Consider the following 72089-nt stretch of genomic DNA (forward strand, 5'->3'; position numbering starts at 1 on the left):
CTTTAAAAATCTGACTCAAAAATTCAAGTGGGCACCTTCAAGGATTTTGCTGAGTGCCTGAGTGCTTAAATTCCCAATGAAGTTTAGGCAGCTAGCTGCTTTTTCCAAATCCCATGAAAATATCTATCAGTATCACTACAAACAAAAATACACTTGAAAAATCTGGTGCTTTGATTTTCTGCACTCAAGTAAGAGAGCAGCAAAATGTTTTTCTTTTTGTTCTCTTCTGATATCTTCTAAATTTATACTTACATTTATAATTGTTTACAAGCACTGATTTTCCTATCTTTAAAGCTTTTTTTAAAAAATACATAGGAAGAGCTGAGAAGTGGCAATTCTTTAACTCTTACAGCTGAAGTATATCCTTTTCAAGGACCAAGGTGTTGGGCAAGGGAGGGGATTGTCCCACTCTGCTCTGCTCTGGGGTGGCCTCACCTTGAGTCCTGTGTGCTGCTTTGGACACCACAATTTAAGAAAGATATTAAACTATTAGAGAGTGTCCAAAGGAGGGCAACAAAAGTGGTGCAGGGCCCTGAGGGGAAGCTGTACAAGGAGGGGCTGAGGTCACTTGGTCTGTTCAGCTTGGAGGAGACTGACAGGAGACCTCATTGCAGTTACAACTTCTTTGTGAGGGGAAGAGGAGGGGCAAGCACTGATCTCTTCTCTCTGGTGACCAGTGGCAGGACCTGAGGCAGAGGCCTCAAGCTGAGTTAGGAATGGTTTAGATTGGATATTAGGAAAAGGTTCTTCCCCCCAGAGAGGGGCACTGGAACAGGCTCCCCAGGGCATTGGTCACAGCACCAGCCTGACAGAGTTCAAGAAGCATTTGGACAATGCTGTCAGGCAGATGGTGTGACTCTTGGGGATGTCCTGTGCAGGGTCAGGAGTTGGACTTGATGATTCTTGTGGGCCCCTTCCAACTCAGCAAATTCTGTGATTCTGTGATTTTCATTTTAATGAAGGCTTTAGGACAAAGCTCACCAAAATTCTCATAGGATACCACAGCACTAGCTGTAGTAGCAATAACTGCACCCGAATTTAAAATATTTATTTCTGTTTTAACAATTATTTCTGTTCTTGTATGATGACACTCTCATGAATTTCAGCTGTGGGTAGAGTGTTCTGGGAAATGCAAATGCTTTCTCCAGTTGGCACCTTTTTCACTTCTCTTCATTACCAAAAAAACCAGAGCGATCTCAGCATGGACATACTCTATCACAACACACATTTTAAGTGACTCTGCAATGATAAGAAGCTGTTCATGCTCAAAAGCTCTGTTCCCTACTCACAGTGTTCCCTGTGCTAGCTGCTTAATTTATACCTACCAAGCTTTCTCTTCAGTAGTCAGGAGACTGTACACTTTGTTTTTATGTTGGTCACAGCTGGGATTTTGTAGACTAACATGAATGCTGGTAATTACCAATTCCAATGAAGGAACACAGAGGGAGAGGACCTACACTTCCGATGATTATGGTATTCTTAAGAAAAATATTAATGAACAAAGTGTGAAGATTCACATTCATGAGTGCTTTAAGAATGCAAAAAAATCCAAGTACACTTGCACATTAAAATTTGGCACAGTGTGAACCTAAAGCGTGCATAAAGTGTGTGGTAGCGTTGTCTGACTTTAAACACCTATTCTGAACAAACATCTACTAAAAATCCCAAATTTGTGTATAAAAACTAGGCTATAAATTGTTGCACTGTATATGCAGTACCTTGAAAAAAAATGCCACGTGGAAAACATTTCCAGATGTTTCAAGTTTGTGTTTAATGTTAAAGAAAAAAAAAAGAGAGAAATAGCAAACGAGTTGTACAGTGACATTTCCTATGATGGAATGTCTTGCAGGCCATATGGGACTTGATATGGCACTCAAAAAAACCAAAACAAAACACTGGTTTACTACAAGTTTTATGAAGCAATCTATTTATGGTTTCTGTATTTCAAATCTGCTCATGTACTTTGCTCACGAATGCATTTGAGCTGGCAAGTATATTTCATAAGGAAAGAAGTAAAGGCACTCATGTTTCCAAATGTAAAACTCAACCTACTCCAGAAGTCTTTGCATTTCTGAAGGGAAACAAAGCCATCATATTAGTTACCCAAATCTAGTTTCACCTCCTTTCCAGAGCTCAGCTGTGCTTCTTGAGAACTACTTGATTTTTCAATGCAAAGAAATTTAAAGTAGTACTGAACAGTTCCCATCACTTGAAAAAACAAAAGTATTGCATGAAAACTTCTCTCAGCAGAACTGCTTTATGCACAAAAGCCATTAGGTATGGCCACTACAATCACAAGAGGGGGGGAAAAAGGATCATAACAATTTGGAAAGTAAATCTAAGTTCATACATATGAGCATCTCAATATTTCTGAGAAATCTTTGCAGTTAGCTATACAAGATAAATAAATCTGATGTTCTACCCAATGCTCTCTAGAAGACAGACCAGTGCTGTCTGTTGGGTAGTTTTCTAAATAGCCAACATGACATTTAAAAAAATAATTACTGATTTCTTCCTCAAAAGGTTTTCACATGCAGAGTCTGCAGTCTGAAAGTGCAGAAAAGTGTACAATCATTGGGCTTTCCAATCTGGAACAGACAGATAAAGCAGAAAAAACCAACATGCAAAGTCAAAGCAAGGATCAGGAAAACAGAAGAAAAGAGAAAACTAACTTTAGTACAGTACTGGTCCATGGTTTTATAAATGAAAAGTGTCAAACTATGACTGGTAGTATTTTTTCTAACTATTCTGCAATCACCAATGAAAAAAGAGTCCTGCATTAACTTCTACAATCCAACAGAACATTAAAAATAAACCTGTCCAGTTAGTTCTGAATGTATACCACAGAAATAAAGGTCACCCTCCTCAAAAGAAATATGGAAAGTCCAAACCAACAGACTAAAGTTGAAGCAGTTAACTTGTGTTCTACTGGGTAAGTTTAAGCATCTCTTTAGGCACTTCACTGGTTCATTAAATGCAATACAAAATAAAGCTATAAATATCAACATTTTGTGCTCTCAAAAATTAGTCAAAAGCAACAGAAAACAGCACAAAAGTGTGACATTTTTGGCAGCTTATTTCTTCCCTTCCCCAATATTACTGGTTGTCCAAAAATGCTTTGTTTTGGGGATGCTTTGGCATCTCAGTATCAGGTTGTCTTAAGCCGCAAAAGCTAAAACAAAACTGCTAGGCCTTAGACAATAAAGAAATTTGGTTTTAAAATTTCTTTATGGCTATATAAGAAGGACACTTTAGCAGTGGCATGTCAGGGAAAAAAGCTTGCTTTCTTTTTAAATATTGCACTTTTTTTTTTGTTCACTCACACTAATGCATAGAAACTTTTAAAACTTTGAATATTACAATTTCATGCTATGAAAAAGTTATGGGAAATAATTTCTATACATCCAATATGAAAGAGTAGATATACTAGCCTTCCTTTACTTTCCTTAGTTAAAACATTGACAAAGAAGAGAGTGCAAAAAACCCCACAACCCTGTTTTTGGTCAGCCTGTGTATTAATTTTGTAGGTGCCAACTAAACAAATTGCAACACGTGATGAGCATGGATATTGTCAGGACAACTGAGGGTGACTGTCAGTAAAACAAGACTATGCATGATTGAAACAGTAAGTGTGGCTGAAATGGCAAATCGTGAGGCCTCTTCTCTTTGTGAAGGGGCACGACAAAGCGGATGAATTTCGCACTTCAGTAGCATGCTATAGAATTTACCAAGATTAATTTCACATTAAAGTGTGCTCGATGTTTGCATCCACATCTTGCATCACCTCCAATTGCTGTAGTAAGACAATGACTGGCAGCAGTCTCCAGGACACACAGGAGAATCCAGTGGGCAATTCAATGCAGCACAGTCCGCGCGTCTCTGTCACGAGTCACGATGTGGTGGTACATTCTCAGGACAGGCAGAACTGATCTTCTGCTGGACTCCACTAATCTGGAAAATGATTGCTTGGAAAAAGAAGTCTCTAAGCACTTCACTCCAGTGCTTAAAGAACAAAGCGCTAGGATTGGATATAGTAAAACCAGTTTCGGGATCCTGACCACTGCGCAGAAATCCAGCCGGAAACAATGCAGAGTAGTACTCCTCAGTGTTACTTCTGTTATCATTAGTAATGTTAAGCATCAAGAAAATAAAACACGTCATTGCACATTACAGCCGCCAAGAAGCACGGCTAAACTTTGACACTAGAGAATTGAATAAGCTGATGCTACAACACAAACAGCTTCTGGTGTGTATCTATTTCGAAAGGTCTTTACATACTCAGTAAAAGCTCCTGTACTCCTGGCCAGTGAGTGCTTCAGGTTAAGTGACGAGTTATGGCACGAAGGGCATACAGAAGTTCAGCTTGCATCCGAGCTTCCATTAGAAGTAGATTGACATGAACCTGTGAAAAATTATGTCAGCCATTTAGCTCACCTCTGAATGGAACATGGTTTATTCATCCAGGCTGCAATTTCTAATCTTTAGTAAAGTATCGCTGCAAGAAAACTTTGTCTCTTCTCCCTGTACCTTGCTGCAGGACTACAGTTCCTCTAGAGACAGCTGTGTAGTGATGCCAACATGGACAACATCCCAGGACTGCAATGAGCTAGCCTCAACTGCTGCTTTAAGCAATCTTCCATCTGAGAAGTCCCCTTTAAACCTTTTTTCGTATCCTAATGGCATTTGTTCTTTCTGAATTATGTTTGGTTTTCTTTACCACTACCTGTGACCATTATATAGGAGCACAGAATAAGGGACAGTTTCCGTGCCAGATAGGCTAGCAGGCACACATGTGCTGAACCCTTCTCAGGAAGCATTTAATAGGATATCTGAAGGCCTGTTGACATTTTTATTGCTGAAAAACACCATAAAGATTATACATATATATGAGTTTAGGTATTTCTTGATCTCTAAATCCCAAGTATTGGCATAGTTGACCACTTCTGCATTCTCAAGTTTATCCACTTTTCTTTTACAGTTGTCCATTCAATTTTATGGAGAACTGTTGGGGTTTTAAGAGTTCTAGTTTTTTTCTGTTAAAGGAATTTTCCCCCATACGGTTGCTAAGAAGACAAATCGCTGGGTACTTAAGGAAAACAAAGAGCTACCCACTGAGAGTGGGGTGCGCCTGGCTACTCTTTTGTTTCACCTGGGTGTGGGGGCAGTCGGTCTCTGTGTTCGAGAGAGAGAAGGAGTCTGCTTCTTCATCTGCTTTTCCTCACTACTGGAGAAGCTCCGAGATCCCAAGCTCGCCTTCCCTGCCCTGCCTGGAGACGGGCTGTGGCAGCCCTGCCCCGCCGCTGCTTCGAGCCTTCGCTGCGTTGTAGCCGTGCTCGTCCTGCCTGCCCAGACCTCCGGGGGGTTCCCCGTTTGGATACACCTCGTCTGCCACCCGGGATTTGTGCTCGTCCCTGCCGTTCCAGCCTGCCGCCCCAGCCTGCTGTTCCCGAGGGTCCAGCCGGACACTGGGATCGGCTGCCCAGGGGTTTGTGAAGCCTTTGTCCCATCCCTTCCCGGGATCCCAGGCCGCCAGTGCCGCGTGCTCCCCGAGCTCGCTCCGGAGCGCCCCCTGCAGCCGCGGGGGAACCATCGCACCTGCCCTGCTCACCGGGAGCCGCCAGCGCCCCTGCCGGCTGCGAGCGGAACTGCACCCGAGGGGAAAGGGCCCGACAGCCGAGAAGGCTGGGACTGGGTTTGGGATTGTTTGCTGGTACTGCCATGGTTATTGTTGTTTGCTTGCCTTGTTATATATATAATAGTAAAGAACTGTTATTCCTATTTCCCACATCTTTGCCTAAAAAAGCCCTTGATTTCAAACTTATAATATCTCGGAGGGAAGGGGGTTGCATCTGCCATTCCAAGGGAGGCTTCTGCCTTCCTTAGCAGACACCTGTCTTTTCAAACCCAGACAAGAACTCACTCAAAATAATAATAATAATAATAATAATAATAATAATAATAATAATAATTTCCAGCACAAATAAGAAGTATTTTTGTCAAATTAGTATCTAACATTCAAGGAATGAATCTCGTTTTTCTCCGATTCAGAACAGTTCATTTGACAGATACTGCCATTTTAGGTGTCCCCATACTTTAATTTTCAAACAGCACAGGGGTCTCTGTGAAGCCACTTTGGCTCTGGAACACATACCTTCTCCGAGTGCTTGAACTGACGCCAGTAACTGTCGTACATGCGCTTGGTAGTTCTCTCTGGGTAGCAGGTCACTGTCTTTATGTAAACCTTCAGGCTGCGTTCAAGTAGCTGATTAACTTCTCCATAGTCATAGTCATCATACCTACACAACACAAGCAATCATTCTGTTTGATCTAAGTTTCTAAAAGCATTGTCTTCTGCAGCATTATGTTCTGAAGCTTGGGAACTGGAACATGTATGATACGTGACCAAAACCCACGTGTTAAGAGAGGATCTGAAAGGCTTAGTAGGATCACAGAATTGACAAGGCTGGAAAAGACCTCTAAGATCATCAAATCCAATGGTTAACCCTGAACCACCACCATGTTCACTATTAAATCACGTGCTCTATCCACATGTTTTTTGAACACTTCCAGGAATGGTGACTCCACCACTTCTGTGGGCTGTTCCAACACTTTACAAACCTTTCTGCAAAGAATTTTTTCCTAATATCCACACTAAACCTCCCCTGGTGCAGCCTGAAGCCATTTGTCCTCATCCTGTCACTTGTTACCTGGGAGAAGAGGCTGACCTCCACCTGGCGACAATCTCCTCTCAGGTTGTTGTAGACAGTGATAAGGTGCCCCTTCAGCCTCCAGACTGAACACCCCCAGCTCCCTCAGCTGCTCCTCACAGGACTTGTGCTCTAGCCCCTTCCCCAGCTCCGTTGCCCTTCTCTGGACACGCTCCAGCCCCTCAATGTCTTTCTTGCAGTGAGGGGCCCAGAACTGAACACAGGATTGGAGGTGTGGCCTCATCAGTGCTGAGTACAGGGGGATGGTCACTGCCCTGCTCCTGCTGGCCACACTATTGCTGATCCAGGCCAGGATGCCATTGGCCTTCTTGGCCCCCTGGGCACAGCTGGATCATGTTCAGCTGCTGTTGTCCAGCACCCCCAGAGCCTTTTCGCCGAGCAGCTTCCCAGCCACTGCCCCCAGCCTGTAGCACTGCCTGGGGTTGTTGTGACTCAAGTGCAAAACCCAGCACTTGGCATCACCGAACCTCGTATAATTGGCCTTGGCCCATTGATCCAGCCAGTCCAGAGCCCTCTGTAGGGCCTTCCTACCTCCTTCCAGCAAATCAACACTCCAGCCCAACTTGGTGTTGTCTGTGAACTTGTTTAGGGATGTTGTCTTTCCTGAATGAAGGATACAGGCTGGCTTCAGAGAAGACATTTCTGTAAAAATTTCCATCCTGACTCATTTTCTGCACTGCAAGGAAAAGTTTTTTTTTTGCAGTGCCAGCAAAACCACTCTAACTTCCAGACAGAGGTACCATCTCCACTTTAAACACCCACAGTCTAAAATCATGCTTTACATATGGTTTATTTTTCTGTTCACATAGTTTTAAAATGTACTCCTAAGCCAGTGAATTTTTGTCCATACCTGATTCCATACATACAGTGGACATAGTTAAATAAAGCTCTTCTTAGTGTAGTTGTATCAACATCTTCATGTGTTGCCATAGTGTTATATGTGAGGTTATACACCATCCGAAACTTCTCATCCAGGAGATGTCCAATATCAGAATAAAGCCTGTTTACAAGGGAAAAGCCATGATTTTCCCAAGTATAGTCCTGCAAGAAGAGAAGGAGATATATAAAAGCACAAATGAAGTGAATTCCCTATGTCATCTTCTCTACAAGTCACCATTTTTGTTGTCTGATAGTTATGACTTTATTCCCTTCCAAAAGTTTGTATTTTGAATCCTTCATCCACATCACTTGCTCCATTCCCCCAGAATTCTTGACAATGTGAATCATGTTGCGACACCTCAATCCTGGATATCATTAGCCTACAGGAGAAAAAACCCCAAGCTTCTCCTGAAGTGCTGAGGGAATCTTCTTCTGCTTTGCCACTCTGACCAGTATCATTCCATGTGGGATTGGCCTGTAAGTTTAAAAACTTTTTCCTCTTGGAGGCTTTGATGCTTAGCTCTGAGCAGAGATGGAATCTTTCCTTCCAGTCAGGATGTACAGTCATTGGGTAAAGTGCTGAACCACCCCTGAAAAAATTGATAAAATCCAGGCTGCTTTGGTCTTAGACAAGCACCTGGATTGCAAGATAAAAGCCTGCCTGCTTATATGAGGAATGGGAAATCTTTTCAGAGTGGTGGCACAGCAGGAAGAATCATCCTGCTCCGGAGCAGGGTGCAAGGGCGCTCTGCACTGCCATCACACTGAAGGTGAGAGTGTGCCCACATCCTTGTCAAGTGCTCAATCATCCCATCAATGATGGCATCTTTACAATTGAGGGCATCATCTCCATGCCCTTCCTGTGTCTGGCTGTTTTCCAAAGGTACTGCCAGGCCAAGGTCCTCACCTGGGCACCTTGGAGCACGTCTACTGTCCTGTCCCCCTGAGTAGGACAGCAGGGAAGAGCATGACAGTGCTCTGTTGTCTTACAGAGGCATCAGTGACATCTGAAACATGTCACAACATCATGTTCGGCCTCTGGCTGCCAGTACAAAAGACTGTAAGGCTTGTGAGAAATATGCCATACCCATCCAGCCCTGGAAAGGTGTCCAGGACATCACAAAAGCCTCTGAAAGCCAGAAGGTCCAGAGAGAGGAAAGCGTTGTTGACTAACAGCAATTGATCCATATTATCAGTTAAACCCCCCACCAAAAACAAGCTTAAGGACATTCTGCTGTGTACAGAATACCTTTTTTCTATTAATAAATTTAAAACCATACAGATAAAGGTAGTTTTGTTTTATCAGGATAAGGATTAGATTTATTTCAGGTGTTTGGGATGCTACTACAATTTAAGTATCATTAATAGCAGAGCATTTGGGAGGCTGTGGGTATATACATCCAACTGTTAAGAGTAGGACATAATAAATTATCAAGGTGACTCCTTTGAATGTAGGCCAGAAGCTGTCCTGCTCATTTAAGAGCAGAGATGTTTTAGTTCCAATTTCAACTTCTTTTGGCGCTTTTTTTCCAAGGGAGCCTGCTGCTCCTAAAGTAGTTAGGCAGATTGTTTGATTTATAGGCACTGACTATGCCTTATTCTTTTTGGCAGCAATAACCTTAGGCTCATATAAAGACCACAGAGTAAATTATCCAGTTCAGCAGAGACTGCTATACAGCTAAATACATTTTCTGAGAGTGATCATGGATTCTTTATTTTACAGTCTTAGATACATCTTCTGACCATGGAGCTTTCCTGCACCCACTGTCATTTTAATTGAAGCTCTCTGATTTGGTTGAAGATTTCTTCCATTACTTTCCATTTATTTCTAGGCTGCTTATTAATGTGCTCTGTAAGGTAGAACAGAACCACCTAGAATGTCCCTTGTGTTATACATAATACGAAGTTCATGATTCTGGTCATGGCAAAGGATGTCAATATATAAGACAATGTACAGGTAAACTGCATATTCTGTTCTTTCAACAGCACTGAGAAAAATGTATTAAAATATAGCAAAAACTTCAGTAATCATATTTAGGAATTCCTTTTCTTCCCCAGCATTCCAGCTCCAGAGATTTGGTGCACATATGAGAACAATACTCCCAAATCATTTTCACAGACGTATATGTATCCACGTATTGACAGCCACTGGACAGAGAGTACTTGGTAAAATGACAGGAATAAAGAGTTGCTCTGGTAGATTTTTTTCTACAACATCTGGAGAGATGGGAAATAAATTCTTGCTTTTCTACCTTTCACTTTTATTTCAGATATGCTTTACAGTGTTCAAACATTAATACTGCTAATAACTGAAGTAAGATGGAAAGCCAAGTATTACCTTGCCAGTGATTGACAAATAGTAAAAGACTCCATCTCAGGGAGGTTTATGGAAGGCTGTGAGTTGTTTAATGAACCAGGACAAGAAAAGGACTGTGCACCAAACATGCCCCACTATAACCCCTTTATGCCCTGTAGTGAGATATATAAACATTCTTTGAGTGAATGTGCTTTAAAGAGATGATACCTGAGCTCTGAATGTTGGCAGATGGTCTTCTCCTCGCCTTGCAAAATCTTTGTACCCAAACCCAGGATCTTCAATATAACGGGAGACGTCTGTAGAAACTATTTCATCATCAAATGCTGTGAATAAAACAGCAAAAAGCTTTGCTTTAGGCAAGAACATGAGTTAATGCCAACTTCCAACTACCACTCTACTATAGGACTAGAGGACAATTTTAGAAGTTATGCAAAAGAGAAGAGCAGTACAAAGGAAAGAAACATTTCAATTCTCATTTGCTTGTATGGGATACACTGCTTTCATTGAGCCCATTAAATGCCAGCCTATACCAGACAACTAATATACTTCTACAAAAAGGGAAGAGATGGACTACACTTCTGTCTGCAGGTTTGCTTTTCTCTCTGTTGACTTCTGAAGGAGGCTAGGTATCTTAAGTCAGGAAGGTGAACATCATTAGCAAAATCACTGTGTTGGCATAAGAAACAAAAAAATGGATCCCTGACAGCAGGATTGTACTGAGCAGCCTTTGTGTCAGAAATCACACCAGCTCTGTTCTCTAAGCTGGAGTATGAGCACCAGAAAGCAACGTAACTCTCCACTTGTAAACATCAGCTGAAGATTATGTGAAAGCAAAGAGCTCTACAGTACAGCAGGGTGAAATTCTGCCAGAAGCTCTAGTAACTAAGCATCTTCCAAGAGCTCCAAAACATATCGCTAAGCACACGCAGGTTCTCTATCAGGAATCAATCTTTCCCTCCCGAATAAACAGGTGGCTTGATTGTGTAACTACCTCTGCAGAAGTTGACTACTGCATAGCTGACTGCATTTGACCCTGATGTTAAAATCATGGCTCGCTTCCACATGCATTGACAGAACAGTTGCCATATGTCCACTGTTAGCACCTTGAAAAGTCAGTTAATCTAAGAATTGCAGAAGTGCTTTATCTCCTCTTTGCCTCGTTAAACAATCAAAACATAACTGTGTAGGAAGAAGATTGAACAACATCTGCTACAGTAAATCCTCAGTGAAGAATAAAAAAACCTGTACACATACACTCTTCTCCCCTGTCAAGGACTGGACTTCATGAAAGGGTAAAAGCCAACACACACAGACTCCTCAACTGAAATCAGCAAATGCTAAAGAGGGAAGAAAGTCAACAAAACTGTCAGCAACCCCATCCAAAACCTCCTCCTGTCTTGAATGACCCTTTTTCCTTAAAAACCTGAAGTTGCACAGGTTCATGGAAGTCCTGATTTGATAATGAAACTGCAATGAGTGTCCATGTATTTGCACTGCTGATACTGCCTGACCAAAGGAAAATACAGCAAGAATACATAATGTCCATTTCAAAAAATCCAGCTTGATGTTGCTGGATGTATCTTCTGTCAGAGATTTTTCCATGTTCCTAGAGAGCCACAAAACAACCTCTTTGCTGATCTGCACTACATTCTTCCTCCCTTTTGGGCTCTTTGCACAATACCATTGGTTCTTTCAAACACATTTGGTCTAAAGCTACTGAGACCTAAATTCACTAAGAACAGTACAGTAAAATGGGAAGCATTTTAGGGGCCACTTCTCAAAAAGACACAAGCAATCATCTTCAAGTAGCTTCTACTATGAGGAAATAGAGATTCTGATTGTCTTAATAATATTCTTTCTTCTAACACTTTATTTGGGAAAAAAACCCACCTCCCTGTCTGTATGAAGCAGACTTCATTTTGTGGTTTGTTAGAGATGAAGGCCTCCATAGCATATGAAAAATATGGGAAAAGAAGGTTTCAGCTCAAAATTTGGAAAATTATTTAAGAATAAAAAAATGCTATGAATCTCTATCACAAGATAGGCAGTGAACAGCACAGCAGTATGATCACTCAGAACAGCAAGTTGGAAATGTCCTTTCCAGGTGGGCAGTAAATGGTAAAGTAGTTGAGTCTCATCATCTAATTCCGAAACTAAATGTCATATCTGAAGGCTACTTATGAGTGTTATTGAAGTTCTAACCACCACAGAACCTGTGAAATACTACTGAATATTTACATAAATTAATTACTTTGAAGATACAGAACATATAAAGAAAGAGAAATGTACCCCCTACTTTTTAAGGAAGCCTGCAGGCTTTGTTTTTTAATATACAAAAGCTAAATTTCAAGTAGTAGAAAGGATGATGTTATTTGTCAATCAAAAAGTCTTAAGGTGATGAAGCAAAAGGTAAGACCACCCTTACTACACTCCTCCTACATGAAGTACCAGAGTAAAGAAATGGACAGAAAAAGTTTCTAGTCACTGGACTAGCCTCAAGTATTTAATTCTTAAAAAGCACAAACAAAACTGAACTGGAAAAGCACAAATACCTCCACTAATTACTAGCAGACTCTCCTTCTTCTCCTTCTCAAAGCGAGTTGCCATTTCTTCCTGAGAGGCTTCTTCGTCCTCTTTATCTTCTTGTAGTCTCTTCATCCTTTCCATCAGGGCCTCCAGCTCACTTAAAGAATCTGCAATCTGCAAAAACACCATGACATTCTGAAAAATTAGAAGATAGACAACGTGTGTCATCTTCGGATTTCATGCTTGACAACAAACATTCTCAAAACCAGACAGCAGAGGCTAACACAAAAACTCAAGCCAGAATGCATTTTGTCACATACAGCACAGACAAACAGCTTTCAGACAGCAAGAAGACAGGAGCTGGGAAGTGTTAATGTAGCCTGCTGCAGTAATTTACTGCAGTGGGATTAACAGCAAAGAGGTGCTGTTTGAGTGTGGAAGCCAGTCACTCATATTCCACCATGTAGATAGGTCAGGAAAATCCATCTGTGTGCCCTACATCTCTCAGAAAACAACTTTTCATACTAAGGTAACAATAGTCAGTCCATTGGTAATGCAAAATATGTTTCTGAAGAGAGGCAGTGTAACACTGCCTTACAGAAACACAACCTGAGACGGCAAATCAGTGCTTTTCTTTCATTATGTGTGATCGAAATAGCCACTATGTTGACCCTTTATCTTATTTTTGTGAGGAAAAAAGACCTCTTTTTACTAGAAATACATCAGAGTTTTGGGTGCCCTGTACATATCATTCAGATTTTTCCTAAGATAAATGGTTTGGTTTTTCTTTTCCATCTTTCTGAGTCTGTTTTGCCCATAGTTGCAACTGTTTCTAGTAGAATTGTTTCCTCACTCCTTAGCAATAAGCACAGTCAGCAGCAGCCCTCTGCCCACTACAAACGGGGAGTAAGGCACCTCTGTGGCATGAGCTGGCATGTTTTACAGCCCAGAAATTTAAGATACAGCAACTAAACTGAGTGATGACATGTGTACATTCTACTGCTAATTGTAAAAATTGTATCTAGCAACTCTGCTCATAATCCTGATCTTCCACAAAAGGCAGTGAAGCTAATTCATCTGTCAGCATTAATTCAAGGGCACGTCTTCAAAAGAATTCTAGAGGACCTTTGAGGAAAAAAATGTCCAGTTAATTAACCAGTAATCAAATTAATCAAGTTAATTAACTAGTAATCAAAGTTCTCTGTTGATACAAGACTGGAACACCAACATGAAGAATTAAGTAATTTTATTTCAGACATTTCCTCCCATCTACATGGAAGCGTTTCAAACTGTTTCATGACTGTAGGCCTTGAAGTAAAAATTATTATTATTACTACTGCTACTACTTCCATTTTTTTCCATTTCTTTTTTTTCATTCCCTGTGTTAGGAACATTGATGGCACAATGCTCCAGGTCAATGCCACACTGTCTGAAGAAACTGGGACTTCAAGCTTTCTGCTGAAAGCAAAGTTTTAGTCTTGCCCAATGGGTGGTGAGATTAACTATCAAAATCACGTTGCTCTGACTTCCATTCACTGTTACAATGTGGTTTTCAACAGATTACACTGAAAATTGCCAAAGTGTATGTAAGAATTACCAGACTCAAGCATTCCTGTAAAGCAGACAAAAAATGTCAAACTACCCTAAAATTTAAACAGGAAAGAATGGAAGAAAGTTTTCTAATGCAAAACAGAGGCAAGCAAAAGAATTTTCTTGCAACACTAACCCCGAAGTTGCTACTTGTGAGGGATGCATTTTCTATGTTGTTGTCATTGGCAAGATCACAGACACAGAAGTTGTTGACTGCTATAAGTCTGAGTCCATTAGATGTATCCGGATCTCTCTCTGGATTAATGCCACTACCAAAGACAAAACTTGCCAAGGCATGATAATGTGCCAACAGGACAACAGCATGCACCAGTTCAGGAAGAGACCAATTATTTTCCCCAGTCTTGACAAGTTTCTGAAATGAGAATAAAAAAAAGTGTAAATCTAAAATGTCTTTTGGCCCCCAGCTTTTCTATAAAACACTACACATTTTAAAAAGAGATCCATTCTGTCTTCCAATAATACCATATTCCCCTTGCACACAAACTCTCACTGGATGAAAAAGGAGACACCTAATATATTACTTCTTTTCTATTGGACTATTTTAGCCAATGCTATTGCTAAAAAGAAAATCTTACTGGCTTTGTCACACAAGAGAATCACCTTTTTTTGGTGCACTAGTACTTCCCAGAACTTTTTAACTCAGGGAGATGACGCCTAACCAGACACTTGCACAGTTCTTGGCAGTTCTTTTTACCAGACATTTACTGGTATTTACAGGGCATGACTGAAGAGGTACCTGGATGTGCTCTTTTGTGATCAGCCAGGGCCGGTGTGCAAGAAGTTTGTTTATTTCGTTCAGATTTTTCAGTCTTTGGGGAATGTATTCTAAACCATTCAGCCACTCTGCAATCCCGCCAGTCTTCAGAAACTCATCCACGTGCATATTTATTAGGTAGGAACACTGATGTCTGGCAGCAGCCTGGAATAATTAAACACAGAGTGAACAGTGCAGCACATTAGTGTGTAATCTGATTTTGCTGTGGGTGGGAGACAGGTTAATAACACAAAACAAAAGTACAGTGTCATTCCAAAGGGCCTCGTGCAAATGCATTGCAATGCATTTCTATACAGTATGGAGGATTCTCCAATAAAAATACATTTGACTTCTCTGAACTGAAAAATATAATTTGGGTTGGAAGCAATCACTACAAGAGAACCCTCCGCTCACAGGGCTGACTTAGAACTTGTTGCTTGGAGCCTTGTCCAGACAAGATCTTCACCCCTGGAGATCACAGAACCTTTCTTGGTTCCTGCTGCAATGTCTCAACATCCTCACAGTGAAAACTGTTTTCCTAGTGTCTACCTGGAATTTCTTGTGACTCGAGTCCACTGCATCTCATCCTACTGCTGCACAGTGATGTGGGCATGTGAGAGATGTATCACTGTGGGAAACAGGGAATGATGTAGGTTGCCAATTCTCCCTTCTCACTGAAAACTTTCCAGCTAGGCACGCTTTATTGTGATAAAAATCTATTACAAAAATTCAGCTTCTGTCAAAACACCACCCTAATTTCTCCTTTTTAAAATTCTTCTTTTTTTCTTCCTTTTTGAGCTACAGAAGTCAGGGTGGCAGGAGAAGATACACAGCCTGTTGGTACGTACCATGATGGCAATGTAGTGCCTGTAGGGCAAAGGAAGGGGCCCATCCATGCGCAGCATATAGAACTGGCTGCGGAGGAAAGACTCCAGGTACTGAGTATGGATACTCATGACCTGTGTGATGTTGTCCAGGCGACCAGACGTAGAATATTCTTCCACAAGAAGGTTAGTACGTTCATCCAAACCATTTGCTTGCATAACCTTGAAAATAAGATTGAGAAATATTAACAGAGGGAGAGATTTTCTTTGGCTTTTGCCCTGGGGAGAAACACACTGTGGTGTGAAAGGTATATCTGTGTACAGACTTAAAGACAATGATGGAGTTCTAGATATATATTTGCAAACATACATGCTTGCATGAATGCAAATACACAGATACAGATCCTGCTTGTATACTGAGAATTGAAGAGCACTTTACACTGAACCTCTGTTATTTTTTATATGTCTCTACAAAACCCCAAACCATTTTATATAGATCTTCTTGAAACAGTGGAGGTTGCAGATGCTGAAAGTCAAACCTGTACAGAGATCTGGAAGTAAGTAAAAGCTAAATGGAAAGTAAATTCTTTATGGAAGACAACCTGTACAGACACACACCACCTGAGTGCTCAGCCCTAAAATCAATTTCAAAATTAATGGAGAGGAACTGGATTATGTAACCAAATGATAGAAACAGCCTGGCAATCTACCCCTTCTGTGCTTGTGTAATTGAAGAGGACATCAAATGCTAATTTGTCCATAACATTCAGGTATTATTTAGAATAGGAATTTAATGCTTTCTTTAAACAAAACCTGTTCTTTAATTATTCCAACCAATCCAAACCTTGGGCACAAGATTAAATGAAACAGCAGAAGAGTAAGTAGCAGTTGCATTGCAAGCCCTGACACAGTATGAGTGCTATTACTCAGTGTTTATCACCAGGAATAGCCATTCTCAACATGTTCACCACTGAAGTTACAAGCACAAGACTAGAATACCCAGTATTTATTCCGACAACTGTGCAGTAATAAACCAGCCAGCTTACTATTGCAAATACCATGAAATGAGAACACATTTTAGCTGTTTTACTGCACATGAAGCTAGAAAGTGCCTAAAACCAAGAAGCACAATGCTTTTGCTGAAATATTCTATTTAAAATATGTTTTCCTCTTTATGATGGGCTGATGAGTGGACTGTGTCTCAAATATTTTTCTATCGGATCATATATATAAGATACATACAAAGAAACACAAACAACATACGACATTTTCATTTCTCACCACTGTACTTTCCTGTTTCAATTTGTGGGCCCAGAAAGAAAGGGAAGAAGCAGCTACACAGGCAGCTCCATCATTTTTACACATGTATCTTCACTATTGCAGCTTTTCTGTGTTTTATACCTAAAATGATGCCTTCTCAGTTTTCCTTAAGAATGTTTTTACCATCAGAATTTTATTCACACATTAGAGACCATTTTCCCTGTATATACCTCCTAGGAGTCCCCCTTACTCTTCAGCGAGTGTATCTCCCATGTATTTAAGAGATTCTTGTCTCATTTAGTGGTTTCTTGGGGAAATCGTATTTTTTGTGTCTCTGGTGAGGTTTCTCATCTTCTCTAGCTTGTCAGGAATTTTCCTTGTAACAGTGCAAGTTATAGCAAGAAATTCTGCTGACAGAATCAAAACATAATCCTGTAGGACTGTACTGTTGCTATGTTAGGCATAGCAATATGCCATATGACTATTTCTAAGATTTTCTCCATCTCTATTACTATCCTCTTCTTACTGTGCATATACTCCCTCCTGATTTACTACCATCCACAGACATTTTTTTTAATTCTGCTTTTAAAGCCTTGTGGCATGTTAATAGGAACCTTTACAATTAGGTCTTTATTTCTCTGCCCATATTCCTTCCATCACAACAATAAAGCAGCCTTTGACACCGGTAAGTGTTATTATCAAGATCTGTGAGGCATTCAGTGTGTTACTATTCTGTCACTAAACCCTCTCTATTCCCTGTACTATTTCATGACAAGGAATGATGGAGAATGGTAGTCTTTTCTTTAACAAACCACAGTTGGCATTTGCCATGGCAGGAATCTTGAGTCTGAAATCCAAACATACCTTTCAACCCTTAATTCTCTCAAGAGCCACAGCTACAGTCTAAGGAGTGAAGTCATATTTGCAGGTTCTCTCAAACTGAAGGTCAGGCACTGCTCTGAGAGCTATATAATCACACTGCTGCAACACTGGACAGGCCTCCCCTCAGGTCTGGCATTATGAGTAATGTGTTCACACCCACCCGAGAAGAGCAGAGCTGTCACTCATGCCTGCCTCTGGAAATGCTGCTGACAGAAAAGATGTCAAACAGTACCACTTGTGTGAAAGGCAGGGGTGGTTCATACCCACTGGAACCTGCTCCAGAGAAGCCTTTTGCTTTCAAGGGAGCTCATCCAGGTACCATGGAACAAGTAGGGTCATAGAACAGTCCTTCAGTGTCGTTATTTTCAAAGCCATCACCCAGCCCAGCTAACTGCAAACTTACTTCATTCTCTGGTATAAAGGCACTTGGTCCTCTTGTCAATGGTGGGGAGACTTGTACTCTCTTTTCCTGCAAAACAGTCACATAGTTCAGTCAGTGAATTTTTACATATTACATATTCACCTCACAAGATGAAATCTTCAAGGTCTGGATTCAGTTCTCTTCTCAAAGCCACCTGGGTGTCCACTGAGGAGGTATGGCACCATAGCACATTAAATCAGCTTTGCATCCCCTGTACTTTGCAGGAAGGAATGGCAGCAATTTTGGCAAGGAACAGCACCAGTTTTGGGCAGGGGTAAGGCAGAAACAAACCCCAAAACTCTAATCCCAGTTGGTTTACAGACCAGTTTGAAGATACACAGACAATAGCAACAAAACATCTCGCATGATGCTAAAATTAGCCATTCTACTTGATTGAATGGAAGTTTGAAAACAGAGGGGAAAAAAAACCACACTCAGGAAACTATAAGCAAGATGCTGTTTTCTTCAATATCACCATCTGATGAGATCTTTAGTGTTGTGAAGTGCATAAGCACTATGTGTGCCAAATATTGGCATGAAAAGCACAGTCCAAGCAAACCATCAAGACCCAGTTACAGAAACCTGTATTTTCTAGAAACCTGGTGAAAGAAAAGGCCACCTTGCTCACTGCTGAGCCTGGAGCACACTGCACGCAGCACAAGCCTTGGTGTGCAAACCCCAGCTACAAGGCAGAAGGATATATTTAGTACAGAACAAGCTGATAGTGTAACAAGAGCCAGAGGACTTTTTTGATTTATTAGGGATAAGAAACTGGATTAAGATAAACTGTGCTACCAGCCAGAGGAGTAACAGGGACCTGGGGAGGCTGCCTGTTCCTCCGACTCATTGGGGACAGGACCAACACTGTCCACATGATTCCTGACCAGTGTTGGTCCAGTTCTCCTGGAGGCTTCTTCCTCTCCATGGGTCATTTATTTCAGTGACTAGCTCCTCAGATTGCTAAAGTTTTCCTAATGTCTAACCTGAATTTCCCTTGCAATAATTTAAAGCAGTTGCTTCCTGTCTTTTCTTTTTTTCCTCTTTATGATTATTTTCCACCTATCTGGCTGGCTGCACACTTGTCTCAAGTCCCTAATTGCAACCACAGTGTTGGTGACTCTTAATATGTTATCCATAAACAGCAGTATTGGATTTGCATACTAAGTATTTCATGCCCCTAACGTAAAAGTCTGAAGTTTTCCATAACAAATGACCCTTAAATACCTCTACCAGGGGTGCTTTAAGCTTAACTGCCATGTGCACAAACAGCAGTGCCAGTCCCATAATGAATGTGCCACCGATTTCCACACAGGAAAATTAAGCCACTGGAGCTGCGTAACTATTGTCCTGATCCTTAAAAACATCCTGTCCTTTCTAAATTAGATTAAGAAATAACATGCAAAAATCAGCAATGATTATTCAGGGAAGATGTTCCAAAGCAAACTCTCGCAGGACAATTGAATTTGTGACTTTGGAACAATTAGCTGCTAAAAGATGCAGAAATAAGCTGGATCAACCACATGAAGCCCAGCAGCCAGGAGAAAACTTACTGCATCTGCTGCCTACTATCACAGCCCCAAAAATCCTGTAAAATAATTCTCATGTGTAAAAAATACTCAATCTAAAGTAAGAAGAAATGGTGTAGAGTCCTGAGAGTCCTGGTATCTGCACATGCAACCCCTTCCTCACAGAGTTACACAAGGCACAGGAAGACATCTTCTGCCTTCAAATACACAGTCTTGCCAGCAGCCAGTCATTTCTGCCAACAGTAAAAAAAAAGAAATGCTTTCCAAGCTTGGATTTTACTTGTTTTATGAAGGTTATCTGGAAATTAAAGTTTAAGCCTTTATTTCACACTGAATAATCTGGAGGAAGCACCTTGTGTGAGTGACACAACTTGGATACCTGTACACTATCAGCTCTTGCTGGAGCACAAGTCTAAACCAGAGGTGAACCTCCTCTATCCTGCTCTCTGATCTGTACCTTCTTCAGGCTCTGCAAAGCTGGTCTGTGAGGCCAGACCATGGGAAAAAAATGTTCCTATGTTGCTTCTAGCAGGATCTGGGCTCCAGTCCACTGTTTTCCCATTCAGTATGACTCCTATTACTCCTTTGAGCCTGCAGATAAGGTACTGCTGAGGAAAGGAGGAAACGGTACTTGGGTGGATGAATATAGGCAAGTATCAACAGTTAATTCCTGTGAATGATGACAGAAAGCCCAGGAGATAGTCAGACATGAAAAATGTGTGTTAAATCTACTACCAAAAGAACAAAATCCAGCTCCTTTTGGGTGGAGGCAGTTTCAAAAAAACCCCAAGCCTGGGAAGAAAAAAAAAAAGACAAACAACCAAAACAAGAACAAAACCCCAAAGGCCTGAACATGATCATTCAAGTTGATGAGCCTTATCACTGCACACTTCCAGGGAGCTGGGTTTTTTTGATATTAGAAGTGTATACTCTTCCCTTCCATCAACAAGAAAGATTATTTTGCCTTCCTGCCAATGCTTTTATTTTATTAAAACTGGTTAAAACAAGCTTGTGAGGAGAAAAGGAGCAAACATCATCTGGTTGCACAGGTTCTCAGGATGCTATTAATAAAAACATGTGAAGTTTACAAGCATTGAGAAAGATAATTTTGGCTTTGTTGAGCTGTAGATAAGAACCACTGCTTCTGGGCATGCTTTATCTATAACAGTGATTTAAGGCCTACCCAAGAACCCAAATATAAAAACCAGTATATGGGAATTAGAAAGTAACAGTGCAGATATATGGACCTTTATGGTGAAGGTTCTTGCAAAGCTTCTTGTTTTCCAAGAAAGCCATTTTGTTTTACTGTCAAGTAGTCTTTGCAGGTTACATTAACTATCACAAGTCAGCCAGGGTCCCAAGTATCTTATTTGAAATCAGATTCTTATGCAATGAGGCTGAAGCAAGAAGTGGGTTGCTCAGCAACTAAAATGCTGTATGCACATCTACCAGTCATTTTCTGCTTCATGATCCTCCAGAAACACATTTCTGAAGTAAGAACAATTTCCATTTACATTAAGACTAACACCTTTTTGAGGGCTGTTTCCTCAGAAGGAGGCTTCAAAGCAGAAAAAGGTGTGCCTGAGCATGTTCCTAAGAGAGGGGCTGCTGCAAGCCAGAGCCTCAGAGCAGGTTTAGCAGCAGCACACTGCAGTGTCAGACAGCAGAACGAGACCTCTGCAGAGCACGGGAGAGCTGACGCAGGAATCCATGAAAAATCCTACCTAAGCTCTACCTGTGACTTCTTCCTGTCCTTAAACTGCACTTGCAATGGTGTCAGGAGCTTCATCAGGAATTTGAATGGTGACAAAGTAGGAGCATTTCACCTTTGCCCAGCTATAAATTGTAAGAAATACCTGCGTCCTTGGGCGAGCTCTGCACAAACCCACAGACACAAATCGGCAACTTGCCATCTCACGGGTTTATTTTCAGTTGTGGCAGTGACTGCACACCCTTCCTTCCAGAGCCAAGACGGGCACTGGGATGTGGCACCTGCATCTCAAACAGCTGGCAGGCTGCAGTGGCAGAGCACGGAATGCCAGAGCCACTGGGGTTGGTGATTCAGGCCAAGTGGGAGCAAGCATGAGCCCAGCTGGCACTGGGATAGCACAGTGGCTTTCCTCCCAAAGCCTAAAGCAAAAGAAATACCCTTTCTTCCTCTTCCCCACCACATGAATCACTGTGTCCTCAGGCATTAAAGAAATGGCTATTTTTAGCAAGCTGTAAAAGGAGGCTGTTTTGTTTGAGAATGGAAGCGCTAGCTGGTGGGGCTGATCGAACAGCTGCTTTAGGAGGTACTCCTGAATATCTATGTATTCAGAAAACACAGCCAAGAAGCAAGTGGTTGCACTGCTACGGGTGCATGGGGGCTTTTTACACACACAGCACATAAAATCTAATTCATCCTGCACTTGACGTCAAGGTGGTCATGCTTCAACGGGGTGGTGGGGGGGAAATCACAGGGAAGAAACATTCAAGAGGGAATTTTATGAGGCACGGCAATACTGCCACTTGTGTCCCTGCAAACTCCCAGAGCAGTGCAAGTGCCTGGGAAACACCCATGAAGGGGGTCAGAGCCTCCACTCTCACAATACCTGCCACCACTGTCAAGACAACAGGATAATAAACATACCAGATCAAACATAAATCCTAAGGGCATCCCAAAATTAGCTTCTCCTGAGGAACAAACTCATTTTCCTAAACAGGCAGAAATGTTTTTTGGGGGGAAGGTAATGAGTATATACTTATTATTTATTACACCTTTTCTTATATTATAAACTACAAGCAATTTTGCTATCATTTAGCATTTAGAAGGATCTTTGTTATTTAAATTCAACAGTCTATCTCTTTAAAACCCACATTATCATCTGCAGCAATAATCTGAGTCAAGTCTGTCACTCGGTGGGAGTGGAGAACTGGATTCCCTATCTGGGGCTAAACCAAAGGAATTGGTTTTTTTCCCAATCTCAGCTCTATCTTACAGTTCTTCAAACTCAAAATACACCAGTTCAATCTCACAGACTTAATGCTATGGAGCCCACATTTGGTTTTCAGCTGACAGACACAAATGCCTTGAATTTTACTTCACATTACAAGCAGCATTATTTGCTGCTGCTGCTGCTGGTTAAAACCCTACCTACAAACTGGTTTCGCCTACTCCCACTGTTGCTTACTGAACACAGTCTCACTTTCGGTTCTTGGATCCTGGAACAGGGTCTACCTCCACTGGCTCTAATCACAGTCAAATGCTCTGAGTTTCAGTAAATTGTAACGCAGTTTTAGTCATACAGTCATACTGGGCCATCTGCTTATTCCATCCTTGCTGAAAACAGAAGAAAACATTAAAAAAAAAGGTTATCTGAACACTGGTTGTGTCTTAGCATCTACTTTTATTCAAACTCTTCCTTAGGATGCAGGAGGGATTTTGTTTATTTCTGTGCGTGTCAAGTTGCATTTTAATTTACCCACCCAACTTTGGCAGACGAAGAGCAGTTTGAAATGTGACAGAAGTTTAAGATGCCTCCAATTCATTTTAGGTGATAACTTTATTATTTGTTGTAAATTTGAAGAGGATTAATATAATAGTTAAAGCTACACATAGTCTTGCTGACTAAAATGAAAACTCAATAGTCACAGTTCATCTTGTCTTCCCATGTCAGTACTCCTGGGAGACTCTGATTGACAAGAACAAAGAAGTATATTCAGCAAAGCAGTGAAATTTTGACATTTATTGACAACCACTTATTGATCATCATTTTTAATGAAAAAGATCAGTTTATGACATCTATTGTAATAAAATTGGGAGCTTTATAGCTTCAGAACATATCTTCAATTAATCTCACATGAAATTTGTGCTGCAACTTCAAAAATTTAGATACACATTTGAAGGGTAAATAGTGTCCTGTTATTCAAAACAATTTCTGTAGAAAAAGAAAAACCAGAAGACAAAAATGTGAAGAGCAATGATTTGAAGGATGCACAACACTTTATTTGCTGACAGTGCAGAACTCCTCCTTACGGCTGACCCATTCCTATAATTAAACCCAGGATATAACTCCAGAAGCAATAAAAGAAATGTTCAGAACAAACAATGTCAAAATGTTAAAGAGTTCACAAAGCAAAAGTCCTAGCCTACGGTCATTTGTTAGGGGTATTTCAAGTGATTTTGCAACAGTTTCTTCCTCTTAGCAGACTGTCCAACTCCAAAAATGCAAACTAAGCCATAAAGATGAAAATTAGCAGAGGAAGTCAAACAGCAGGAAACCTTTTTTTTAATGGAACTGCATTTCAAAATACTTAAACCAGTAACTTTTAACATTAAGAATTTGGCATCTTTGTGCCTCACAGCTGATGAAGTGGTGCAAACAGCTGGGAAGAGAGCCAATGTAGTACAATTGATGGAGAGCTTTCGCTCTGGTAACAGGTTACAGCCCTTTTGGATTTCACACAATAAAAGGAAGCCTATCCCAAGTTCCCATCCCTCCACCAGCTATTAAGAACACAATCCACACTAATTAGAAACCAAAGGTCAGCAATTTCTACCCAACCCAAGATGGATGGTCAGGCAGCAGAAGTCTCCCACAATGGTTCCTTGATCTTTGAAAGATATCCTGTACACTTGGTCTATGGGAGTAAAACTCAGCAGTGAACACGAAGTTACTGACAGAGAAGCCTATCACCTTTTACATATAGCAAACCTATGTCTGCATCCTTACTACTCCTACTGTTGTATCTCTCTCCTTGTCCTGGAGATCATTCCTATGAACCAAAACCAACCCCCAACTGCAACTGGGAGCAGACAAACAAGGACCACAAGTCAAACGTCAGTGTAACAAGTATGCTGAAAACCACTTCTTTATTTAAGAAACCTGAACTGTATTTCGCAATTTTTTTTGGTCAGAATAGACCTAAATGTATCAAGTTAAAGACACACCTGTAACTTAATATTGACTGTAGTTCAGAGTACATCTAGCTGGGTAAGCAAGGCTGAGGCTCCGGGCTAGAAAAATGGAAAGACCTTCACAAGAAAACCTGCTTAAATAATGCTGCCAAGCCAAACCTAAACATTGATTATTAACACATGAAAAGGATGAGAGACAAGCAGCTACTTTTTCTATTTCCTCGTTGCTTGAGAATCACTTCAATTCAAACCTCAAAATCTGACTTCTTGTTCATGCCCCATTCTCAGATACCAAGGATGAAACTCAACTGACCAAACACAGACACCCAAATCAGAGTTAGCCAGCTGCACGCTGGTTAAAATGAAAAAAGGAAGCGGATGTCTAACTCAGGATGAGATCAACTACGTCATGGAAAAGCCTGAATTTCCACCATAGACTAACAGGACTTCATGGCTAACCAGGTACTGGTCTGAAGACCAGCAACACACGTATCACCAACAGACTACAAATGGTATTCTGGTCTACTTCTGCCTTCAAAGAAACCCTGAAAAAAACAAACAAAAAAGCCAAAACCAAAATTATGGGGAGAACAGAAAAAAAGAAAAACAATGCTTCTCTCATTCACCCACACAGAACTTCACCTCCTTCCCTCCCTGCACACCGAACAGTAACACTGGAGTTTGTGTGCTCCCCCAAGAACTGCCCTGAGGACAAAAGACCTTGTGAGTGAATGTCTTGATGACTCAATAAACTACAAGCATGGCAGAAGAGCATTTTCTATGTTTCAACAGCACCAGATATTAAGAGCAAAAGTTAGAAAACTTCAGTGGTTTTAGCTGGGACTTGTTTTATCTGTACCTTGGCGCCCTTCCACCTTTGGGTTTAGTCCACATCTGACATACTGAGACAGACCAGTATCATCTAGTTTGGAGAACGTAGCCTTTAGCCATTAAGTTGGCAAACGTGCACTGAGTTAATCTGCCTCCTCATCAGCCAGGACAGGAGCGCTGCATGTTCAGGGAGACTCTCTGAAGCAGCATAGCATATCCTTTAATCCGCTGCCTCCATGCAGAGGGCTGCCTTGTCCTGCCTGAGCACAGCCCATCTAACCAAGCCTGCTTTCGCTCTGCCAGAAGGGTCCCATGTGCTCAGGAGGCTGCAGGCTCAGTGTGGGCAAGGGCAGTGACTGTGGTCACGTGTGTGGCCTCCATTCTCCTACGGCGAGATCGTATCGAATGCCCCATTTGATCCACGCAGCAGAACACTGCCACCAGGTACAACAAATGTTTGCTAGAAAGTACAGATAGAACAGCAGCTGCTTTGACAGGCCTGAATTAATACTAAATTAACGACTGAGAGCACAGCCTCTTTACTATACAGTAATTGAATGGTTAAATACTTCAATTCATAAACACACATTTGATTTATGGGGCATACTGCCAATTGGAGATTAAAAAACAAAAAGAGAGAAAGACTCCCTGGGGTTATGCAAATCCATCATGTATCTCTGGCAGAACTGTCTCCCAAGAATGCTCTACCGAATTTTTAATAGAAACATTGTCTAAAAAGACATCCCTTGTAAGCAAGCAAAATGGAATGATATTCATCCATACTGTAAATGCATAATGGCATCCTCTTACTGTTAAGAAAGTGGCCCATGGTATGGTGGTTTTTTATTGTTTCGTTTTGGTTTTTTGAATATTTCAAAGATGCTAAACGATTGAAACACTAGATTAATATAAGGGTAGTACACTACACAACACTCAGACAATTTTTTAAAGAAAGTCTTGAAAGGACTCCACTGCAATGCATACTAGAAAATCCTCACGTGCTACAGTGTTTCAGCAGTGACCATCATCACCAAGGGTTTATAGAAAAGAAGAAGCATTTAATAGCACGTTACTATAAAAACAGACTGGGTGAATTTTTAACTAGGGACTGTCATCAAGGCTGCATTCTCTCATCTCTCCTCTTTGTTACTGGCGTTGCATTCATTATGACAAAGCACAGAGAGAGAGAGATTTTAGGCCCAGTGTGCCCTAAAAGAATAAAATATGGATTTTTACCAAGGTAAGACTCTTAAAGTCATGCCTACACTGCAGTTGCTAGCACAACTGCTGCTCTTCTACAAGTCAGCTTCAAAGAAGTCTTTGGCTTCACTGGTTTTGAAGGAGTCCTTGGTTAACAGTTCCTAAGTCAGGCAGGCACATGAAGCTCCACTGCACAACTCGCTTGAGAAACCAGACAAATGTTAAGTCAGCCACTGCTGAGTCTCCAGTTGAAAAGATGAAGCTTGACAGCTTGGAGGGAACAGTACCATAAAGAAATCTGCTCACAGCAAGTATGGAGTCCTACCTTTGCACTTGAATGGAAAAAATAATAACAATATCCTCCTCTGATTAGCATCTCAGTCCCCCACAGCTGCAGGGGAGGAAGCTGGGCTCTGACCTCTGCACCAGCTCACTAAAATAGTTTCCTTCCCAGTTTCAACTTACCTGCATGATAGACTATCAAAACCAACAAGGTCTCCTGCACTGGTCTCCTGGCCACACAAAGTATTTGGCTGCCTGAGGTGCTAGTCAAGCAATGTTCATGACTAATGTCAAACACTACATGTTTACAGGCTACCAAACACTGAAAAATCTTCACAAGCTAAGTGTGGTGTAAATCCACCACAGAGTTTAACTCAAGAAGGCAAAGGTTGAGGACCCTTTCCATGTGAAAACCTGTTTGACCTGTAACTATGAGATTTTAGATCATACAGCCCAGCTTTCCAGGAATTCCCACTACTTTTCACCCTGCAATATCATTGTACAGCTTAATCTTCTTATAGCTGTTCTTTTAAAATTCAGTAGGAGATGCACTCTGACTGCTCCCCTGATCGGCCATTGAACCAGAACGTGTAAGTGGGAAGTCTGAATTTTATCAGAAGAGCAGCAAACCCACTGCAGAGGCACATTTCGCTACCTGGAGTGTATCACAGGCGCTTCTTTGTTGCATTTCAGGGAACAGGTATGTGAGCAGAAGCCCCACACTGCAGAAATAAACTTAGCATGTGTCCCTGCCGACACTCCTTCTTGATAAGTCTGTGTCCTTGTAGTGTTTTCAGGTCGATAAAAACGTCTAGAGCACCATCTATTTATACTCAGTAGTAAATGCTGCTGCAGACATATGCTCCTAAGCACCTTTCACTTACCAAGTACTACATAAAACCAAATTCTATTCAGACACATAAGAAAGCCAAGCAAATGGCTCAAGCATGGGCTTTCAAACTGCTTTTCCCACACATTTTATGTACCAAATGATCATAGCAGTTATTTTGAACTGTGTGCAGGAACTATCTTAAGCGTCACGGAAGTAACTTCCCCAAGTTCAGAAAACAAAATCCTCTCACACAGATTAAAGAGGGAAATGTGCTCTGCTCAGTACTGGAGCTGTCCCAGCTAGTTTTCTGCCATCTTTTTCAAACAGGATTGTGAAACACAGGAGCTTGAGTCCTGGAAACAGCAACTCTGAACTGCTGAGACTGCTGTCACAAGCATGTCAAATAATTTTAATTGATTGCCTCCTTGCTGTCACAGTCCATGCATAGTGTGCTTTTACCACCTCCAATAAAAAGATTGCGAACCAAACAGCACATGACAAGCTCAAGCAGAGGTACTTAGCCTTTCCACAGTGTGCAACTAAGCTGTGGAAATCCTTGCTGTAAGATGCTACAGACAAAAAGCCAGTGTGTGTTTAAAAGTGAAGTGTTTGAGTTCATGGAAGAGAAATGCAACAATGATCATTAAATATGGAGAATTCACCTCCAGCTCTAGAAGTTTTCAAATGGCAAACACTTGGAGCTTGGGAGACAGTGTTGTGGGAGAGCATAACAAACTGCTCCATTTTGTGTCTTCTTTCCTCAATGTCTTCCCTTGGCCACTGTCAGATGACTGGAGTCTGAGTTTCAATCCGACCCACTGTATCTGCCCTAATGCAGTCACATATCTGCAACAGACTGGTTCAAGAATACTACTTATTCTGTAAGTCCTATTTGAAAATGGAACCTATTTTCTAATAGAGAGAGGAATTGGCATCCCCTAAGCAATGAGGCATTTTAGCTAAACTGGACCCTTACAGAAACAAGCATTATGCTAATCTAGTGTAGATGATGCCGGCCCTGTTATGGAGCTCCTTAGTGCCTGGGTGAGCACATTCCTACACTGCCTGTTCAGCACAGGTGGTATCATATAATTTACTTCAGAATCTTAAGTACATTACACTTCAATTCTTTACTAACACCGGTTTGAGGAAGCCACTGTTGTTATTCCTCTTTTCTGAATGCACCCCTTCAGAAATTCCCTCAATTTAGATTTGAAAAAGGTGAAGAAAAAAAATGCCTATGCATTAAAACATAAAGACAATATACTTATGAACCCTCCCTACTCACCTGATGGGCAGATGATATTTGTTTAGATAGATGGTACTGGAGGAATACAAGCACATATTAGCTATGCCACCTCATTATGAAGAACTTTAACTAAGCTGTTTGTGTTAACATTCAAAACAACATCAAAATATTAAAACACGAGCCTGTTATAAGGTTTCTAATTTATAACAAACAAAATTTGTGGCTGATGTTCCTTAAAATTTTAAGTTAATCCACTGAAAAGCTTTTAAAAGAAAACGAGAAGCCCCCTTGGCACAAGTTTCTCAGACAAATGCTTATGTGCAACTGATGATCAGTGACCATCTTTGCAACAGTTCAAATAATGTAAGGCATGCTGATGCTGTTGTCCTTGCTCTGCCAGGGAAGGGAGAGTCTTCCTGGACATACAAAAGGAGCAATATCCTCCTGCTTTAAGAGCAGCAGCTTTTTTTGCCATCTTTCTTTGGCTGATGACTCAAACAGAGAGAATGTGCCAGATGAAAAATAAAATCTCCCTGACTAACACGCTTTACCTCTAGCCTAAAGGTACAATTTCCAAGAGCAAGCGCCTTGCTGTCTAAGGCAGGAGTTTAAGCCTCTTTTGATTAGTTGACTTGTAAGCATTTTTCAGAAGGAGGTGGCACCCACACCATACCTCTGAGTTTACTGAAGTAAGTCTTCTTACACAGTCTCCTTGAAGGAAGTCCAGAAAAATCTTATAGGTGCTACGGCCACAGATGGAAAACCACGGGTGAGCCCTTTTGATTTTACACCTGATAGGAAATCCTAAAATGGTCACCAATTAGAACAAATTATTTCTCCAAGGAGTCTTGTTTGCAAAGGCAGGAGACTGTTTTACAATGAGCAGGGAGCTGACACACTGTTTTACATTTGATTAGTCTGGGAAAGTCTGGGCAAGAGACAGACAGAGGAAAGGCTTCATCTCAGTAGCACATTCGCAAGCCACCGACTTGCTGGAGCGACCATAAGAATACTTTCAGTCAGGCAGTTTCTTCCCCTTTCTTCTTCTTTCTTTTTTTTTTTTTTTTTAAAGAACATTTTGCATCTTAAGCTACATCTTACCAAAGTGAGTCATTAGTGAGATACAATCTCCAAAACACACTGACTTAATGTAGCTGAGCTGGTGGCAGCAAAGACCAAAGATACAAATGTATTTTCATGATGGAGCTTAAAAGAGATGCTGATTTTCAAAAATTAAGACTCCTAACTGTTAGAGAAGATTTATTGCATGTAAATACAGGACTTGTCCAGAGATAGATCAGCTACTCCTGCTCTCTCCAGCCACCCAGGCCAGCAGATCGACAGAATTTCAGATTTACCTCCAGCCTCTGCTAGCAGGTGCTACCATTTTCTCAGATCACTGCCTACACATTTACTAAGAGGGCTTTTGCTACAGTTTGGTGGCTTAACGACTCTACAGAAAAAAGCACCAGCAAGTAATAAAGAAATAATAAACTCACTTATTTTATGCCCTGCTTGAATAAAGACTTCTGTAGCTATGGAAGAGTGATTAACATGCACTGCCTAATAAGGTTCTCCATTGCCCTCCAGTCGACTTGCCCTTTTTCTTAATGAAGTCTCCAAACCCAAACAGAGACCTTTTCATCAGAATCAGCCCAGCTCTCAAGAGACACATTCACAGCCTTTACTTGCAACAGCCTTACCTCTATACAGACAGAGGTTAGACCATGCAATTTTTTGTCCAACTTTTCTGGGAAACAAGAACTGAGGCCATAGACCTAACTTCTCAAACAAGACAAATTAATCATTTTGGATGGCTGGATGCTGCCTCTATGTATTCATGAGGCACAGCTTAACTCAAAGGAGTGTCCCATACCAAACAGCAACAGCACTGGATAGTCAAACTGCTTTTGCTTGTACGGCAAGTTTCTGTTGGATAAATAGGTCAACTAACTACACCTTTATCTAATACTTTTTGCATAAGTGGCCTAAAGAGCAGGGGCATGGAGGGAGACCCTCCTTCCACCTCTACTCCCCTCTTGGCTTTTCTAAGCCATGTGTGAAAGATGGTTCCAGCATACCCTCCATGGCTGCAGCCTGCTCTCCTTCCTCTTGGACTCTGCCCAGGTGGAAGAGGCACCAAGCCCCATCTCTCGTGAAGAACTACAATGGCAGCTGCAGGCTCCTTCAACCTTTAATTATGTTAAGTTGACCTTTTCAACCAACACACCTTTCCTCCTAACTACTTGTCAAGCACCAGCACAGAAGTGAGACAAGTTTTAAATTGCTGGAATAAAAGTCACTTATTTCAAAGCAGATTCTACTTGAATGACCCCCAATGTTACCACCTCATCCAGTCTTTCCCCGGTAACACAAAACTTAAAATACTAATGTAATTTAACAGTTTGTTCGGGTTTTCTGGAGGGAACAAGAAGATGAAAATAATTTCTGAAGCATTAATATGGCATAAACTAGTTGGGAGTTTTTCTGGTTCAACCTTTCCACTGCATTTGTTTAAATGTGGTGACTGCAAGATGTAAAAATATTAAATACGGTGGACAAACAGAACTAAAAAAAAAAATAAGGAAGAACACAAAAGACCATGTCTGATTCTAGTGAGATGCATTACAGCTTATCTTCTGGATTTCACAGGGAGAAGGCAACCAGTCAAAATGAACTGTTGACTAATGAACACCATGCACCTCAAGTGTTCCTCAAGTGTCTCCTACCACTAGGGACTGGAAGTTTCCACTACAGGATACTAACAGAGTGCCAATTTAGAGTTTTCTAGCCATAGTGGTCTGGAGTGCAAATGGCTGCAAATGAATTAAAGAGGACTTAAAACATGGGTGCTCAAACAGCTGCCACTGCACGTAATGGGTGTTGCAATCAGCTTTTGGAGGGAACTGAAGACACTCCTCATAATGGGGAGAGAAATGTGGTGCTTTAAACTCTTATTCATAGTGTGTTGTTGCCACCTTATTACTAGACAACAACAGCGACAAATTGGGAACTTCAGCATGTTTCTACCTCATATACACACACCATGTTGTGTATAACATATGTGCACAACCACCTGAAGTCCAGAGGACAGAGCTGTAGTATGGGTGCTTCTCTATAAAGAGCTACTTTAATTTTCTAACTCTAAGCCAGATATTGCAGTCAGGCAATCAGTGCTCACTGGAATAATCACATCCTGATACTGGTTTCCAGGGAGGCTCAAGGTTTGCTCTGCCTGCTGAATAGCCAGTAGGTATTTGCACTGCAGACAGCACACTGACTTCAAGACACAAAAGATATTGTAGTAAAGCAACATTTCAAGTGTTCTTCCACACTGGATGAGATCCAGCTGGTGCCAGGTAGAATATTTAGACAGCATGTAGGAGTTCCATTTCATTAGAGTTCTAATCAAATTTCTAAATGCTAGAACAAATTACTATTTCCACACCTCTAATCAGCAATGAGGGTGCTTTACTGAGAGGAATGTCAATCAACTCAGAGGGGAATATTTTTTATTTTTTTAGTTAATAGGTATAATTACTTTAAAACAGATTTAGAACCATATGGCCAAAACCCCTCCAGATACATTTAGACAATAATGTAACTATATTCCCTTTACCACATGCTAAAGCAGGAGATATTAAACATATTTACAAGCATGTGCTATTAAATTAGGTTCAACACTGTTAAGATACTGTCTTATTAAACAGTTTTTAACTGCAGAATTCATACAGAGGAGAGAACATACACTGGCTTTCAATTGTTTTGTTAGTATCAGCCAGAACAAATCCAATGCAATAATAAACTGCCCAGAGACAAATAAAGGATGATTTTGAGTAAGCAGCTGTGTACTGCTCTAGAATGGTTTACACCAAGACAGCTTGTACTCCCTCACTGTCATTAACATAACTTTGTTTTACTGAGGTTATGTGCAATTGCTCAGAAGCATGAGTTTTTAATTTGAAAATGTTAAGTGAGGAGTCATTCTTGCAACCATTCCTCCTTTCTAAGGAACAATTTTAATCCATCCTATAAAGTGTCAAATGACTCTGAAAGAATTTACATGTCTCTCCAGTTTCATGACAAAACTAATTTCAAATTTAATATGCTTTAAAACAGATACACAATTACACAGTTTGATTCCAAACTGCAGCAACTGAGACATATTGACTGTATTTATTACTTTATTGCCCATTCTGAATAGATGAAAACCTGATTTTCAAGTTACCTTTTATTTTTCTTCCAGATGTGTTTTGCACTTGCAGAGATAACAGAGACCTATGACTCCAAAGAATTCTCAAGAATGCGATTCCTCCTGGCTTTCATACCTGTTAACCTAACATCTGTATATGTTAGAAGACTTAAACCACAAGCCAAAGGGGGGTCCACACACTGACCACACCATATTCCCTTGTGATAAAGACTTATTACTTCTGTTTCAGCCTACTCCCAACACATGAAGCCAGGAATACTTCATATTCTACTCCATTATTATTTTTTACCATCTGATCCCCTGAGGATGGGGACTGCAGGTAGCTTCACACTATTACCAAGTTCAATAGGTTGGGGGCTGAGCTCAGAATCCATTAGAAATCTGTTGCTGGTCTAACAAAACAAAGATGCTTACCTTGAGAGTACTATGGGAGTCATTAACAACAACAAAAGATCTTTAATCAGGAGGTTGTATCTGTTTATTTATCTTACCCTAATTCAAGTAAGCAGAGACATTCAGGAAAGATTTAAGATATCTTGCTAGATTAAGAGCACTGACTTCTGTCTCTTACCCTGAGCGCCATCACTTACACTCTGTTCAGCCTCTCCCTAACTTAAGTCCATGACTGTCACAAAGATTATGCCCTACAAGAAAAAAGCCCATGCTTCAAAACGCCTTCCTTTCAATTTAAGTAAGATGTGAGAATGAAGATATTAGAGTAAATCAATGGTTGACATGGTCTGTAAAAGGAACAAAATAGTTTTTCAGCTTCATAAACACGTAATATTAACTACCATCTATACCAGTATTTTGCCCCAAGTGGTAGTTATCTAATGTCTGATATGCAAGAAGCATCCTATAATACAAATTTGAAACTAGTGGTTAAGAGAGACATTTAAAATTAATACCCCTTGATCATGGACTCCCCTATTATCAGTAACACTGGTCTGCCCAGGATGGCATACCAAGAACTGCATAAAATTTCTTGAACTATCTGTAATGTGTTTCATGGACTGACTGATAGGCAAACAATCAGAAAAAAAATGTTTGCCCTGTAATGGCATTTCACAATTTGAATCATCTTCATTAGGTTCCCTATAGCTTCTACTCAAAGCACAAAGACTACCAGGCTGGGCTGCAGAGAAAACAATGGGAAGGACCTCTGCATACAAACAGGAACACCTGCAAAGAACAGAGAAATTAAACAGCATAAATTATTTCCAAACAGGTTTTTCCAAAGCTGATGAGGTGCAATTTCTCATTAACTAAGGTCTCCCTCCTGACAATTCAAATTTCTTTTCTACTGAAAGTACTCCATATCCCCCCAGTCCATCCTGACCCACTTAGACAAAAAGCCAATATTCAGCCTGGCCATGCAAACTATGCTTGAGATCCCTCCTTATTCTCCAGCCCTGTAAATCGAAATCTGATAATAAAATCTCCAGACCCCAGCTATGCACAGCCAGGGGAGAATTATACCACTATCTTCTCTCTCTCATATCTCCCTAGCCAGGAAAAAAAGGTTCAAATAAAGAACTAAATGAGTATCAGCAGCTCCCTCACCAATGTGGAAGAGAGGAAAAACCAAGGATGCTTAATGAACCATATTATTTTTTTCAGATTTCAAAACACTGACATTTAAAGAGATGTGAGATTTGAAGCCCTAATTAAGTAATATGCATAAATTTAAAGCAAATGTTCACAGAGTCCACATCTCCAAACCACAGCCTGTGATTTGGCTAATGCAATGCTCCACTCCTACGAGTAGAAGTAAGTCTTAGCAGGGGACAACCTCCACGCTTGGCTAACTCAGTCCCAACACTAAACCTCAAGGCTTCTTCTGAAGAAAATCCTCCCGCCCACCTTCCTTCCTTTCTCACCTCCATTCCCTCCTTGTAATTCAGGGAAGACGGTGTTTTTGCTTTTGTTTTTTTAAATAGAATGAGTATTCTAAATGAGCACGGTTGCTACGAGGCCACCTCTTGCAGCTTTTCATTGCAAAACCGTGTCGTTCACCAGAGGTTCATTTCACTCATGCCACTCTCATTACAGGTCTAATGAAAATTTAGTAATTCTGCCACTCATTTTCAGCCCGTAAAACTAGGAAAACAGAAGGAAATTTCTTTACAGTAGTTTCTAAGACAAAATTAGGAGAACCCAGGAAGCCTCAGGACCAGCATACATGTGCAAAGAGCAATACTGTCCTTTGATTTCAGGACACAAAGACTATAATTACGCAGGGGATGGGAGAAGAGCCAGTTAAATGGATCAGATTCTGAAAAGATACAAATTATTGAAACACTTGTGAGGATGGGGAAGGAAAGAAACCAGTCAGCTCTGGATTTTCACAGCATTTATTTCACAGGAAAGAACCCTGCTCTTAGTTCTCAGTTTGTTGGGAGTTTTTTTATCAAATGTTTCAAGAAAAAGTAAGAATGAATTATGAGAGTGAGGAGCCTGTTGCTGTTGACTTTAACTGCCCTAAAAAGTTTGGTTTGTTGCTCTTGGTTCATAGCTTTACATTTTTGGACCCTAAGAAAACCCATCTTCTCGCCCCCAGCTGTGCATTCGGAATTAGTTGGAGGAGTGACCTGAGCTAGTTTCACCATGTTTCACCAGTGCTCCAGGGGACTGGAAGACACAAACACTGAAGGCAGACACAATGTTTTACACAACAGAATGTTGCTAATATTAGAACCAGTGCAAGCAGAGTTGATTTTTCATGACGGACTTTGCAAATCATTTTGAGAACTCCTTTAGGAAGAAACACATTGGAGATTTAAAGCCGTCTAGGCAGCCCCTCACATTCCCTACAATGCGAAGAGAGATTATTATTAAGAGGCATCAAACTATAGAAGATATAATTTGATTTTACAAATTAAGATTCTCTGTGACAGCCAACTATACTACTTCCAAAGCCAACTAGACTATTCAACTCAGAAAAAAAGACGCTGCATTGTGGAAAACCCAGGGTGTTTTCCAAGCAAAGGCATAGCCACTTTGATTTGCCTATGCTCAGAAGAGATTGAACGAGGCTGACTTCCCTCAAAATAGCTGAGATATCCTTGAAAGGCCCCTTGACTTTTACAGTGCAGGTAACAGCATCTCCATGCATCTTCATGACTCATGGTGACACATATTTTGCCTTACATGGGCTTATGAGACCTGACATTAAATTATTTTTTGGTTCACTTTTGGGCTACTTTCTTATTCACCCACACAGAACAATAATGTGAATGAAAGTGTGCCTTTTCTTTTTTTCTTTTTTTTTTTGGATATGACCTCAACTCCCTGAGCCTAGGCTAGTGCTATTGTAAGCACCACATCATTTAATGATGTTCACACATTCTTCTATCTTAAAAGCGGGCGCTTTTTTTTGGCAGCATCAGACCAAGAACAAACTCTTCCAGATCCTTGTACCTGTGGACACTTCAATTTTCCAGCCTAAATGTATTTATGACCATATTACATCCATCTACTCCTGAGCTAATTTCTCCTCACTGGCTCTTACCATGAGATGTATTTATAGACGTGGATCATATCCCCTCTCAGCCTTTTTTTCTGCTGGATTAAAAAAGCAAATTTTTTTAGTTTCCTTCTGCAAAATCAGTGTGCCCTTTCTCCCAGCACCCAGGCAGCCAGCCTCTGTGCCTGTTTAATTAGGGCCTATCCTTCCCAGCTTCCCTCCTCTCCAACACCACAGCCCTGCAGGGTGACAGTAAGCTGCTGGTCCTCCTGCATCGACATCCTTCTCCCTGCTCCTTCCAAGGAGCTGCTTTTATTAAAAGTGATGAGTAGCAAACAGCCAAGCCTGTAACTCTCACATTTCACACACTGGATTTCATACCACTTTAACTATGTCAGTGCTCAAGGTCTCCCAGCTCTCCATGAAATGTCCCTCTCTCCCTGGAACAACAACATTTACCACTTGTGTTCTCCTCTCAGCACAGCGACTTCTCCTTTCAGCATGGCCCACCAAAATTCCCATTCTCATCAGTTCTGAATCACTGTAATTAACAGGAACAGAAAACCAGACAAATTGTGTCAGAACAAAGGTCCCTCCTGCCCAGTAACCTGTCACTGCTAGGGGACAATGGGAGACGTGACACCCAGGAAAGCATACAGAAACTATACTGAGAGGTGTTGCTGTTTCATATTTACAGGTGGTGTTTAATTTTTCTGTTATGAATTCACCTAAATAATTTTCAAACCCAGTTAAACTTTTTGATACATAGAACATTTGATGTTAGTAAATACAAACATTTAATTTGCATTGACTTGCAGTGTCAAGTTCAACCTTTGATGTTACCTCAGATGTTTAATGACTACAGTGCAGTTTTAGTCCATTCAAAGCTTTCGGAACAGGACACTGTAGCAGCTGTCTTACCAACAGAAGACCACTACATTAGTCTAGCATGACCTGCTTCTGGTGGTATCATGTCATATATATTTTTTTCCTATTTGCTTTATTTTGTAACTTTGTACAGGATTGAGACTTGCACTAAAGAAGGAGACTGGCATGGGAGGATGAGGAGCAAATTATGTCACTCATTTTTATGGATATTTCCCCTCTCACAGGATCACCCTGAGTGGGTAGGCCTATAAATACCATGAAAATCCTGGATTCCATACGCCTTTATGCTGCACTCCAGCACAGACACTGGTTCAAGCTAGGAGGGTCAGGTAAGTTGGGTCCACTTCCACCTTGCCAACACTAAATGTTGCTTTTAAACCACACTCCCCCATCACTCATCTTGCCACTGCCCTTCTATCTGCCTCACTGAAATCTAACACAAACCAAATATTTAATCCTGGAACCATGTTTATACTTCTTTTATATCCTACTGACTTGTATGTACATGTAAAAGAACCTTTTACTTCACATGCTTTGCAATTTGCAACTAAGTTTGAATAGTTGGCAAATCTTCCCTGTTCCTACATTTCCTGACGTATCAGGACTTTTCTATCCCCCCGAGTACTTTTTGCTTATTCCTAAAAGCCTTCCTGAAGCAGTTATTTGTCCAAAGAAATACTGAGCTCTTCCTATATATTCTCTTCTTTCTTGCTTGGGATATTGATTCTGTTTAGGCAGGAGAACCTTGGATTTCCATCAGGCTCCAGGATAACACCCTGGAGCTCCCCTGCCCAGGGACTCCCCTACATGTTGCATTTTCAAAGGAGAGAGCTGGAGCTGTCCTGGTTACTGAAGCGGCAGCAACTCTCAGCCACCTCTAGGAAAGACTTGGCAACAGCACTCATATGCCATGTTTAACACTTTTCCCTACTGGTATGCCACAGTTGTGTTACAAAGGCTGCCCATCCACCCCATGAACCAGAGCTACTCATGTTGTTTTGGTCATTCTCCCATTTATTAAACTGAGTTAAAGCATTGCCTTGGTTGTGTGTTCAACAAGCTCACTGATCAAACTCAAGACAGCATCACCTACTACTGGCTGTCCTTTTTTGTTTTTCTCCTAAACCAAATAATGATGCAATTGTTGTATCTATGACTGTCTAAGCCCTTCTGATTAGCAACAACTGTTCTGCAAGTAGATCTGGTTATCTAAAGAGTACCATAACAATAAACCCAACTGGAAACTGTATCCTTTTAATATGAGAAACATTCTTCATAGGCAAATTCAACCCATGAATACGTAGCAAGATTCTCAGTGCTGCCCTCACAGAACTTTCCATAATAAAATGTAACTTTGATTAATCTGAAATCGGCCAAAGCAAAAAGTGCTGCATCTAGCTTTTCCTGTTTCCCAGCTGAAAGAGAAACTTACCTTCACCCATGAGAATCCAAAACGTGCTAGACTATTTCAAATTTCATTGTATGCCACTGAGTTGAAAGTTTGCTTTGCTCCTTATTATTTTGACAACAGCACTACCTAAACTGTGAGCATTCAAATGACTTCAAATAAAGACTTAAGACTGAGGAGGGCAGAAGAGATTCAACATGTTTCAAGGCCAATCATTTTTTCCAGTATATTATCACATGATCATTAGAAAAAAAACCCCAATACCATCAAAAGAACAGATGAGGCAGCACTTATCTTAAGATTATTACTCTGAGACTCAGGTCAAACTTGCATCTCGCTTCCATCAAGCACTTTTTGTTTTCTACTTGCATGCTTGCCAATGAGGTGCAAAAGCTTAAAATTTACAGTGATTTTTATTATACCAACTTTAAAATAATGACAGATGTAGTCAGAAGCTTTGCACTTCTATTTTTATTGTACAGCCTACAACAGAGATGGAACAATGTCCCAGTACAACCACTGAAAGCACAGAACACCTATGTTTCAAGAGGGTTTCACGGGCTGTCACTCAGTTTCTTTATTCTTCCCCAATTTTGTATGGTTGAAATGACCACAGTCAAGGCAGAGCAGCACTAAGTTGCCTTCTCAACAGACCCAACTGGGTGCCTACGTTTCACCATCATCCCTAAACTACTTTAAAACAAAAATAAAAATACAGCAATAAATCAAATCCAGCAAGTTTCCTGTTACCAGAAAAGTACCATCTAACCCTGTCCCCGCCTCCTACCTCCCACTGATATTAAAGAGGTATACAAAAAAAGTCCTACACAGCAGGATAGGAATACAGCTTCAAAAAAATTCAATAACTTAAATTTAATTTTAGATCTACAAGTGCTGCCAAGCACCACTTTATTTGTCAACAAAACATTTTGATTATTTGGCAGAACAAAGAAAGCTCCCTCCCTGCTTTTTCTACAGACATATTTGGCACTGGTTAATTTGTATGTCTTTAGACATATGTCAAGTCTGAAGCTGTTTCAGGCTTTAACCCTGCAGAACTTCTCTCTTTTAAGTACTTGTTTTTCTTAAAGCGGGAACAGCAGCAAGCTAAAGCCAAGAAGGGATTCGATCCTGCAACGAAATGGTTAAAAATCAGACTCTGCTGATGTGTGCTTCTCTGATCCATTACATTTCTTGCAAGCTGAGCTAAGAGCTGAGCACCAAGTATCAACTGTAATATGATCCAAGAGTTTATGGAAAAAATAACTGCACATACCAAGCATGCACATTTAATAAGATTTTGTTTCCATTAAAATATTCAAAAAACATGATTTTTAAGACCTGCTTCCCTCTCTGACCGATTTTTAACGTTTCTCCTCCCCCTCCCCTAAATACACACCTCCTTTCCAAAAACCAAACCCTTAAAAAAAAAAAAAAAAAAAAAGGAAGAAAGAAAAAAGCAGTCCTACTGCAGGGAAGAGAGGCTTGAAAAACAACTTTGATTGGCACTTGGCCTGACCCACAGAGGAAGAAAAACAGTTTTTGGACAAAGAGCGCAAATATTTGAGCTCATTGACTTACAGGCTTTCTTAGCATTTGCAAGAACCAACGTGGAGCAAAATGTGTTGGGAGAGATTGAATTAAAATAAAACCAAAACCGGCGTCGCGTTCATCTTGGGCGCTCGGAGACTCGGCGCATTTGAACAGCTCAGCAATTTTAATTCATTTGCACTGGACAAACAAAAAGCACCTCCACTAATGCTCCCCGTGAGGCAGATGTCGGGAGCAGGGGGTGCAGCCACCGCACCCCTCCGGGGGCACGGGGGGGTCCGCAGGGAAGCGGCCGGGCACTGCAGGGATGCGGTTCAGCGGGTTGGGGGGCGGGGGGCTGGGAATTCTTTGGTGCTTTTCTTACATTTTTAAAGCTCTGATGTCGGATTCCCCCCCGCACAAAGACTTGACGGAGATCGCGGTGATGAATTTCGCCGGTGAAATACGTGGATAATAAACTTTACAAGCGTGGCTGGGCCCCAAGTCAAGCCCCGCAATGCCACCGGGGAGGCCGGCTCCCCCCCAAGCCCTCGGGATGCAGGGGGCAGCCTGGGACAAGGGCAAGTGACAGCCGTCCCAAGGGGGATGGGGGCGATGGGGGCGCGGGACTTGGCACCCTCGGCACCCCCTGGGCCCATGTCCCCCTCGCCCTGCACCCCTCTCCTGCCCCCCACCCCACGCTCCTCAGACAGTCACCTCCTGGAAAGCCCTCCATGCACGCCCCCACCCCACTGCTCCCCTCTATCCCCCCGCCACACTACTGCCCTATTGCCCATTTCTCCTCAGTCACTGTCGCCGTCCGTGTCCCCCCCTCGCCGCCAAGTCTCTGTCCCACCGCCCCTCGCTCCCCCTATCTCCTCTACAAGCCTCTCCCGCAGCTCCCGCCTCCTCTGAGCGGGCGCCCCCCGATACCTGTCTCGGCACCTTCCGGCAATTGCCGCACACTCGGTACTGCCCGGCGGCGGCAGCAGCGGCGGCGGCGCTGCCCACAGGTCCGGAGCCCAGGCGGTTCATGGTGGCGGGGATGGCGGCGAGGGCCGGGCGGGACGGGGAGGCGCAGGACGCTCCGCGCCGCTCAGCTGCCCGCGCCGCCGGCCGCCCCCATCCCCGGCCGCGGCCCCAGCGCCCGCTCCGCGCCACCGCCCCCCGCGCACACCCCCGCCGGCCCCGCCAATCAGCGCCGCCCGCCCCGCCCACCGCCGCCGCCGCCGGCCAATCCCGACGGGCCGCCCGCCGCCGGCCAATGGGCAGCGCCCGCTGCGGCTCCCATCTCCGGGCAGCCTGCGAGAGGGGGCGGGGAGGGGGGCGTGGCCAGGGCCGCGGAGGGGCGTGGCCGGTGGCGTCTCTGGGCAGCCTTGGGGAGAGAGGGGCGGAGCCGGAGCTTCGGCGCGTGCCTTCCGCTGGCCAATAAGGTGCGCGCCATGCAAATGAGGCGCGGAGGCCGCGCCCCCGGGCCGGGGTCTGTGCGGCCGCGGCTCCTCCGGGCCGGTCCCGGTCCCGCTGCCGCAGGAGCGTCCCCGAGGGTCCCGTTCGGGGTCACCGGTGTGAGGAGGGGCCGGCCTCCGCTCCCCATCCCACCTGCCTGCCGACCCCGCGGCCAGACCCAGTCCCCGGCCATCGCCAGCCTCATCCTCCCGGGGTACCCCCGTTCCCGGGGCGGGGGGCGATCTGCTCTCCCTGCCAGAGCGGCGGGCTGCACATGCAGGGACACGACTGCGCTGCTGCCCGGCGGAGCAGGATGAGGTGTTTGCTCTAGGGGAAGTTGGGAGCACGCATGCGAGTGTGTGTGTGTGTGTGTGTGTGTGTGTGGTTGCCTCAGGTCGCCGGGATTGTTAGGGATGATGAGTCAGGTTTTCTAGGCTCCATGCTAATGCACGGAGATGGAGTGTATAATTAGGACAGAGGCAAATCTATTATCTGCAGCCTCGGAGAGCTGGGGTATGGACCTCTTTTTTGCATCACGGCATCATTGCAGTTTCCCTTGCCTGTGTGCTCTTTAGCTTTTAAATGTGCACAGATGAGCTTCAGCATAAGTAGTCCCACCGACGTCAATAAAAGTTCATTAAATGTCGAGCGTTATATAATTCCTATTTTGAAAGACGATGATACAGAAGGATTTTATTTTTTATTTTTTAATGGCAACAGAATGCTATTACGCTATGAAATTTCTAAGCAGATTTGGGATGTTATTGTTTTCAAGGTTTCTCCCAGAGAAACATTCTTAAACCAGCTGCTTGAGAACTGTGATTTGCTTTGCCTGGGAATACTTTCTATTTTTGCAAAATGAAGCGTTGTATAATTTAGTCAACTGACTGGCTAAAAAGGGCACAATGCAATTAGTAATTTACATATCTTAAAGGAGACTGATTGAACCTAGATCTATCTTTGAGAACTACCGAAAAGTTTCTCAGATCAGACTTTGCCAGCATGAGTAAAACCACATTCACAGGAACATTCTCCTCCATCCTTTCCCTTCTGTCCATTTCAAAAGGGATCTTTTCCCCAGGCAGAGCAGCCTTCAACAGATGGACACTCTGTGGACTCCACTGTTGGGAATACATTCAAATGTTACAGTCACAGGCAACAATACAAAATGCTTGGAGAGGAATACATGAAAGGGGGTTGTTTGTTTGTTTGTTTGTTTGTTTGTTTTGGTGTTTTGGGGGTTTCTCCCCCAAACAGTGTACTAGAAAAGGCATCCCAACATGAGAAAACAGTTTGTTTCCCTGAGTGCAGGTACTTGCTGTGCCGTGTCTGAATCCCACACACTGCAGCATGGTGCTATTTAAACCAGGGGAAAAGGGTAGCCAAACAGGTTAGTTTTCATCGTGTAATCTGAAGGTAATGCTAACATTTAAGTAAACTACGTGAATGATATAAACAGCTTTTTATTTCTTGCCAAACTCCATGATCATGTTATCTGAAAAAAGAATTTTAAAAGAAACAGTAGAGGATCAGTGTTATTAAGCCACAAGCAAAGAGGAGTTCACTCTTCAGTTCAAGTAAGATCACTTTGAGTCATTTGCTGTTAAAGTGTCTGGTTCAAAACTCAAACCTGTTGGCAAGGATGGTAGCAGACAAGTTTTAAAAACAGGTAAAAGAAAGATTTTGGCTGAATTAATCCTAATATTTAATATCGGAACATTCGCAAATACTCAGATTTCAGTAATAGCATCCATTCATTTATTTTATATCCACAGTGTCAAGTACACATGGCTAAACATTCTTAGAAATGTGGTTGGGTCCCACTCCCCTGCTGAAATTATTTCTGCCTTGAGTGACATCTTCAGATCTTTAGCAAAGTCCATTAAACCCAGGAAAATTTTCCATTAGTCTGGTGTGAAAGTTAGGCTGACTTGTAAGGCAGTTTACAATTAGAGAAATTTGGTATCTAGTCTCTGTTCTGCCACAAACATCTTGTGAAAAAAAGCAGGACATGCATGCCCAGATGCTTAAGTATTTGGTTGACTAACCCTTAATTAAACAAGAAGCACTTAAATACCTTTGTGGCTCCCAGTCTTGCCTTTCAGTACTTTAGTATCTGAGAAATGTCAAGAGAAACATAAACTTTGAAAGTGTTTCAATGTTTTTGGAAACAATACAGCAAATAGAAGTTGCCTAAAACCCTTTCTTGCCCTCAAACAAAAATTCTATTGGATATCTTTTCTGGAGTTCATTTTTCCCCTCTGCAATTTTTTTTTTTTTAATAAAGAGTTTTAATGCCTAATAGAGATCAGAAGTGTACTTAACAGGGCCAGTGCTTACTCGGTGTTAGTCTTAGAAAATTAGTGTCTACATTAGAGACAATATGACAATTTTCAAAACACCTCAACTCTGTTTAGATGTGGTGTTTGGAAATGAACTGCTGGGCTCTGTGTGACAATGCTCCTGTAAAATGCTGTTTTTGTGCTCTGCTTACAGCATCTGCAGAGTCCTGCTGCCCGCAAAAGCTTGTGCATGTGAGCTTGATTTTGAGCTCTTGGATCATTCCATTTTGAGTTAAATGTGCATAAGTTCTGCAGAATAAAAGCCTGTCTTTGTACAAGCTGGCTTCTTGGTGAACATATCCACATTCTTGAAAGTTCTCCTTGTAAGCTTATTGCTGAAATGAAGTATGCAAAAATATCCAGTGCTCCCTTCACAATTGTCTGGCAGTTTTTATGATTCAACTGTACCTCACTTGCCATCCACTGCTGTGGATTTCCTTCAGTTTTTGCCCAGCTACTGAGTCATAAAGGAAAGCAGAATGCTGAAATTAAGAGGTACTTGAGTTACAAACAGCATGGCATCTTGACCAGCCTGTAAATTTTACAAAGATTGTCAGTTCTGTAAACCCAATCAGTTCTCTCTTCTGAGGTCACCTAGACAGGCTGTGAACTATTGCTGAATAAGGGTAATGGGGAGATTTTTTTAATCTTGATGATATGGAGCATACTGCCTTGAGACCATCACATCCTTTGACAGAGATTACTGACCTGCTGGGATAGAGTTGCACAAGTGGTTACTGGTTTAAACAGATTTTTATCATCAATGATCATAACTTTTGCAAAGTTTAAGAAACAAACACTATGATGAAACAACAAGGTGGGAACAAACTTCGAAAGGAAGTAAGGATTTCTCTGCCTCCTGAAATCATCAGATGCATTTTTGGCAGACACATTGCAGCCAGGTGTGGACTGCTGCCCTTGTCGTGGGAGTGGCTGAGATGTGATGGCCTTTGCTAGAAGGTCAAATTTCTCCTAATGCCTTATGCAGCCTTCAAGTTAACTTTGTTGAAACAGACTGGCTGAGAGACTCAGGTGCATCCAAACACTGAGCCACCTTCACCTCCCAGAGCATATACTCATGCTGTGTTTTAGCAGTGTGATACCAGCTTTGAACTCCTGCTGAGGCTGCAATATTTCCACCTGGAACTTGGACAAAATGCATCTCCACTGTCTTCCAGAAAGCATCACACCCAACAACTGTCTGCTGCACAACCATTCTGTAAGGCAGCACAGAGCGATGAACACACACTTTTTTCAAGAGCAGTAAGAAGATGATCTGTAGGTTGACTGTACTGACCATACTGTGTGTCCCAGAACAGTCAGCCTGGTGGCCATGTGCTGTGCAGGTGCTGTGGGATGCTCACAAAATCTACATGATGCTTCCCTAAATTATGCACCTACTCTACAAGTGTGCAGTGCTTCTGTTGTTCATACATTATTGAACAGCTTGATGCTTCCTGAAAAGGCTAGATTGACAAGATCAAGTGCTGTAAAATCGAACTTGTTATGCAGTGGAAACGTTTGTTATTCATAGACATCCAGCAGCTTGGAGAGAGAGGACGGGAGGGGGCAGCTGCTGTGCAATAGCTCTGACTGGATTGCTGCCAGACTAGAAATCCCACACGAAATTAAAAGATCCTCAGGTTTTGCCCAGAAGCAGGAAGAGAGAGCATACCTGAACACCCAGCTCTGGAGCCTTACCCAGCCTCCCTGACTGCCATAGTAAAGTGCTCTATGCATGATTAAATGAGCTGATTGACACATGTCACATGCCTTACATTTCATGATCCCATGAGTCATTCAGTAAAGCCATGCGGAACATGTATACACAGGCAAATAGATGTAGTTTCTTCAGGCCAAAAATCCAGCCTGTTGACATTATGTCAAAATAGTGACAGTCCTGCCTTCATTATCATAATTTTTGTTGCACTCTTCTAATATCATTTGCACGGCATTTATATTATATTGTTAGGGGAAGGAAGAGAAACAGATAAAATTTGTGCCCTGACTGATGTTACACACACTCAGACACTATAAAATGACTTCTCATCCTTGCTATTACACATCCTAATCTGCAAAATGGGTGTTCAGATAATTGTGTGAGATAGGGAGATGTAATAGTTCGTGGAATTCTTCCTTGAGGGTGGGGGTGCACACCTTTTCATTTGCAGGGTTTAAACCCTAACTAGACAAAGTACTTGAAATTATGTTTATCATAAGAAACAATTATGGCCTGGCCCAGGAAAGCTGAGCTCACTGACCTAATAAGCCTTTATAATATCTGATTTCTTTGACAGAAAACATGAAATCACTACCCAACCGAGAAACCTCTTCTCTCTCTTCATGTTCTTCTGTGGTTTGCATGATAATTCACTAAATATATTTCAACATGTTGTTTACTTCAATTCAGCCTTCTGAGACCACACTGGCCAGTGCTGTGAGCCCATAAATAGGGATCATCTGGAACAAAAATACTTTATGCTTCAAGTTAAAGTTGGAAATGTTTCAGCCTGTATAATTTTTGGGAGTGATACAGAGGGGAAGTATATTAAATGAAAAAAACTGCATCTGAAAATCAGGACAAAGGCAGCCTGATCTTACTCCCTGCAAAAGGAGAAATACAAGTAATAATTTGCAATGTATTCCTATTAGTATTGAAGGTAGTCCTACAAAACAGATGTAATGACAGCAGCAGGACTACCTGTGGAGACAGAAAACTCTCTCCCCTCCAGGACTGGAGGTGTAGTTTATGGGGTGGACATGGATGCCTGGGGTCATACATGTGGAGCAGGGACAAGGCTGGGTCTCAGCACTGGCTGCACAGCTGCTACAAAAGGCACCAATTCCAGCACTGATAAGGATGTGCCCGAGGTTTCATCCCTCTCCTAAACACGTGTACCTGCATCAAAGCTGCAGTTATGACATCTCTGTGAGATGTAAGTGTCCTCCGGCACTGTGGACCAGTGGCAAGATTTCCTCAAGAAGACAGAAATGCTGCTGGCCTTTGGGTGGAAAGTGGGAGTTCCTGCCTTGGCTCCCAGCTACAATGCATATCACTGAAGAGTACAGCCTAAACACAACAGTGTAGGTCAGGCTGGGTAAAACACCTCGAGCTTTTCTTTTGCAGCCAGGATACCATGAGGCCAAGAGCTCAAAAGCCAAGGAGCCAGAAGAGGGCAAGCAGGAGGCAGCTGTCTGGGGAAGAGAACTGGAACCTGGGGGGTTGCTGCCTGTTTCCTCCCACTGCCTTGGCTCAGTTTTGTGCGTGGCCAATGCAAAACACACAAATGTCTTTGTCTGACTGAAAAACTGTAATGTTTCTCAAGCAGAAGAACTTGTCTGTTTGTATTTTGCAAATGAAACACTTGGTACAACATGATGCCACATTAAGGATGGAGCTCAGTGAAATTAGCTTCCGGTATTCATTGGTAAAGTTATGGCTTTCATTATTTTCAAATACAAATGCAAATACAAAAAACCAAACACAAAACTTAGCAGCTTTTGGGATATGGCACATAGTTTAGCTCCATTTCTCATTGAAACCCATGAGATAGGAACATAAATATGTTGGAAGGTCAGGCTAAATTATGGCAGAGTTTTATTCCTTGTTTTTAGACAAAGAAGACCTGAAATGCTGAAAGATTTGCGTCTGTCATGGACTTGGCTTGTTTTTATTTAAAAATGCTTTTACCCAATTTCATTCTTTTCCCAGTGGTTACACCCTGAAAAACCAGAGTGTCAGTGCAAGTGGGATTTTCTCAGAAGGTACCACACTTAGAAGCAATTAGGCGTGTGAGTGGAGGCAGTTAGCACATGGGATCTTCCCCAGCAAAATCAGATGAGTGCTGAAAGCTTGTTTGCATGGTGTGTTTTCTTCTTTCATTCATCTCTGTCTGGATGCTGGGGACGTTCTTGGACAGGAGAGGTGTTGAGATTCAGCCTTAAAGAAAGACCCCTGCAGGGGAGTCGGCTGACTGAATCAGCAGCACAATTTGCCTGTGCAGAGCCTCACAACCTGCTAACCTTGGCACTTCCGCCTCCCTCCCTCCTGCACAGCCAGGCAGTGATACACCAAAATGCAGCCAGCAGGATGGGACCAGCCATCTGGCACTGCAGAGTAAGCGAAAAGGAGCAGCAGTTTCCTGGACCTACATCAGCCAGCTCCTTTCTGCTTCTGTCTCCTCTAGCCTGCTGGTTGTCTGCTGCCGGATGGAAATTCATGACTCCTGCATGTAGATTTTTCTTTGAAGACTCCCTGACCTATTTCAGCCCAGTGTTGCAGCAGACATGAGCTCTGTTTATCATGTCAGAAGAGGGGAAAGAGAGGGTCAGTCTGGAAGGAAAAAAGGGTGTAATCAATGCACCTTGCTCTGCTGGTGAAGTGCTGGCAGTCACCCCTTCAGTGCTGGGTCTCCTGAGCTGGAAATGGCAGAAGCCAGCTCCTGTTTGGGCAAATAAATGAATAATAACATGGGTCATTGCATCTTGCTCTGCTAACTTCCAGATCTGTCTAGTATAACTGAACCTCAGGCACAGACTGGACTATTTACTGTGGCCACTGAAGCATTTATATTGATGAAGATTCATGAGAATACCGGACAGTAGAAGCAGAAACTGCTTTAATGGTGAAGTGATGTCTTTGTACAGCACAGGATCTGAGATGGAAAATATGAAAGGATTGTATTTCTGGAGCAAGGTCATGTCTTAAGAATTTTATTTGTCCTTATTTCTATTAAAAGGTCATTTTACAGGGAGAAATAACTTATTTTAGTCAGGTTGTATTGCTCCTGAACTTAACCTTCCTCTAGCTGGACTCCAAATCACTGGAGATCATGGATTTTCTTGTAAACAGACTTCAGACCAGCTTCCTTTTTTGCATTATTTGACTCCCTTATTTCAGAAAGAGTATGGACCAAATTCTTTCCTGGCATAACTCCAGTCCTAGTACTCCTATTCTGAGAATGCTGGGCCAAATTCTCACTCCCTGTTTTGTCAATATATGTTCAGATCAACTGTGCTATAACCGCTGGAGTCATATATCATTAGCATTAATCTACTGCTGAGCAGAATGTAGCACTCTCTATAAATATCACTTTGGTGAAGGGAAGTAAGGAAAATAATGGCGAATGTGGCCTTAAATATATTACTTACTCTGTTGAAAGATCATTCACTTTCGGCTTAACTTATTTCAAGCATGACAGTCCAAGAGAAAATGTGTATCTGTGAGTGGAATAAGAGTCAATAAGGCCCGGTGTTATGTGGTATTAATAAATGTATATTTGTGCTGAAGCATGCTAAACCTCAAAGGCTGGGTATAAATATCAATGTCTATTGAATTTCAGGAAGAGATGGCTGGCGGTAACCACGCTCGATGTCATTCTGCAATAAGCAATCTGTGTTTACACAGTGGCTATTCATAGGCACGTTCCTGCTGGTAGGCAGAGAATTTGCCTCTTTCTAGTCAGTTTATGAGAAGTGAATTTCTTCCCTTACTTCCCTGGCAGGATGGTTAGATTTCCTTTGAGTAAAGCAGCAGTGATGTACTATCCTGCAAGTAATGTGTGAGCCAAAAGCGCTGGAGAAACAGTGCCAAGCAGTCCACTACTGGATGAGGACAGCACTTGGCTAAAGGCAAAGGGGGTCCTGGTGCCTGAAGCAAGTTTCTGCAGCTGGTGGGCAAAGCATCCTCTGTGCAGACTGGGGATCCTCTGAACATCCGCAGCGACTTCTCCCTGCGATAAAACATGGCATTCATGCATTTAATCAGAAAGTGTGTCGTAAGCGGTGGGGACAAGTCATACTGAACAGAAGGATGTGGTTTCCAAGCGGTGTCTGTAACAAGATTAAGCTCAGAGAGCAGAAGAAAGTGGTTGGTAACTGTTTGTCAGTGCAGTGAACAACTTGTAACTGTGCCAGGTAATTTTGTTGGTTGTTTTCTTAGCTGCCACGTGCAGCTGTTGTTAAAGCATCGCCAATTTGTTTGGCTATGGGTGGGAGAGAGGGTCACAAGTGAATAAATCACATCTTCGAGTTTGCATACCTGTAGCCAGCTGTCCCAAAGTAGTCAAGCTGACATTTAATATGTAAGAGACTGGAAAAAAATATTTATTGTCTGGTAAAAAAAAACAAACGAGGCATGTCCTGTCTGTAGTATGTTTTCCTTTTCCCCACTGGGATGATGGACATGAGAGACTATTCAGAAGCAAAAAGGTATGCTGGTCAGCTGCTTTGAAGGCACCTGTCCCTGTCTGTGGCAGGTACCTGGGCACCATGGCAGCAGTGAAAATCCCAAGTGCTAAAGAACTGTCATCTTCCCAAGCCTCCTGGTACCTGACCCCAGTCTCCACTGCCTCTGTGTGGTGAAGGGTCACTGTTAAAATAAGGCACGGAGGGCTGGGACAGCTGACTGCTGCCTTCTGGGACTGCCACAGACTTCTTGCGTCTTCTTCTGTGTGAGAATTATTTTCTAGAGACGCAATGCTCACCAGCATACGACCTCATCATGAAAAGCAGACAGGATTTGTAATTCTCTGAAACTGGGTTTTCCTTTCCCAGACCTCAAAGTGCTTTGCAGGTCTTTAAGCTTTATGTTATTATGAAGGGCAGCACGAGGTACTGGAGAATCAGACCCCATCTGCCTCCAGATACTCACTTCCAGGACTTCCTGAAGTACATGGAGATCCACTCATGTAAGATGCTTCATGAACAGTGAAAATAAAAGTCCAGAAAGAGCAGTTATCTGTGGAGTTATCAAAGAACAGTGCCTGTACTCGATAAGCTGCAGAGAAAGTAAAACAGGAAAACACTCAAACTGAAGACAAAGCTGATGTGGCTGCTGAACTCTTGATAATAGCATGAATGGGAAGAACCCAACAGATCATGCACAGTGTGTCTGAAGTTATCTGAGTGATAGACAGAAATGTTATTCTTCTCACCAAGAAAGGCAGTGTGATGGTTTGAATGTGATCTCATTTTCTTCTGCTAACCAGAGTTTTCTTTCAGTTTATGCTAAAATTATTAACCAAGTCAGGGTTTCCTAGGAGAGCCACAAGGCATGGTGGGACATTTGCCATCTAATTAGCTGCCCCTGCTTAGTGCAGGGAGAAAGCTGAGCAACAACTTTTCTCTCCCCCTCAGTACCACGGTTGCATCCATCCCTGAAAGCTGGGGTGCCGTCAGAAGAGCAGAATAATTCTTGTCTTGAGGAAGCCAAAGCATGACCATAGCCTGTGCTGGAGCATGGTGCTCAGACTCACAAACTTGTGTTTCCTAGAGTTTGTACTGACACACAGGACAGTGGTGTGCTGGGGGTGATTAATGAGCAGAGCCAGTTAGCTTCACCAACTCTGGGGTGAATGCCTAACCCTCTTCCAGCCCTTGAGCAGAGCCAGTGAGCAGCACCACAAGCCTTAATCCCATCATATCCTCTTCCTTGAGAGGACAAATACCTATCTGAGAAGAGCCTGTAGGAAGGCAGGCAGGGCCTCTGAGTTTTCCTGCATGCCTTGCCTAATTGCTGTAAAATTTCCAGGGGACTTGGAGCTAAGGTGATCTGTTCCAATGCCAAGCTTCCCATGAGAACTGCAATGGCCACCATTTTTTTGGGTGCTTTACTGATCTGCCAAGTTTACATTTGGACCTGATCACACCCACAGCACAGTAATGGTGTGACAGGGGGTTTCCACCCCCAACTCCCATGCACTGCAGCTGAAATGTGATAGCTGAAATCCGAAACAGACCTACTCTCTGCAGCAGCATTATGGGCATGTGGTGGGCTTGCAATTTTCCCACACAATCTGTTGTGTTACCATGCCTTGCTCTTCACCTTTTATGAAGAGGTGCGTGCTGTGGGCTCCTCACACCACTGAAGGTATTGGCAAATGCTTGGGGTTTGCTGAAGAGCTATTAAAAGCTGCTGGCTGAAGTCAGATGGATGCTCATGGTATAATGAAAACCAAAGGTGGTAGGCATCTAGCAGAATATCCTGACCAGCACCAGGAGATTTGCGTAAGTTCTTGCACAAATATGCATTGGAGGGAAGAAATCCCCAAAGAGTTGTGTTTAATGCTTTCTTTTGCACTTCTGTACATGAAGGACTCACAGCAAACTTGCAGCCTGGGGTGGCTAGAAACTTTCCTCTTTGATTAAGAAGCAAAAAAAGAAGAAAATAGGAAGACCCTCCAGAGGTGAGGACAGGCACTCTGCCATCACAGGCAGTATTCAAATGACACTGTAATCAAAACTGTGCTTCACAGCAAGTGAGGTCGCAGCAGTGAATTTGAAAGAAACTGCAGGAAGAACCGGACATTTTAAGCAAACTGTGCTGTTTCTAGGTCTCCTGTGGCTTATCCAAATGGCCCCTGCTCCAAAGGTTCCCCATGGCCAGAGGCTGCAGTGCTGTGAAGCAACAGTCTTGCCGGTAATTGCAGAGGTCAGGCAAGTGCAAGGCATTTGGCTTTTGGCTGGTGAAAATGGGACTCTCAAGCCGCAGATGAGAAACAGTGATACTGAAACTTCATCTGAGACAATCGCTACCAGGAAGATGAAACCAGCAGTTAAGGGTGCCGGCGTGAAATGAAGCAGCCAAAGAGGCGCGTTGGCTTCAGGCACCTATGAACAAAAGGCCGTTTCATGAAGACGATGCCCTGGGAACAGTGCTGGTAGGGGGAGGAGGGCAGAAATCAAAGAGTGGGCAAAAAATAAGGTGGCTGGATATCAGTGGACAGGGTGACTCCAAAGACTGCCAGTTCTCCCAGCTGAGATGAATGGTTTCTTTCTATTTACGTAGATCCGTATGCAGAAAAACATTATAACTATGATCTAAGCAGAGTCACAGACATTTTGGCGCCTGGGCTGGTTCCCTCCTCCCACTTCAACAAGCAGGGCTTGACCCGAGTGGTGAAACGCATCCCGCAAGCCCTGAGCGTGTCACCCCACGCCATGCTGAGCCCTGGGAGCAGCACGGGCCGCCCTTCACCCGCCACTTCCCACTCGGCCTCTTCTGGAGGGGCTGCTTGCACTGGGTGACCACACTGCTTGGGGAGAGGATGCGTGGGCAACACATCCCCCCGGCCCTACCAGTGCTGCAGACCTCTCCCACATCCCACACCTTTACAACACATCCCTGCATGCATTTCACTTTGGATCCAACAAAGCCAACAGAGCCCCAGTTGCCATCCCAAGCTGAGCATGTGCTGAAGTGCTCTGGGAGCAGCCAGCTGAGTCATAAGCCGATCCAGCAATTCCTATTCAAAGGCTGCTGTCTCTGCCCTTGTGGAAAATGCATTTATTGTTTTGTTTTTTTCTTCTTTGTGCTAAGGTTCAAGCAGTGCTTTACTTGTCATTGCATGTAATGGTTTGTACTCGGCACACCAGCCCAGTGAGGGCTGATGCCAGGTTGCAGCAGTGCTGGGGCTGAGGAGGTACCCTTCATGGAGCACAGCACAGCTGTGGCTGGCACAGTGGAGCTGCACTGGGCACCCCATCAGCATCAGATAAAATGGGAAACTCAGGGACTACCAAGCTAGGATGGATCTGAGCACAAAGCTACCAAAGTGAGCAATTTGACTTGCTTTCCTCAAGACTGAATTTATCAAATTGCTTACCTCAAGATTAAATTTATCAAATTATTTGTAAGGTAAAATGTTTTCCCCTCTGCAGTCTCAAGGTGTAATGTGCAGGTGGATAAGATCTGAGGAAGGTCTCATCTCCTCTCTCCCTTCACAAATCTGCCTGCAGGCTGGACTTTGCCACAGGTTCCAGGGGTGACCCTAGGGTAAGTAATTTCACCTCTCACCTTAGGAGGGGCAATTCCATAAAACCACTTTTGTATTTTACTCATGCAAATGAACACAATGGGAGGCATCTGGCTGTGGACTGGAGCCCTGCCCCTGGACTTCCCACCTCTCCCCAGTGCATTGCACTGTGCTCAGCCTTCTGGGGCGGTGATTCCCTCCCCAGAACCTCTCCAAAATGTCTGTGTGTGAGGTGGCTTTTGGGTGCTGTCACCTTGCTGGCATGGCTTACATCCACCCTCCACGGGCCCCAAACACTGACCCCAGCTGCTTGGCAGTCACTCCTTGTCACCCACCCTGGGCAATCTGCATCACCTGCTGGCAATCAGGGTTTCAGGAGGAAAATTAAATAAAGATGCACATTGTTACTGGCAGAATAATGACTCATTATCCCCATTTTAGAGGCAGGCTAGCAGGCCACCACACTCCATAAGAAGCCAGCCATGGAATCAACAACAATAAAATAGAAGGTCTATGTTTCCTCCTTGCCAGCCCTTTTTCTTACTCCCTGGAGGGCTGCCCTGTGCAGTGCATAGGGAGCAGGCAGATTTTGGCTCAGCAGTGCTGTTTGGAGGAGGGGAGGAGTGCTGGGCCGCCAGCATTGTGTGCAGCAGAGTGCAGAGAAGCGTGGGGCTGGCTGATAAAAAGGGTAAAAACCCCCACTGACAACCCCATGGCCTTTGAATGGCAGCATCCTCCTTTGTAAACAGAATATGCAGATACATGATGTAACTCCTGGTAAATTAACTGGTTTTCCATACTGTTAAAACATGGTAATTAGATGTTTCTTGTCTATTGCCTTTGCAACAGGAACATTTTGACTCTCTACTGCTTTTACTGTTGTGGCTATGTAATTCGTAACTTTTCTGTGTTTCTGCCATTCTGCTAACACCAAATGTTAAAAGTAACACCACCTCACCTCTACATGTATTCTCAAGTATTAATTTCTAGTGCAAGCCTTTTCAAGCTTGCCTGAAAATCTGCTGTTCTTTGAAATGAAAAATTTATTCAGTGCAACATGCCAAGATAGGAGACTTCATGACAGCCTCCGAACATGCAGACCTTCACTAAATCCCCAAGACCTGGTAACATTGGCACTGCCAAGAGACACAAATCAGGCTGACAGCTCTGGTTTAGTATGTATTGTACAAACACAATGAAACTCATCTGCCCAGATCACAAACTGTAGAGTTAAATGCAAAAAGGTTGGAACGGAAAAGGAAGCATGTGAAGATGAAGTGACTTGGCACAGGTCACAGCACAGGTCATGGGCACAGCTGACAACTGAACTTTTGAATCTGTCTTTCTAAAGTGGTGCACTCTAGAAACAATTTGATTTGACTGTACTCTTACTTAGGTTGTACTGTGAGCTCTCTCCCACCAGCAGAGAAATCAATTCCCATCAGAGATGCCTTTTAGTTAGGGGTATCACACAGGATATCCCAGTGATACTGCAAAATCATCATCCAAAGGGATATCCAAAAAGTCAAATGGAGATTTTGAACAATAATACTTTTGTAGCAGCCACTGTTTTGAGAAGTCCTTCTTGTTCATATTTCTACCTAGTTGTTGCAAATAAAGCAGGTCCTTGGATGTTAGCTTTATTTGAAAAATCCACAATAGAATATGGTGTTCAAATGCCTGCTTTTATTGAATATATGCAACAGTATCACTTTGCTGCCAGCTACTCTGGTGGGTGTCTGGTCACTTCTGCTGTAGCTGCTGAAACATAGAGTGTGGTGAGGGACACAAATGACTCACAAAGTATTTAGAGGGTGCTGCAGTTCCCCTGCTTACTCTCTACATTTGTCCATCACACAAGAATGAGGTAGGATTTAAAAAAAGATGCTTAGGCAACTTCAAAACTGAATTTATATTAAAAAAAAAGTCTCAGGCTTTCTTTCAAATCAAACTGCATCTTCCTTTGTGGTTCATACCCTCCTTTTGCCACCTGTTTCAAAATGCTACTGCATCAAGAGCCCCTGTTTGGCACACAAAGCTGATCTCTTTTCCTAGTCCATCACTATTCTTGAGCCAAATTCCTTGGCCTGTTTTAACGTTTACAGTGCACCAGATAAGGGTTCAAGGAATGAACAAACATTTTCCTCTCAGGAGTTCAGTGTGTGTTTGCACAGGTTCATGGACGATTCTTGGGCATTATTCAGCTCACCTAAGCTATGTGCAGGAGGTGTTTAAGTTAGGACCACAGATATGCTGGACTCACTTTGCAGTGAACTTGGAAGGATGGTTCTTTCCAAAGGGTAAACCAGCCCATTTGACTTCCAAAGAATCACTGGAAATTCCTATAGCTGTGGGTGATATAGGATGAGTCTAAGTCTTACAGCATGTCATTATTTCAGGGTTCACTTGTGTCTGATGCTGGCCTTTGGGTTCCACCGTTTGCCTGGGTGAGCATCCCTGCTAATCCTGTAGGTTCCATGCATGTAGGCATGCTCTCCCTCGTACTGCAGTCAGCATGGTCCGGGGACACCCCATGGCTCCTGGGCTGTTCTGTGGCCATGTCCTGATGGCCTGCTCTGTACAACACGAGAGCAAGGGTTGAGTCTCTCCAGCACTCTGGGCAGGTCAGTCCCTCAGGCTTTAGCTCAGTAAACACTTGAGGTCACCACTGGTAACCATGCTCCAGCCATGGGTCCAGGGCAGGAAGGCAACCCAAGTCTTGGTGTTGGTGAGTCTTGTCTGGATATAGGCAGGAGAAATCAGGAGCCACAGTGCAGTGCAGACTTTACTGATTGCCACTTACTGGCCTGAGCCTTGATGGCCTTACTTCAGTAGGAGGTCACACAGGCTGGTGAAGGGGAGGTGGGTGCTATGGGTTTTAATAGACATATTGTAGCACACTAACATGGGATGAATAGCAGAGGGTCCCAAACACCACTCTGTGTGTTCAGCCAAAGGAGGCTGAACAGCTGAAATCCGCCATCCATTTAGTAAATGGAAGATCTTCAGCCAACCCCCTGCACCTGGCCTGACTGGCCCAGCCCTGCAGGAGGTGATGAGGATTCAGGGTGCTGCAGAGGCTTAAGGGGTGCCCCAGACAGCCAACCTGATTGCTGTCTCAAGTCTGTCCTCCCATTTCCAGCTCTGAGTTCTTGTTCCCATCCTTTTTGAGATCCCAGAACAGCCCTTTGTCAACTGCAGTAGTTATTTATAATGACAAATTATATTAGGAAAGAGCTTGATATCTTTTAAATTGCATCTGATGAAATCTGCCTGCAATGGCCACATGGGTGAGAAAATCCCCTTGGCCCCCTTGGAGCCTTTTGGCTCTCAGTGCTGGGCTCATACATCACAGCCACTCCATTAGTCCTAGCTTAGGGCCCTCAACTTCACATGGAGAAGTCCCTGCCCTCTCAGCATCCATGAACCCTTTCTCCAGTTCATCCCACATTCACCACAAAGCTGGTGCTTTGGCCACTGCAAAGGGCAGTGACTAACTCATGGGCCAAGGCCAAAGCTGGAAGGCTCAGAATTTTTTTTTCTTACATGTAAGAAGTATCCAGCATTCTTGGGAAGTCATTAAGAGACTTTCAGGTGACCTTACCTTGCCTTAGTTCTGACCTCAGATTAGAAATTAATTTTTGAGCCAGTCCCATTAGAATGCAGTGAATGATCTACTTTGTACAAGCTGATCATCCTCACCTCAAATACACATACACAGACCTGGGAGGAGAGAGAGGTAGAAAAAATAATAAAGTGAATATAACAGAAGTAAATCAATATGAAAAAAAATAAAGGTTCAATCTTAATTTCAAACATTATTAGAAATGACATAACATGAAGAGGTGAAACTCTTTCCCTCACAGGCAGCCTACAGACAACCCAAAGATGACCATGTTGTTAAATGTGTTCCTATTCTATCAACGGCAAAGAAGCTCAAATTAAAACAGAGCCCGATTTTCCTATGTGCTTTCCAAACCCAGGGTTTTTCCTGCCCTGTCTCCTTGCACCCTGTTTCCAGGGTGGTGAGCTGTAAAACAAGGTGCCTGTGTTGCTTGGTGGATGTTCCTGCCCTCCCTTGGTGCCAGGATGGGCATGTGGCTGCACCCATGATTACCTGAGCCAGCAGGAGACAAATCTCTCTCCTAGACTTCTTCATTGCTGCATCTCAGCTAATTTGAGTGAAATTTATGTGTATTATTGTACTTAATCCCCTAGTTGCTCCAACCTGCAAAAACTCCTGTGAAGCTTGAGGCATAGCTGAGACCTAGCTTTCCAAAGTGACAGGCACCAGCAAGTTTCATTGCTGCTTGGTGGATTTGGGAATGCAAGATGATTGGGAAATTATGGGTGCAGATGCTCTGTATAGGTAGAAGATAGGATTCACGGCATCTAATTTTGGTAATCTGTAAGCCAAGTGATGCGTTTTGGTGGCCCATCTCCTCCGGTCACCTGCAGAAGCAGGAGTCCTCAGCAGACGGTTTGTCCCTTCTATTTCAGATGGTCAGGACCATGCGAGTCTCCGCTTCTCTCTGTGGATTTGGAGGGCTCATGGAGGGTTACTCATCCTGCAGCACCATCACTGTCCCCAGTCACGGAGGGATGTTAGGTGACTCTCAGAACAACTGCTTAAATTTGGGCCAGACCACACCAGGGGAGAGAGTAACAGAGCTGTGCTGGCCAGACCTGGGAAGCTGGGCTGGTTTTCTGCCGATGTGAAGAGAATCTGCTCCATTGCTCCTATCCAGGACTGTGAGCAAGAGCACACGCTGTGCTCTGCATTCGCCAAGCAGGTTCAAGGTCTCCCTTTTCTGCTCACCTTACAGGAGTGCTAAAGATAAACACCTGCACTTTTCTAGGCTGAGAGTGCTAAAAGCAAATGCCACCGCTGCTCAGCTTTTCAGATGGTTGACAAAGCTCTGTAAAGGTCCAAGTTTTATTTGGAAATGAAAAGATCTTTGTGCCAAACAGAACATAGCTTGTGCGCTGCTGAGACCGACAGTCACTAAAACCAAGCACATCTGCTGATGCAACCTAATTGCTGTTTTGATTGCCCAGCCATGACGGGGCATAAAAATATTGTCTGTCTACAAAAAAAGAATGAAAACTCACTTGACCATTTTGTGCCCAAATACCTTGGCACCCAGCCCTGCCGAGCTAGAGTTGGGCAATCTGAAATCAAAAATTCCCCAGTGGAACCAGCTCCTAACAATACAAAGCTGTGCCTGTCTGACTGGATGGGCTGTTTTCATGACTCTGAATAAAAATCACGTCTAGAGCACTGCATGTTTCTGTGGGGGCTGTGCAAGCAGGCGGGCACACTGGCCTGTGCCTGGGAGCTTTCTGAGTTAAGTAGGCAGAGAATGAGCCACTGTTGAAAGCCAGTCTCTTGAGGCTTATGGGCTTTCTGCTTGCCTGTGGACATGGATCCTTACAAAATGCCATTAGGAACATTGCTGAAGCAAAATGGCAGGGTTGGAGCTAATCTCCAATTAGGAGAGACCACATCTGCTTACTGAAAGAAGTTCTTGACTCTTCTTGTGAAGCTTCCAGCATTCTCGCAGTTGGAAACAGGAGCATGGCCTCCTCAAATGCAGGTATAAATCATAAGGATGTCTCTCTTTCCCTTGATTTTGATCAAAACCAGATGTTGTACCTAACCCTGTTGTCTAACAGCACAACTTTTTAACAAGTTACACCAGCATGGCGGACACTAACTTTCCTCCTCCCTGCTCCAAGTAATGTGGACATTGCACAGCCCCAGGCTCTGTGCTAGGGGCTGGTACATACCAGCTGGACTGGGATGGACTGGGCACCCCTGCCACAGCCAGCACAGCCCTGCAGGATACTGCTCCAGTGCAAGTTGTCTGGGCCAAATCCAGCCTCCCACAGTCCAGCTCTTCTGGATTTACCTGGTTATAGGAAATGAATAAATGGGAGCTTGGGTAGGGGTAAGCCACAGAATCACAGAAACATAGAATTGTTTGCACTGCCATGTCCACTACTACACATGTCCCCAATGCCACATCTACATGTCATTTAAATGACTCCACCACTTCCCTGGGCAGCCTGATCCAGTGCTTGACAACCCTTTTGGTCAAGAAAATCTTCCTAACATCCAAACTAAACCTGCCCTGGTGCATCTTGAGGCTATTTCCTCTTGTTCTATTGCTTGCTCCTTGAGAAAAGAGGCTGACCCCACCTCACTACAACCTCTTTTCATAGATCAGTAAGGTCTCCCCTCAGCCTTCTTTTCTCCAGGTTAAACAACCCCATTTCCCTCAGCCACTCCTCATCAGAGCTGTGCTCTATAAACTTCAACAGCTTCATTGCCCTTGCAAAGAAAAAGATTGATCTTTCCCTCCCATTAAAAGGGCTATTGATTGATCTGTCCATTTAATAGGCTTCACCTGCCAAACCCCAGCTTGCAGCCTGTCTCTGTCCCTTCAGCCAGCTCCTCATACCACTGCTTTTGTGTTTTTCTTCCCCCATCATGGAGCCTTTCAAGTTTTTCTTTAAAGAGTGAACCAAGTGATTTCAATCAGCTGCCAGCCCAGCCCTGTATCATTGAGGGGCTCCTGGCTGCTCCCTGGCTGTTCTTGGCACTGCAGCATATGAAATCCCCGAGATCCACTCCTCCTCCCTCAATACAAAATGTCAGACTGGCTTAAAATTTTTTAATGTGGGGGTTTTTTGTTTGGTTGGTTGGTTTTTTTTGAGGTGTTTTTTTGGTTTGGTTTTTTTTCTTTTTTCCCCTAAATTCCTCTTGGGAACCAGTGCGTTTCACACACTTGGTTAGAGAGAAGCTGCTGTGCAGCAGAGTCAAGCTCTTGCAGGGCTCTGACTGCAGCATCCATCAAACACTCTGGGGCATTGCAGTCACCTGATCACAGGTGACAAAAGAATGAAAAAGATGGGCTGCCCCTTTTCACAGCCTGCTGGGCAGACCCTAACTGCAAGTCTGGTTGTGTCACTGCTGTATTCAAACCACCAAGGAAAAATCAGGGAGTCTAAAATCAGTTCTGAATTGCATGTTTTCTCTGAATTATGAGAATGCGTAATACAGTAGTCAAAAGAGCTGGTGTGGCTTTCACCATGTCTCCATGTTGCATAATCCCCCTCATCTTGCCTCCACTGGCTTCCCTTTGGGTTATCCTTGGCACTGCACCAGTGGGTCCCATGTAGACGCTGACCTGTGTTCTCCAGACCAGAGGATCCAGCACCTTGACTTTGGCCACTGTAGATCCAACAAAAAGAAAAGAATGCTGCATCTTGCTGAACAGCCTCTCCTTTTGGCCACAGGGAACAAGGGCGGTTTTCAGGATTAACATCTTGTGATTCCCCACAGTCAAGAGCCCTTTGGGAGGATGTCTGGGGAGTGGGACCATTTGTGGAGATCTCCCAGGGAGAAAGAATGAAGCTACTGCGGAGAGGTTGTGTCTACTCCCAGCAGCGTTTCCAGGCAACACATTGCTGTTTACAGTCAGGGGTAACCAGTTAATTTGGAGGGATGGATCTGCATTTATTCCATGTTCAGCTCCACAGATGAGACCAAAAAAAAGTTTACTCCAAAATAAATAAACATTCGCAATGGTGAAATTCCAAAAGTCATTTGAGAAAACTTTTAGATAGTATTTTGTGTGTCAACCATTCACCAGTATTCCTAAGACACTCAGACAGAAGGCTCAGGGAGGATGGCTTTCTTAGCATGGCAGCCCTGACTGAGATCAGTCACCTTTGCCAGGGTCTTTCCATGCAGCAGAGGGAAGCTCTGGGAACTTGGTGTACCCATGATCCTTGTGCCTGGGATTCAGCAGGGCAGCCTGCCAGTGGAGCTGTGCGTGAGCTGACAAGAAACAGGGATGGCTTGGAAACCCACCTGGCAAGTGAGACTGTACTGGAAAATTGCCTGGTTTCTGTCAAAGTATTGTCAAAATCATCCCATTCTCAAAGTATGTTTTCTTTGTGTCAGGTCAGCATTTTCAGGGTAAAAAAACCCCAACCACCCCCACCCCCCCCCCCCCCCCCCAAGGAAAACAACAAAAAAAAGTTGGAAAGTTTTCAACCAGCAATCAGCCCAATGGCCATATGTTGTTGGTGTTCACAAGTCTCCAAAAAGAGGTTTCTAAGCCAACTCTGCATTTCACACAGGCCCATAGTGAGACTGAGGAGGGTGAAGGAGAGCAAAGGCACTTGGCTCCTCTGAGACCTGCATCTCCACAATCTGATCCCAAAAAGAAAATGCTATAGCTGAGTGTGACCAGGATTACAAATACTCAGCAATGACTTCTTGAGCAACAAGCACTTTATTGACTCCTTCAAAGCAAAATCTGCCTGTCTTGCTCAAAAGCTGACCATTTCTAAGTCAAGGACCTGATGTTCTCCACCAGATTTCATCTACCACAGATGATACAGATGCAAGATATTTTCTTTTTTCCCAACATCTACACTACCTAAGGAGCACCTGTTGTCCATGCTTCACAGGAGAATGTGAGTACTGTGTTACCTCGTGAGCTTGTTCCACCACCAAATCAGTCCTATCCACAAAAAAAGCAATTCCCTTCCTCATTATAAGCACCTGGCTTTGCTGTGAGAGCAGGACCATCCAGAATTACCAGTCTATCTAAAACCAGAAGAAACCTCTGTCAGAATTCTGGATAGTGAAAAGGACAAAGCCATAGCATGAATGGAAAATAGGTTGTTTCTGGGAGGGATGTGCCTCCCCTCTGAAATGCTGAGGTAGTGGTTGATGCACAGTGTAAGATCCAGTTTGCTACACTCCACTCCCCACTCAAAAATGAGGTCCAAACATGCAGATGCTGGTAATCACTGAGGAATAGCTGCTTTGATGAACAGAAAGTTCATGTCTGCCTTCCCAGATCGGTCATCTCCAGGCAGGTGGACACTGCCCCAAGTGACCATGTCCAGTGTCACTGCAGTAAAGAATTCATTTAAGTTGTGAAGTGACATGAACTAAGCTGATGGTACACCTGGGGAAACAACACACTAAATCCAGTGTCAATTCATGCTGCAGTAGACATTTTCATCTCTGAAGACAATCTCCCTTCAGCGATCAGTACAGCCTCCTCTTCTCCCTAATGGTCTTAAGTCATGGTTTACTGCTAAATGACAAGTATGTTCAATACTATTCTCGTGCATAGGTAACACACTACTTTTATTTTTTGGATTGCAGGTTGCTGATTTTTCCACCAAGACAACATTTCTTGTAGTTAACCATATTTTTGGGTCGCATTTATCTCACCCTGCTTAAAAGTCTACAGTAATAGTCTATATCTGAGCTGATTTCACTGGGAAACTTTTGATAGTCTTTGGAAGAAACAGGCACCTACAGAATGCAATGTACCTGTTTTGCTTTAAAATTCTTATTTAGGATGACATGAATTGAAACATCCAAGGGATCTGTAAGTCTCCAGGTGAATTCCACCCTTGTATCCCAAGGATTTAAGATTCTGAGAGGATGAACCGTAAAGGACCAAAATTAGACTTTTGTCCAGGATGCATTGTCTCTTTGGTTTCCCACTGCCTTATTTCAAGGTGCCACTGAGACTGAGAACACAAGACTCTGCTGCTGATGTTCATCTTGGGTCCTTGCTATTGCACCAGTGACAGCAGCCTCTGATGGGAGGCAGTTGACAAGCAAAGAAGTTGATACCAGGAGTGACTTTGTATCACCATACCAGAAAAACACTCATATTTCCTGCCCAGCTCCTGCTCCTTGTCTCACACTGAAGAGCTTTCCAGGCATTATACTAAAGCCCCTCCTATGCCCTTCTTAAATCCCCTTTTGTCACTGTGGCCAAACAGAGGTAAATGTGAATGCAGTCACTCCCTAGGCTGATCTCTGGCTAACCCCTAAGTCCTGCTGCCGCAGTCCCAGAAGTGGGGAGGAAGTCAAAACTGGTTCATCTCACATTGCCAAGGGTTTCACCCATTTGTAGTAGAAGGCCTTCATCTCTCCTCTCCCCATGATAAGACCACCTTTAAAGAAAGAGAAGACTCTTTTTGTAACTAGAACCCTCCCTAGATTCTATTAGTACCAGTTGCCCCCATTTCTGATGCTGTTCTTTCTCTCACAGAAGCCAAACTATATGGATTGCCTTAGGGATTCAGCACTTAATGAAGTCTTATTCTTTCCTCTTGCTCACACAGCAGAACCATCACACTCTACCCCACACCTAAGTCTCTCAATATAACCAATACGTAATGACTGGAAGAAAGGAAATTTTATAGCCCCTCTTGCAGGCCAGGCCCCTTTACTGGTAATCCTCTCTGTTACCAGCAAGGTGGGTCTGCTGTGTAAGGTGAAATGAATTCAAAAATCCAAACTGGTACTGATGCAAATAAAAAGCAGGGAATTTTTTTCTTAACAGATGTCACCTATTTGAATTCTTGCAGAAGTCTTACTCAGTGTCAGAGCTGAGTCAGTCCTACAGTGCATGGCCAAAGTAACATCTTGTTGGGATATGTTTGGGGAGGGGAGTGGGAGTAAAGGGGAGGGAGGGGGCTAATCATACTTCATAATTTCTCATCTTCCGAAATAATCTGTTTTCTAAAAGCACTGCTAAATCCTTGTGCTAGCAATCCACCATCTGCTCCTTCTTTCAAAACACCCACTATGTAGTCTGCTGTCTTGTTATACTGCCAAAACTCTATATACTGTGGGTAGAATAGTCTCTACTTTCAGATGCTTTTCTTAGGCGACAGGGGAAAAAAAACCTTTGGAATTAGCACCAAATATAAGCTAGTGCATGGCCATGCAGCTTGCTCTTATTCTGCAATCTGTGGAGTAATCTCAGCAGCAAATAGGCAACTAAATTTTATCCATCTAATTCCAGGCAGGGGCTCTGGTATCACCCTCCAGCATCAACTGGAGCTGGAATGTTTTGGGTAATCTCCGGAATGCCTCAATAGAATTATAAATCCATAAATCAAAGCAGTCATTATGTATTTGAATAATATGTGGATCAAAGTCTCAGATTGAGGGCCCCTTTGTTCCCATGCTCTTTTTATATCTTACTCAGTGAGCATCTATTCAATGAGAAACAATTACAGTGAATTTAGAGCAAAAACATACAGTGCTAATGGAGCTCTGAAGACCTCCTCTGTCAAACCATTTAAGCATATGCTTAATTTTAAGTGCATGAGTGGTAAGAGTGGAACTGCACACAAAAGAGTGGTATTTAGTTCAGCAGTATTTTGAATTGGTATCTAAATTTAAATTATCGATCTCTCCAAATTGAGCCTTTTTCAAAGTAGTTCATCTTTACTCTCCCACCCAAACACTCTCCTAGCAGCATTTCATACCACAGGTCTGTGCAAATACCGCATTAAATCCTGCACATCCTACTCTAAGGCGAGCCTGTCTTCAGTAGGAGCAATTAAAAAAAAGAGGAGCAAGACAAGGGCCATGTCTCATTAAACAGAGCAATTATCCTGGGATATATGAGTGTTGGTTTTTTGCCAAAGGGAAGCTGAGACAAAGCAACCAAGTGAGTTATGATGTGCATCGACTCAGTCAGTTCCATGACAGACACAGGACTAGACCGTTGGATCACAAAATGCTGCCACCAGAAACATCAGCCAAAATCTTCCTGCCTCCAGTCTGGGATAATCCCAGCCAGTCCAGTGCTCCTTTCTCATCTGAAAGGACATTTCTTGTGATGAAAGGTAATGTTTAAAACACTGTGCTGGTAAGCCTCTGAAAAGCAGTACAAACAAATAAAGGTATGACTGTACCTCCAATAAAGGAAGAAGTAGCACTGATGGGTCTGGAAGAGCTCTTCACACGGCTGTGCTAATGCTTGCTAGGCAGAAGTGAGGCCAGCAGACAAGGGCTTTGGTGCACTTTGTTTACACACTGGGAAGTAGGAAAACCCTCTGCATTTAAACCACCTGTGGCAAACAAAACAAATCTGACATCTCTGCTCTGCTCTGCTCCAGAGAGGCTCCACTGGATGCACCCTGGTGTTGGGATGAAGTGAGGCCTTGAGGAGGCTTGCATGGATATTTGGGAAACATGCGGATCATCCTCCAACATAGCTCCTGCCCCAGTGCCTGAGCTGCTGCCTGAAGAGACTTCCAGCTGTTCAGGGGCCACTTCCCTGCTTCAGCCCAGCTCATGTGGGTGGTCAGGCTCAGTCCCTCGCTAGAAAACTTCCCCTGCTGTGACTTGCCCTTTCACATTGGCAGAAGTAGGAATTGTGAAACGTGTCAAGGTGATTGGGAGCACAAAGGTGGTCTGCTCACAAGGTGAAAATAAAACATTATTTTAAAAGACAGATGTTGCAAAGGACTGAATAAGATCAGAAGATTGCATAAAGAGCAGTGAGAGGAGCTCACATTGCTGAGAAAGTGAGCCAGATTTTTACCACACAACCAGCTGTGTGGACTGGGGAGGGCTGTCTGGAGTAGAAACCTTTCCAAAGGGAGCAAAAGAGAAATGGATAATCTTTTACTCCAGAGAGAAGGAGAGTTCCTCTCTTGCTTCAGCACACATCAACTCACCTACTTAACTTTAAGCATAGTCTTAACCCTTAAGGTCTTTCCAAGCTGCCAAATCCCAGCTCTTCTTGCTCTATTTAAAAAAAAAAAATTGCTTATGTATCAGCTACAAAATCTCTTACCACACTTCTCACAGAAAGACCAGACCAAATATGAGCCTCCAACTGGGTGGCAGAGAAAAAATTCTTTCTAGACTTGTAGTTAATGAACATACTAGAGACTGCCATGTTTTGTCTTAGAATCTCCCAGTGGGGATGCTGCTCTACAACTTTTCTGGTGGACATGACTAAAATCCGACGAAAATAATGGCAAAGACTTATTCAGGTCAGCTACTGTAATGTGAGAAAAAGTTGTTTATGTCCAAGCTCTTTTTCCCTTGTATGTTTCCCCCTCTTTAAACGCTCTTCAGTTTGGCCCCAACTGAATCACAGATCAAAGCACTTTAGCTTTTGAGACCAAATTGCAATTTATAATGTCTGTGGTTTTAGCTAATCTGTCTCTGTGTCATCTCATTTTAAATCAACAGAAAGCAGCACAAAACCCCTCATTTTGGTATGCCCTGTTGAATGAGGGATTTTAACTCAGCCATCCTGTTACCAGTTCTCTCCCCAGGTAAATGGGGTTTTCTGCCTTTATCTGAGGGAGCTTTGTTCCTATTGTAAACATCAATTTTGTAAACAATTTGTGTTCCACTGAGGTGAAACAACTACATCTCCAAACTTAAGTTAGGTTCTGGTTTGTCTCCTTTCTTATAACTTTAACTGTAACAAAGGGTAGCTTAATGCTGTAAATAGCCTTTCATTTTTAATTAAGACAGTCCTAATTTCAAACCCACTTGAACAGTCTGGGTTTAAAAGTTCAATTCATGCCACAGTCTCATTTGTTCTTCACAGCAAAGACCATGGCAAACAGGCCAATTCTAGTGGAAACACTGCTCCCCAGCTCCCAAAAAGCACTGCTGTGTGATTCCTTGTTTTGTGCTGATGCTGCTCCCCTGACAACAAAGGGAATCCACCAAAGTAGCATGAGGATGAGTCAGCCCCAGGGTGCATCACACATCAGCATGTCACTGGAACAGCTGAGCACATCTCCACTGGCTCCATGAGCTCTCTACTGGGCTATCTGCATCCCTGTGTCCCTGCACATTTTACTGTGTACCACTGTACCGGAAGAGAAAATCCAGCCTGATGTAGCCATTTCCTATTCTGATTTCACTCCTCCATCTCACCTTCCTCTCCTTTTTCTTGCAGCCTGGCAGAACCTTTCATGCTGTGCCCTGGTTAGCTGTCTCACTATTCCTGCATCCCCTACCTCGAGCCCGTGGGAGAGGTGGGTGCATGCTGGGTGGTGGCTGAAGCAGCCACGAGTGACTCCCACACCATCATATCCTGGGAAAGTCAGAGACAGAGAAATGGGCTCCTCGTGTTGAGGCTACAAATTAGCTCTCTTGGAGCAGATCTCCTTGAGGAACAAGTAACACATGAAACTCCCACTAATGCCAACCTGGCTTTTGTTTGGGATTGCCTAACTCTGATGAATAATCCAAGAGTCCAGCCTGTGCTACTTTCTATTTAACCGCATCACTCTTCAAAACAAAACCAACCAAAACCCAAGCAAACAAATACCCCTCCAGAGCAAGCTGATGTCTGACCTAAAGTTAGGCTCTACAGAGTAAGGTGAACTGGAGAAAAAAGAGCTTTATGTTCATGGCAGGGATACTTTGTGTGGAGGGAAGAACCACCTTTTGCAGCCAGAGCAAACGTCCACACAGCTCAGTCCACGCTCAGTCTTGTCCGTAACAGGAGTTCAAGCAAAGAGATAAAAGCAAAGAGAAAAAGCAAAGCCAAGATCTTCTTGGCCTGAAAGTTGTATCCAGAACATTACTTTCAGCAGCTCTTGTTGGGTCTGTCCTTTACTAACTTGTCTGAAGTATTGGCTTCCAATTTTCATGCCACCAAGTCCCACAGTTTAATTATGTGTTGACTGAAAAAGTACACCTACTCGTTTGTTTTAAAGTTCAGTCTGGGTGCTGGCATATCTCAGGTCAAATAAGAGTAAAAGCTAAAAGAACAAATGAAATTTTCAGAGCTGTTACTTGCACACACATCTTATTCTCAAAATATGACCCAATTTCTTTCCACATCAGTTGAGTAAGTTAATACTGAGGCTGTGTGACAAAAATGGCTCTTGTACATTTGAGTGTCCAGAGACTAAAGCCCGTGCAGGGCCTCAAAACCCCAGGTGCTGCAGTCCTGCCCTTGGGGAGGTTCGGGTGCGGGGAACAAGGGTTTCCAAGGATGAGGGCAAAGCAGGGCTCTCACCAGACCCTAGTGGGAGGAGAGTCAGATTCTGTGGAGCAGTTCGTCTTTGGTCCCCATGATCTCCCTATTTAAGTTTGAATCAATTGTCTCCTACATCAGTGTAAAGCAACCATCTTCTCCCAGTCAAGGGCACCAAACCCATCCTGAAAGATATGGACCACTCTTGCTGCTACAGTAATTTCCAGCCGCCTCTTCCTCTGACAACGTGTCCTAAACCTCTCATGATGCTGGTAGAAACTGTGAGTATAAAGAGGAACATGACTGATAGCCTGAATGGGCTTCCTGTGGAGAATGCACAACCCTGCAGACAGGGCAGCGCTGCCTCCAGCTCCGCTGCTGGCTCATCCCCCAGAGAGAAACATCCACCTGGCTCTGCCCAGCTCTTCCTGGTGGCACACAGCCTGCCTTCTGGGCTGTGCAAAACCTCAGGCCAGGAAGGATGCCCACCCTCCTGGGAGGCAATTAGAGTTTGTGTCACTGCACATGGAGGAGTTGAAGGGAGACGTGAATTAGACCATGTCAGCAGTACAGTTCTTTAAAAGTTGGGGTGTACCTTGGGAAGGTATCCAGTTCATCCAGTTTGGCAGGGGTAAGGGGGAGAGTGGAGGAGGAAGGAGAACATGCTGTCAGGAAAGGATAGCTTACCTCTGAGCCTGTTTCACTGAAAAAGAACAGGTGGCACTCTGCCTGTCAGACAGAAACTGAAATAAACTCTGCAAGATGGAGGGATTCCTGGCATTACTGAGCTCTGCAGGAGCACGTACCCTGGTCATCTTTCCAGATCTGTTGCCATAGGTTTACAGCAAGAATATAGAATTGCCTGAAAAGCAGCATTCCAAGAAAACAGAGTTAAAACAGCTCAAATGTGACAGGCCTAGCCCTACCCTGCAGAAGGCATTGGCAAAAATACCTCTTGATTTCTTCTTTGTGGTTTTCATGTTATAATGTCCTGTTTTGCCCTTGAGTACCATATTGGTATCCCCTGTAAAGGATGGGTAGCAGGGCCCAGTGACCAGGAGAGTCACACACCGACAGTGAGTCAGAGGGCCCTCCCAGTGCACCCAGAACCCCACCACTGGGACAAGCTAATGCTAGTTGGATTCAAGCAGTGGGCTGGGTAGCAGGAGGTGGTAACACCCACGAGGGACAGAATGGGGAGCATATGACCAAGTAATGGTTAAGGTTGGGCAGGGGACTCTTGTGGGACCCCAGAGATTGAGAAGTGAGGAGAAGACACTGGGAAAAGGATAGAAGAATGAAGAGGTGAGACATTTTCAAATGGTTACTGAGATATGTTTGGAAGTAGAAAGTTGAATTTTCCATTTCAAATGTAATTTGAAATATTTTGTTTGACTTTCAAGATCTCCTTCTTCTTCATGGCTTCATCAAGGGCAGGTCCTGCCTGACCAACCTAGTGGCCTTCTATGATAGAAAGATTACAGCAGTGGACAAGGGAAGGGCTATGGATGTCATCTACCTGGACTTCTGCAAAGCCTTTGACACAGTTCCCCACAACACCCTCTCTCTAACTGGAGAGAGAAGGATTTGATTGGTGGACTGTTCAGTGGAGGAACTAGTTGGATGGTTGCATCCACAGAGCAGTGGTCAACAGCTGAGAGTCCCAATGGACATCAGTGGTGAGTGATGCTTTGCAAGGGAGTTTGGACCTCCTTTTCCAAGTTGATTTGCCAAGGTATATACTAAAGTAATTTTTTTTTCTTTGGCTGAGTCCGGTCCATGGAATTTCATATTATTTAGTACAGTCCTATGAAAGCTCCCCAGCATTTGGAGAGAAGCTGTACTTATGCTGGTATGCTTATCATTATCAGTGTTAAAGAAATAACTTTGCAGGGTGCCTTGACTCAAGTTTTTCCATTGAGGTAATCTGGATGAGTTGTTCAGATGTACATATATTTGAGATTTTGATCTTTTGTACCGGTTTGAGACAAAATAATTTTATAATATTTTAGTCATTTTTGCAGGAAAAGAAATATTGTTCCTTCCAAGTCTACCTTAACCTGGCTGCAATATCCTGAAGTGAAGGCTGTTTGTGCCTGTTAGTAATTGCAGTTGTTCTGCTAATTGCAGATGGATCACTTATCAATACAACAGCTTTGTGATTTTTAATTCTGCTAAGCTTATTGACATAATGGTATCTCTAAGTTCTTCAGGCTGCTTAGCCATTGTAAAAAATCAATTCCTTCAAAAAAAGGTCCATCTTCTTTATTTCAACCAACTTCCTTTGCTCCTGGAGTTGCAAGAATGGTCTGTTAGCCAACCAGCCCAGCAGAGCCCAGCAGGGAATGCTGATACCTCTGGAAGTACATAACCCAATTCGGAGTGATGCCTGGCCCACTAGGGCACAGGAATCATTGCTTTGACAATACGTGGGCAAGAACATTTGAGAACATGTGCTCTGCAACACTCACTACTGACCTGTGATTCATCCATCCTCTCCTGCTCTAAAGAGCCTCTGACCTTTCCCTCTTTATTTTCTTCTTGTCATATCCTTACAGAGTGCTTTAAAGAGCACCAAACAAACTGGGTGGTACAATACCTGCAGCCTAAATCATAGTTTCTGAATTCCCCTTCCTAGCAGCCATGTATGTCACCATACCCTGACGGGTGATTTCATTTTGGTAGTGCCTTGAGCTTTTCCTTGGGGGCTGCAGGTAATCCTGATGCCTCAGGGAGCCTGGGCAGCTCATGCTGTTCCTGCCACCAACTCTGCTACGTTTTATCATTTTATTGATGCAGCCTCTGGAGATAATGACTTTAGGTAAAGAGTATTTCTTTGCTGTCCTGGGATGCAGTGAGCAGGAAAGATCTGTTTAATCTTAGTGTTTAAATCCAAGGGGGTGCTTTCCCTTTTAGGATGGGACAGATTAGGATTGTCTATTTTTGCTATCACCTGTCCTAGCAGAAGACTGGAGTGTGGCAGCCCCCTGCATCCCCTCCTTGTCCTCACCACCCTGCAGGGTGGCTGTGAGCTGTCTCTGTCCCTGCTTCAATTTCTCTATCTGTGAATGGGAATTATTGTCCTGAAGAACCTTGGGACTTACTGGTGAAAATGTAATGTAAGCCCTTCAGTGTGCTATGGGGTCTGCCTGTTCCCATGCTTCCAACTTTATTAGAAAGCTCTGAAAACTTCATTTATCATCTGTATTTCAACAATA

At 43.1% G+C, this 72089-nt stretch overlaps 1 protein-coding gene across 2 annotated transcripts; it reads right to left on the reverse strand.

Moving 5' to 3' along the window:
- Positions 1-4315: 4315 nt before the first annotated feature.
- On the reverse strand, positions 4316-15786 carry SESN3 (sestrin 3; the record flags this gene model as incomplete). 2 transcript variants are annotated; one of them, XM_082277538.1, is made up of 8 exons in its annotated part: positions 15664-15786; positions 14798-14980; positions 14177-14413; positions 12477-12624; positions 10132-10247; positions 7579-7769; positions 6152-6296; positions 4316-4402 (listed from the first exon to the last, which is right to left on the reverse strand). In XM_082277538.1, exons 1-8 carry the CDS (start codon positions 15769-15771, stop codon positions 4316-4318), a joined length of 1215 nt encoding a protein of 404 aa, XP_082133664.1. In that variant the 5' UTR covers positions 15772-15786. The 2 variants fall into 2 exon arrangements, with proteins under 2 accessions (XP_082133664.1, XP_082133665.1); XM_082277539.1 differs by having other exon boundaries at positions 10132-10274; positions 12450-12624.
- Positions 15787-72089: the final 56303 nt, after the last annotated feature.

The sequence above is a fragment of the Coloeus monedula genome (assembly GCF_965178545.1).
Source record: "Coloeus monedula genome assembly, chromosome: 3".
NCBI lineage: Eukaryota > Metazoa > Chordata > Aves > Passeriformes > Corvidae > Coloeus > Coloeus monedula.